General features: G+C 44.4%; 1 protein-coding gene across 1 annotated transcript; it reads left to right on the plus strand.

The window, feature by feature from the left end:
• The first annotated feature begins 22452 nt into the window (after positions 1–22452).
• Positions 22453–35478, plus strand: LOC126088224 (probable cytochrome P450 6a14). Its single transcript, XM_049906351.1, has 7 exons — positions 22453–22672; positions 24634–24872; positions 26758–27020; positions 28642–28811; positions 30690–30908; positions 32987–33256; positions 35306–35478. Exons 1-7 carry the CDS (start codon positions 22453–22455, stop codon positions 35476–35478), a joined length of 1554 nt encoding a protein of 517 aa, XP_049762308.1.
• The last annotated feature ends 36611 nt before the right edge of the window (positions 35479–72089 follow it).

Genomic DNA, 72089 nt, shown 5'->3' on the forward strand with positions numbered 1-72089 from the left:
CAGTTTGTCACTAAATGGATCTCCTCTTCTAACTTATTCAAACTTAAGGACGCAGGAAAGTATTTGGGACAGAGCATGCGGTCCGCAGCTCGTGGTCGTGCGGTAGCGTTCTCGCTTCACACGCCCGGGTTCTGGGTTCGATTCCCGGCGGGATCAGGGATTTCCTCTGCCTCGTGATGACTGGGTGTTGTGTGATGTCCTTAGGTTAGTTAGGTTTAAGTAGTTCTAGGTTCTAGGGGACTGATGACCATAGATGTTAAGTCCCATAGTGCGCAGAGCCACTTTTTGAACAGAGCACGCGGGAGATGCACATGTGCAGACGTGTGAGAGCAACCGACTGATGCATCGAAGTAACTATTGCTAGCGTCTTCACTGACAGGCAGTTCTCTTATTCGTTAACAAGGATCTATTTGCATCAGTCTTATAAATATTTTCCAGGCCAGTTTCATTTTGCCCAGCGTGTATATAGTTAACATTCTGAAACCACAACAATAACGTAAGAAGATGCTGGGTTATCTGAACCCATAACAGTAATGTAAGAAAATGTTGGATTCTCTGAACCAAAACCAGTAATGCAAGGAGGTGTTGGATGCTCTGAAGCCATAGAAGTAAGGTAAGAGGATGTTAAGGGCTCCGAACCTATAACAGTAACGTAAGAAGATGTAGGGGGCTCTGAACACGTAACAGTAAAGTAAGAAGGTGTTGGACATTCTAAACCCGTAAGACTAAAGTAACAGGGCCTTGGATGCTCTGAACCTGCAACAATAACGTAAGCATATGTTGCATACTTTAAGTCTGTTTTCATGTGTTTTATACCATTATCCACTTTAGAATGAGCGATGAGAAACAGGGAAGGCGACATTTAAAGCATCTTTTGAAATAATGCTGTTCCTGAGTCGTACCTACTACGCAAATAAGAACAAGTTCCACGCTGGATCCCATTAAATTTCTACTAAGTTAGGACTCCCGAACAGAGGAGCGAGTTTTCATCAAGCACTTAGCTTTTGGATACCAAAGAGAAAATTGAAACTTTCTGGCAGATTGAAACTGTGTGCCGGACCGAGACTCGAACTCGGGACCTCTGCCTTTCGCGGGCACCAGAGGTTCCGAGTTCACGTCTCGGTCCGGAACACAGTTTTAATCTGCCAGAAAGTTTCATATCAGCACACACTCCGCTGTAGAGTGAAAATCTCATTCTAAAGAGAAATTTGCTTAGTTTTGTAAAAATGCTTCTCTCCTTGCTGCTAAAATTGTAGTAATTTTAACAAATCATGATGGCAGCTACATCGTTCCTTGGGAACGTACCATCGGCAGTCGTGAGTCTTTAATCAAACCGCGGGTAACTGAGTTTTACTTTGATCATAAACAATAATTGACCTCGTCCGGCAGGCGGATATGATATCACGAACTTATCACCAGTCGTCAGAACTCCAAATCTGACTAACTTTATGCACCGGAAACTTTTTGATATCTTTTACTTTGAAATCCCACTCTACTCTCCACGTTATCTGTATTGTATTCTGTCCCGTCCTGTTCGACGATCTCAACTAGTTTATCGAGCTGTTTGCATGGGCGATAACTCATAAAGAAGGATGTGCGCAAGCAAAATGTCGCCCACAGGCAGTTTCCTTTTTTCGATAGGAGCAGTAGATCGCTTCGGAGTTAGCCTTGTTATGATGCAATAATTTTATGATCTTGCATTTTTAACAGAATTATTTTTCCATTGATAGTTATTAAGTAATTTATTAATTTTTATTTACACGTCAAGCACCGTAAGACCAAATTGAGGAGCAAATCTCCAAGGTCATGGAACGTGTCAGTACATGAAATTAAAACATAAAAGTAAAAACACGTAAAAATAAATGTTTATGAACCCGAAAAAAGTCAGTCCATAAGTTTAAGCAAACGCAGTCAACAATACAACAAGAATCAGCTTAATTTTTCAAGGAACTCCTCCACAGAATAGAAGGAGTCACCCACGACGAAACTAAACAGTTTCGATTTGAAAGCGCGTGGATTACTGCTAAGATTTTTGAATTCGTGTGGTAGCTTATTGAAAATGGATGCAGCAGTATCTTCACACCTTTCTGCACAAGAATTACGGAAGTCCGATCCAAATGCAGGTTTGATTTCTGCCGAGTATTAACTGAGCGATAGCTGCTTATTCTTGGGAATAAGCTAATATTGTTTACAGTAAGGAAGATGTACAGGATGGTACATTGATCGTTGCCCGGGCCAAATATCTCACGAAATAAGCGTCAAACGAAAAAAACTGCAAAGAAAGAAATTTGTCTAGCTTGAAGGGGGAAACCAGATGGCGCTATGGTTGGCCCGCTAGTTGGCGCTGCCATAGGTCAAACGGGTATCAACCGCATTTTTTAAAATAGGAACCCCCATTAGTTATAATATATTCGTGTAGTATGTAAAGAAATATGAATGTTTTAGTTGGATCACTTTTTTCGCTTTGTGATAGACTGCGCTGTAATAGTCACAAACAGTTTTGGTAAAGGTAGGTTTTTAAAATTAAAATATTGAACGTAGGTACATTTGAACATTTCATTTCAGTTGTTCCAATGTGATACATGTACCTTTGTGAACTTATCGTTTCTGAGAACGCATGCTGTTACAGCGTGATTACCTGTAAATACCACATTAATGCAATAAATGCTCAAAATGATGTCCGTCAACGTCAATGCATTTGGCAATACGTGTAACGACATTCCTCTCAACAGCGAGTAGTTCGCCTTCCCTAATGTTCGCACATGCATTGACAATGCGCTGACGCTTGTTGCCAGGCGTTGTCGGTGGATCACGATAGCAAATATCCTTCAAGTTTCCCCACAGAAAGAAATCCAGGGACGTCAGATCTGGTGAGCGTGCTTCGACGACCAATCCATCTGTCATGCAATATGCTATTCAGTACCGCTTCAACCGCACGCGAGCTATGTGCCGGACATCCATCATGTTGGAAGCACATCGCCATTGTGTCATGCAGTGAAACCTCTTGCAGTAACATCGGTAGAACATTACGTAGGAAATCAGCATACATTGCACCATTTAGATTTCCATCGATAAAATGGGGGCCAATTATCCTTCCTCCCATAATGCCGCACCACACATTAACCCGCCAAGGTCGCTGATGTTCCACTTGTCGCAGCCATCGTGGATTTTCTGTTGCCCAATAGTGCATATAATGCCGGTTTACGTTACTGCTGTTGGTGAATGACGCTTCGTCACTAAATGGAACGCGTGCAAAAAATCTGTCATCGTCCCGTAATTTCTCTTGTGCCCAGCGGCAGAACCGTACACGACGTTCAAAGTCGTCGCCAACGAAGCAAATACCGTCCGCACTGGCGGAATGTTACGTGATACCACGTACTTACTCGTTTGTGACTATTACAGCGCCATCTGTCACAAAGCGAAAAAAGTGGTCCAACAAAAATATTTATATTTCTTTACGTACTACACGAATATGTAATAAAAATGGGGGTTCCTATTTTAAAAAACGCTGTTGATATCCGTTTGACCTATGGTAGAGTAATCTAGCGGGCCAACCATAGCGAGCGCCATATGGTTTCCCCCTTCAAGCTAGACGAGTTTCGTTCTTTGTAGTTTTTTCGTTCGATGCTTATTTCGTGAGATATTTGGCCCGGTCACTATCAATGGACCATCCTGTATATTGTGAGGCCAGCGTCAAAATACCCAGACTCGTGAACAGGGGTCGACAAGAGGTTTTTCGAACTTACATCACTTATTGCCCCAACCGCCCGTTTCTGAACCAAAAATATCATTTTAGAATGGGAAGAGTACCCCAAAATATAATACCATACGACATAAGCGAATGAAAATAAGGAAAGAAGACTAATTTTCCTGTCGAACGATCACTCACCTCAGATACCGTTCGAATAGTAATAAATTACTGGTTAGGAGCATTGATAAAGATTTGTGCGAAACTGATTTACGGCCGCAAACTAAAAACAATACGGAATAATTAGAAGGAAGAGAGATGAGGCTTTAATGTTGTTCCGAAGTCTAGTTCAAACGCAGAATACTCAGATTACTTGAAGCCTACTGTACGAAGACCTTTTGCCTGCATCGGTGCGTCCCATCTTCTTTTATTGAAATGCGTTTTAGGGATGGAATGGTAAACCTTATATTGACTGGGGACTGCTGGAAAAATAGAGAGAACAATCTCAACGGCAGAATTTCAAATGGGAACATGGGGAAAAAGTAATTCCTTGAAAAGAGCTTTCAAAACCGATCTTTCTTTGTCTAAAAAGTTCTTTGCTGTTTTGCTCCATTTCGGTAATACCAAGAGAAATCTCATATTTGCAAAGCGCTACGCCACGCCAAGGTATACCACTCAACTGAAGCTAATGGGGAGTGTCAGTCTACCCTAGACAGCGTTATTAGCATTTCACCGCTGGTACTGCTAGTACTCGCGACTAAGTGGGACGTTTTGCTGGCCGCCTTCAGTTAGTTTTTGTTACTCTTTCAGTAACGTCATATTCTAACGAATAAATGCTTATTGTGATGGGAAAATGTCGCCAGAGTTACTCACAAGCAGAGCGGATTTGTATAGAGATATGCAGATCAACCACACAGGTCGGAACGCGGTATCAGCGGTTGAAGACTCACAAGGGAATGGTCAGACTTGTCATGCCGAAACATGTATTGATTTTTTTAGCACTGTTATTTAACTGTGCAAAAGGTCCGTTTGCAAAATTGTAGCTGCTGACATGAACTGGAAGCCCTAAAAAAAAAATCACGAACATGGCTGTTTTTCCTGCTTGGCGAATGCAGTGACGGCTGGCCACCCCTGGAAATGGCGAGTCGCGAGCGTTGTGCGCATGGTCGGGAAGAGCGGCCGTCTTACCGCGGCGTTCACTAAAGAGGAATATCGCTGCAAGGTTTTGATGGAAAGGGGGAACGAATATTCGTTTCTGAGGCATGCACGTCCTTTTAATTTCTGGTACGTATTTCGAAACATACCGTCCTGAAACTGGTTAGAGATATGAAAGATGTTCTGTACATGTTCATCTATACTACGCAAGCCACTTTACGGTGAACATTCAATCTCCCGTCACAGGTGATGGCGAACCCTGTAAATGTTTTGCTGCTTGCCATAGAGATATACCACAGACGCCAAAAGAAGCAATCGACAGAAAACACGCGTGAAGACTACGTGTTGTGCGACATGGTTGTTAAACTTCTAGACGAGCATGTAAATGGCGCAGACATGTGGCTAGAAACAACTGGAACACTCGATATTGCAGACTGTGACTCTACAGATGGCGAAGACACCGACGAAAGTTGCACTCGTGAAGACTCTTCGAGTGATAGTGCCGCGTACCATCATCAATTATCTCCGAAAGTAACACCAGCAACTACAATTACCTTATCAGACAAAGAAAAAGCGGTGACGTATTGGTTGAACGAAAGTGGTAAGAAACGCCTACGTGTCAGTACTGTTCAAAATAAGTATCGCTTTGTCCGTTCTGAACGTGAATTGTATAGATGGAAAAAGCAAGTCGCTCGACGACGTAATAGTCGACTGGAAATTGCGAAGGAGATAAATGCGCGACTTTTTGAGTTATTTACCGATGCCAGACAACAGTCATTTGGTGTGAGCAATACAACTTTGAGTGACTGTGCGTTAGAGATTGCCAAAGCGATAGGCGCTAAAGAATTTACAGCTTCTCAAAGTTGGATTAGTCGCTTCAAAAGGTCACATAAAATTGTGGCAAGAAAAATAACAAAATTTGTATCGAGAAGCAGGTCGGAAAATGAAGTGACACAAATCGAAATGATAGAAGCTTCTCTTACGAATGCAAAAAATAAGATCGCTAGTTTTAGCGAATCATACGTGTACAATGCAGATCAGTCAGGTTTTCAAAAAGAAATGCGTGCGAAAAGAACACTGTCATTCAAAGGGGAAAAACATATTGAGGCGATTGCGCAGTCCACGACTGAACTCACCCATTCATACACTATAATGCCCATAATTAGTCTGGGTGGTTCATTGCTGCCTAAAATTTATGTGTGTCTTCAAGAACCAACTGGACGTTTTGGACCACGTGTCAAAAGAACAATGTTCTACGCAAAAAGTCTTGTAGTAGACGCATCGAAATCTGGAAAAAAGGCAAACGAAAATGTTACACTTTTCATACGTCTCTTCTCCTTCTAGATTCGTGGTCAGGTCATAAAGGGTCTGATTCATTAAAAGCTGTATTTCGAGCCCACCCTGACAAAGAAGTAGAGATGCTTCCGATTCCACCCGACACGACCAACGTAATTCAACCTGTAGACAGAGAATTTTTCCGCCAGTGGAAGGCATTTTACAGAAAACTAACAGAGAAAATTATTGTGTGCTGATCACTGCAATTTCCTGTCTATCACCGTGACAATATTCTCAAGCTGCAATCAGTAGTACATTATCAATTTTCCTCCCCACGATTTCAGAATTTGATTAAATATGCGTGGCACTTCTCGAAATATATCTGATTCGTTCCTAACACCAGCCCAGTTTTGTCTACGGACATCTAACAACGTCTGTGATTCGCAGGGCTGTCATATGTCGTCTTTACTTGTATGTTCTTGGTGCACAAAAAACCTATGTTTTGAACAATGTATCAATGTTTCGCATTTTTGCGGTAATTACAAGAAATAAAATTTGGACGTGTTCTAAACCGTATATTTATTTGTGTCTATTTCATAGCTATTTGGAAAGAATGTCGTAGATAACATATCAGCCATATTTGTCAACGAATGTTTAATTATCATACGATCGCTTTCACTGGGGGAATCAGCTCTCTCACCGCTGTGCCAAGAGAGCGGCGCGTAGCTAACGCCACCTTGTCCCTAGATGGCGTTGGTATAACGTAGCGAGAGAGGTCAGGGTTGTACAAGGGGCAGTTATAAGCGTGGAAACCATGCGACAATAATGTCTTACTTCATTAAATTGTTTACAGACTTCCAGGTCATGTCAGCAGCTAAAATTCTGCATACAGACTTCTTGCAATGTTAACTCACAGTGGTAAAAAAAGCAACACAGGTTTCGACATGACAAGTCTGACCATTCCCTTGTCAGATTCACAATGGTGGCAGGCGAAACCAACCAGCTTGTAGTATGTCAGAAGACACGTTACGAAACGACAAAAGTGCAATAAATCACGACCATTATTTCTCGCATAAAGAATAGCACGATATCCTACGACAGAATTCTGTATAACAGTTCTCTACATTCGCATCGCATCCATGTTCAACAGACTGTCAAGAAAGTAATTTCTATAAGTGAATTAGCTTCTGTACCTCGGTTTCTACGTCAAAATTTAAACCGCACGGAAGCCAAACTGTAGCTGTTGAAGCTAAATTCAAATCTAACGGCGAGGAACATATTCACAATGTTCGTTATTGGTCGGAAGAAAACCCTCTCTGGTTATGCCAGCAAAATACTAGCACGTCTGCTGTTAATTATCTCATCAAAAATATAAATTTATGTAATTAATTTTTTGTTTGTTTGCAGTCCTGGCGCAGCCCACACCACAATATCATAGCACGGCGCTAGAAAAGAAAAGACAAAATGTCGTAGCCCACATATAAAGTGGTCTATTGTGGGCAAACTGATGAAGCAGTTAATGTTGCCAAACAAGTCTGTATGACCAGGAAAGAACCAGAAATCGGATGAGAAGTTGAGCCCATGGTGCTCGAAGAGCGATGTATCACAGTTGAGAGACTAGTGGAAAACTTGACAATAAGTCGTGGATCAGTAGATTATATCTTGCACAACGTTTTGATCATGAAATGGTCGCCACCAGCTGTATTTCGCGACAGCCCACACCATTACCAAAAGCACGATGAACCGAGACAGCAACGGAAACGTTGCAGCTGTGACAGACCAATCAAGAGGACTCCTCTAGCCCCCAAATCACCATGGACGAGTGCTGGGTGTACCACTATGACCCACAGACAAAGATCTAGATTCACCTTCGCTGAGAAAGGCGAAGATTCAACCATAATTGAGCAATTTTTAACAAAGAAAAATCACCAAACAGGCGTACTTTTTCGGAAGTTGTTATTTAATTTAGACGACCAGTTTCAGCATTTCATTAAGGCCATTTTCAGGCCCTTGCATATTAAAAACAAGTAGCATGTAGTGTATGTCAAGGTATGCCTCAGTTGACATTACAGAAAATGAAGTTAATAATAAAAGTCCTTAGAACTTGCAAACTCATAGTTATGTCTCCTTGAGATTTAGAACAGTGAGGTTTTTGCTGTTACCCTGTGGTGTGACTTGCTGTAATCAATTCGTTTGCATAGTTTTTTTAGACTGTTGCATTTTTTACCCAAACTGACATATTCCCCGGATCAAATGTTGGGTAATTCTGTGTATTGTGAGGTTCCGCTTGATATGTCAGGAGTCCACTGCACACAGGAAGCGGCTACACGAGTAGCAGTGGCTGTGTGGAAGGGACTGGGTGGTTTTTTAGGTTAGAGGGTCTCAGAAACCACAGAAAGGGCTTCCGTCTAAAAGAGGGCAGGTAAAACACAGTAAGGCAGTTGTAGAAACGATCTGTATTGTAGTTGTAAATTGTCATAGCTGTGTTGGGAAAGAACCAGAGCTCCAAGCCATAATAGAAATCAATGAAACTCAAATAGTTGTAGGTACAGAAAGCTGGCTAAAGCCGGAAATAAGTTCAGCCGAAATTTTTTCAAACGATCTAACAGCGTTCAGAAAGGATAGATTAAATACAGTAGGTGGTGGAGTATTTATTGTTGTCAGAAGTAGTTTGCCTTGTAGTGAAATTGAAGTAGATAGTTTCTGCGAAATAGTATGAGTAGAGGTTATACTTGACAATCGGACTAAACTATTAATTGGATCGTTTTACCGACCCCCCGCTTAAAGAAGATATAGTTGCTGAACATTTCAAAGAAAACTTGAGTCTCATTTCAAACAGGTACCCCACTCATACAATTATAGTCGGTGGCGACTACAGTCTAACCTCGATATGCTGAAAAATTATTCATTTAAAGCCGGCGGCAGGCATAAACGTCATCCGAAATGGTACCGAATGCTTTCTCAAAAAATTATTTTGAAGAATTAGTTCATGAGCCTACTCGAAGCGTAAATAGTTGCGAAAGCATACCTGACCTCTTAGCAACAAATAATCCTGGACAAATAGGGAGTATCATGACGAATACAGGGATTAGCGAGCATAAGGCAGTTGCTGCTAGGCTGAATACCGTAACACCCACAACCATCAAAAAGAAACGCAAAGTACACCTATTTAAAAAAGTTGATAAAAATGCTCTTAACGTCTTTTAAGAGACAGTCTCCATTCCTTCCGATCTGAAAAATGTTTCAAATGGCTCTGAGCACTATCGGACTTAACATCTGAGGTCATCAGTCCCTTAGAACGTAAAACTATTTAAACCTAACTAACCAAAAGACATCACACACATCCATGCCCGAGGCAGGATTCGAACCTGCGACCGTAGCAGTCGTGCGGTTCCGGACTGAAGCGCCTAGAACCGCTCGGTCACCGCGGCCGGCTCCTTCCGATCTGATCACGTAAGCGTAGAAAAGGTGTGGAATGATTTGAAAGAGATAAAGAGATAGTATCGACGGCAATTGAGAGATATATGCCACATAAATTAATAAATGATGGTACTGATTCCCCATGGTACACAAAAGCGTCAGATCGCTTTTGCAGAAGCAGCGTTAAAAGCGTGCTACATGTAAAACAACGCAAAATCCCGAAGGTTGACAAAATTTTGCAGGAGTTCGAAATATAGCGCGTGCTTCAATGCGAAATGCTTTTAATAATTTCCACAACAAAACTCTGTCTCTGAATCTGGTAGAAAACCCAAAGAGATTCTGGTAATATACAAAGCACACCTGTGGCAAGACGAAATCAATACCTTCACTGCGCGATAACAACGGCGAGGTCACTGATAATAGTGCCACCAAAGTAGAGATATTAAACACGGTTTTCCGAAAATCCTTCACCAAAGAAGACAAAGTAAATATTCCCGAATTCCAATCAAGAACATCTGCGAACATGAGAAACATAGAAGGTGTAGCAAAGCAGCTTAAATCACTAAATAAAGGCAAAGGCTTCCGGTCCAGATGGTATACCAGCCTGGTTCCTTTCAGAGTACGCAGATGTAATAGCTCCATATTTAGCAATTATATACAACCGCTCGCTCACAGAAAGTTCCGTACCTAAAGACTGGAAAGTTTCTGAAGTCGCACCAATACCCAAAAAAGGAAATAGGAGTAATCCGCTGAATTACAGGCCCATATCACTAATGTCGATTTGCAGTAGGGTTTTGGAACATATACTGTATTCGAACATTATGAAGTACCTCGATGAAAACGGTTTATTGACACATAGTCAGCACAGATTCAGAAAATATCGTTCATGCGGAACACACCTAGCTTTTTATACTCATGAAGTAATGAGAGGTATCGACAGGGGACGTGAAATTGACTCCACATTTTTAGATTTTCAAAGGGCTTTCTACACCGTTCCTCACAAGTGTTTTCTATCTAAACTGCGTGCCTATGGAATATCGCCTCAGTTGTGTGACTGGATGCGTGATTTCCTGTCAGAAAGGTCACAGTTCGTAGTAATAGACGGAAAGTCATCGAGTAAAGCAGAAGTAATATCCGGCGTTCCCCAAGTAAGTGTTATAAGCCCTCTATTGTTCCTGGTCTGTATTAACGACATAGGAGACAATCTGAGTAGCCCTCTTAGATTATTTGCAGATGATGCTGTCATTTACCGTCTTGTAAAGTCATCAGATGACCAAAACGACTTGTAAAATGATTTAGATAAGATATCTGTGTGGTGCGAACAGTGGCAATTGACCCCGAATAAAGAAAAGTGTGAAGTTATTCACAGGAGTACTAAAAGAAATTCACTAAATTTCAATTAGGCGTTAACGCACACAAATCTGATGGCTGTAAATTCAACTAAATACTCAGGGATTACAATTACAAATAATCTAAATTGGATCTACTAAAGATCTACTAAAGAGACTGCTTACACTACACTTGTCCACCCTATTCTGGAGTATTGCTATGCGGTGTAGGATCCGCATCAGGTGGGACTGACGGATGATATTGGAAAAGTTCAATGAAGGACGGCTCGTTTTGTATTATCGCGTTGCGACGGCATCTTCTCATGAAATTTATATTACCAGTTTTCTCCTCCGATTGCGAAAACATTCTGTTGCCATCCACCTACATAAGGAGAAAAGGTCATCACGATAAAATAAGAGAAATTAGGGCTCGCACAGAAAAATTTAAGTGCTCGTTTTTCCCACTCACCGTTCGAGAGTGGAACGGTAGAGAGACAGCTTGAGGGTGGTTCATTGAACCCTCTGCCAGGCACTTAATTGTGAATAGCAGAGTCATCACGTAGATATAAATGTAGATATAGATGTAGACGTTTAGATGGGTTTCGTCATTCCATAAACGACACGATAGTGTGACATCTTATATTCCCAAGGGAACAGTAATTACATAGTCAGCTCAGATTTTCGGTAGACTCCCCTTGATTAATATGGCACTTGGGGTCCTTATTTGTTCCTTCGTAGTATCTGATCATCAAGTAATTGATATGTAAGGATCACCAAGTCACATCTTTTTGTTTTTATTTTTTTTTGTTTGATATATAATATTATGCCTTCCAGGTATTTTATAGGTACTCCTCGCAAGTTCTTTGCTTGTCGTTATTCACTAAGTAATTTGTCGGGCGATGGGTTCTACCTGTGGTTGCGTTTCTGGTAATGTGACAGATAATTTTGATATATCACTAGTATGGATAATACTGTCATTAGATAAGCACACTATTTTAAACTCCATAGGTTATATCGCGAAGTTTTTGTTTGAATGACGATAGGTTTACGAAATTAACAATATCAGGCCCAGTTAGTTCAACTAGTCATCTTATCCACACCATTTATACAGGGTACGTCAAAAAAATGTATACACACTTTGAAGCGTCATAGAAAATTTTTTTCCTGTTCTACAATGTTAAATTTCTGGAAATGGAAAGCTTTAAGTCCAATTGCAAAAATAAATATACTTTGCAAATGTGATTAATGTTCAAACTGGTGGCCTTCAGCATCAATACATTTCTGAGTACGAGTCACCACTGATTCCGTATATTGTACCAAAGTGTCCAATGAAATTTCTGCACACACCACCTGAACCTCATTCCAAAGTGTGTCCAGGTTATGTGGTTTACATTTGTACACCTCATCTTTTACTGTGCCCCATAAGAAGAAACCCAGCGGCGTGAGGTCTGGAGAGCGTGCAGGAAACTCGATTGGTCCCCTGCGTCCTATCCACTGGCCTGGCACATTGTGATCCAAGTATGCTCGTACGTCCCTATGATAGTGCGGCGGGGGGCCATCTTGTTGGAAATAAAACTCATAATTACCGTATAATGCACGAATGGCGGGGAATATGGAGTCAGCAAGCATTGTTAGGTAGGTTTCTCCAGTAACAGTACATTAAAAGTGGAAAGGCCCAATGAGTCCCCTTGCAGACAAACCACACCACACATTTACACCAGGCAAATTCACAGCCTTTTCAACTGTAATGTGAGGATTATCTTCAGCCCAGTAACACAATTGTGCCTATTGACAGTTCCATTGAGTTTGAATTGGGCTTCATCCGACCAAATTATGCTACCCATAAATCCCAGTTTACGTCTCACCATCTCCTGAATCCATTCACAAAATTCTAACCTTCGATCTGGATCGTCGTCACTTAGCTGTTGCACTAGCCTTGGAATGTACACACAAAACTTGCCTTTCTTCAGAATGCGTAGCCCACTACTAGCACTTACATTACTCTCACGTGCCGCTTGCCTTGAAGATTTTTGAGGCGAACGCTGAAACAGTTCCATGACCGCAGTTGTGGAATCATCACTTGTCGCTGTACGAGGTCGCCCTGATCGACCTTTATGCACATCACACACTGTCCCATGAACTTCGAATTTGTCTCGTAGAAGTGTAATTGTTAACCTTGAAGGTGGTTCCGTACCATACTCACTTCTCCACTGTCTTCGAACCGCATCTACATTCTCAAACTTCCAGTAGCACTTAATTATCTGCTTCCGCGCTTCAAAGCTCAAACGCACGTCCGCCATGTTGCAGTTACTTCTTTGCCACTGCTGCCACCTGGTTAGTGGTGTTTAACGTCCCGTCGACAACGAGGTCATGAGAGACGGAGCGCAAGCTCGGGTTAGGGAAGGATGGGGAAGGAAATCGGCCGTGCCCTTTGAAAAGAACCATCCCGGCATTTGCCTGAAACGATTTAGGGAAATCACGGAAAACCTAAATCAGGATGGCCGGAGACGGGATTGACCCACTGCTGCCACCTGTTGAAGAAACATAACATTTCTTTCTCACAGATATTTAACCTTGTAGAACGGGAAATAAATTATCTATGACAGTTCAAAGTGTGTATACATTTTTTTGACGCACCCTGTATTTTGAACTACAAGACCTTCACAGCCAGTGATACACCATCGTCTTTATAGAAACAGGAAATCACGTAAGAAGTGGAGGTGGTGCCCGAATACCGGAGTAACACAATCGAAGGAATAGTGGAAAACGTGAAAATCAGTCATGAATCAGTTTTCGACATCTTCCTCGTACATAAACATCATAGACTGGCGTAGACGACGCCATATTTGAAGGCAACTGAAAACTTTGCCGCCATGTTTTGCAATGTCAGGTTGGGAACTAGTCGTCTGCTGGCACGGGATCGTATTTCGTTTGTTTCTAGTATACAACAGCATTTGCTGCTACCAGTCGCAGAAACGACCCGTTTCGGGAAATGATCCCGAAAATGAAGTGCGTTTGTCGTGTACTGCGTCATCAAGTGCGAGATATTTGCGATGTTCGAGCTCCTACATTATTTTATTGACATTGCTGTAAAGTCAACAAGCGTATTTTTGTAATTGCAGATGCATCTTTCCGTATAGACAGAAGCGAATTCATTTATAACCTTTAGATTCGTTTATTCTATTTCTGACTCAAATGACATTTCATCCTTTGAGGTACTGTCTTGCATATTCATCAGAGGTATCTTCAACAGGTCGTTGGTATTTATAATAAAAGCAAATGTTGAGTAAATAAAGATTTAAAAACGTGCCTCGAATTCCTAACTATAGTTTTTGTTGAAGAGGAAACGCTCTTCGTATTCCTAATTATTGTTGTCGTTGAGGAGAACTGCATATATGTAGGCAGGGTTTTAATTCTTATAGCGTTATGTCATTTTTGTGTGGCTTTGAGCAGTTGTAATGGAAGCTAGGACAGTCGTGTATTACACCATATTGCGTTAGGATATTTGTTTCTAGGAAAAGAGCAAACACGAGATCCCCTACGATCATTTTATTTACGATGAATATTAATACACTCCTGGAAATTGAAATAAGAACACAGTGAATTCATTGTCCCAGGAAGGGGAAACTTTATTGACACATTCCTGGGGTCAGATACATCACATGATCACACTGACAGAACCACAGGCACATAGACACAGGCAACAGAGCATGCACAATGTCGGCACTAGTACAGTGTATATCCACCTTTCGCAGCAATGCAGGCTGCTATTCTCCCATGGAGACGATCGTAGAGATGCTGGATGTAGTCCTGTGGAACGGCTTGCCATGCCATTTCCACCTGGCGCCTCAGTTGGACCAGCGTTCGTGCTGGACGTGCAGACCGCGTGAGACGACGCTTCATCCAGTCCCAAACATGCTCAATGGGGGACAGATCCGGAGATCTTGCTGGCCAGGGTAGAGCACGTTGGGTGGCACGGGATACATGCGGACGTGCATTGTCCTGTTGGAACAGCAAGTTCCTTTGCCGGTCTAGGAATGGTAGAACGATGGGTTCGATGACGGTTTGGATGTACCGTGCACTATTCAGTGTCCCCTCGACGATCACCAGTGGTGTACGGCCAGTGTAGGAGTTCGCTCCCCACACCATGATGCCGGGTGTTGGCCCTGTGTGCCTCGGTCGTATGCAGTCCTGATTGTGGCGCTCACCTGCACGGCGCCAAACACGCATACGACCATCATTGGCACCAAGGCAGAAGCGACTCTCATCGCTGAAGACGACACGTCTCCATTCGTCCCTCCATTCACGCCTATCGCGACACCACTGGAGACGGGCTGCACGATGTTGGGGCGTGAGCGGAAGACGGCCTAACGGTGTGCGGGACCGTAGCCCAGCTTCATGGAGACGGTTGCGAATGGTCCTCGCCGATACCCCAGGAGCAACAGTGTCCCTAATTTGCTGGGAAGTGGCGGTGCGGTCCCCTACGGCACTGCGTAGGATCCTACGGTCTTGGCGTGCATCCGTGCGTCGCTGCGGTCCGGTCCCAGGTCGACGGGCACGTGCACCTTCCGCCGACCACTGGCGACAACATCGATGTACTGTGGAGACCTCACGCCCCACGTGTTGAGCAATTCGGCGGTACGTCCACCCGGCCTCCCGCATGCCCACTATACGCCCTCGCTCAAAGTCCGTCAACTGCACATACGGTTCACGTCCACGCTGTCGCGGCATGCTACCAGTGTTAAAGACTGCGATGGAGCTCCGTATGCCACGGCAAACTGGCTGACACTGACGGCGGCGGTGCACAAATGCTGCGCAGCTAGCGCCATTCGACGGCCAACACCGCGGTTCCTGGTGTGTCCGCTGTGCCGTGCGTGTGATCATTGCTTGTACAGCCCTCTCGCAGTGTCCGGAGCAAGTATGGTGGGTCTGACACACCGGTGTCAATGTGTTCTTTTTTCCATTTCCAGGAGTGTATAATTGCGTAACCTCCTCTATGATTCAGCATCCTACAGGACACCGTAAATCTCATATCAGCCAAATACTGTCATTGCATAAAAAATCTTACTGTTTAGCAAGCAAAATCATTGTTTTTAGCGAAGAAGGCTTTTAAGCACCATTTGATAGTGGATAAAGTGAAACTGTAACGTATTGTTGTGTGTCGTGCACTGAGTTAAAAAACAAATATCTACTGGCCATCTAATATTGCTCTTATAAGGCTTATACGAATAAAAAGAAATGAAACAAAAAACGTTTATGATGTACAGTAACTGACAAGTTCAATAATAATAAACATTGCCGGTTACCTAGGCCTACAGTTGTTCCACAGTAAAATGTATCTAAGACTATATTTCTACATTAAGTAGGACAATTTACACGAAAGGGCCGTAATTGCCTTTTAAACAGAATTAAATTTATGTACATTTGTCTTACCTGTTTTCCTCTGCCCTTCATTGTTTTAGTTTTGCACAAATGATGTAACCCACAAGTGAAGTGCCAGTAACCTTAGAACAACAGCTTTATTAGAATTGACTAATAACACTCCTCTCCAAATTCAGAGGAAACTATTAGGTGACCAAAACCAGTAAACAAACTCTGTCTATAGACATGAAGGAATTAAAGACACTAGCTGCCTGTGGGCATTCATTTGTAACAATGGTTCAAGTTGAAAATATATACCGGACCAGGATTCAAACCCGAATTTTGAACTTGCCCCATTGATATAAATCAAAGGCTACAGGCCGCTAATGTCTTTAATTTCTTTGTGTCTTGAATGATACAGGCTGCAGGATCAAAATGGCGTCTGCTTTTTAGGACATATCGAAAAGAAGACACCACATATATAAACTAGGTCTATGTCCCAACATTCTCAATACATCTCACCTATTGACGTTTGACGACTTTTTAATATCCTTTCTGCCACTTTGAACAATAACTAGGCATGATTCATAATTTAGACTAAAATAATTCCACGTTAGATTTCGATCACAAAAGAAAGATAATGTTGCACCAGTATGTTTATTGAGGTCGTTGTGTTATACCCACCTTGTTAACAAGTTGAGTGTGTTGACGTTACAAAATTATATACCTCTTTGCGCTAAACCCAACCACCATCGGGGAAAGGTGGTGCTGAGTGGTTTTTTTTGGGATGCCATGATAAGTGCTAACATACTATGCTCGTAAGGGAAACCGTCACAGGAGCATTCTAACGAAATCTACTGTGAAGTTTGCGTGAGGGTGTCAAGTTGAAGTGGTGCTCGAGGCTGTCCAAGGGAGTGTTTATAATAAATGACAGCGCCCCAACTATTTTTCACCGGCAACAGTCATTCATGCTGCTGCTTTTGACTACTAAATTTTCCCTCCCGCCCCCCTTATCCTAGTGACACGACATGCAGCGATTTCCTCCTGTTTCCTTGCATAAAAAAGAAATAGAGAACTTCCGGTGTGAACGTACAGTTCTACAAAAAAAAGTCTCCGACAAGTCATGCACAGCAGGGAACAATGAGCTACAGTCCAGGGTGAATGTGTATGAAAGGACCAAATTTAAAGGTCACAGCTTGATGTTTGGAGGTGATAATGTTTTATGACTACCCTCGTAGAATGATCGACTGATGTGCTAGTCCGACAATGTATTTCAGTTGGACACCAAATCATCACAAGTTCACGGATTCCTGTCGATTAATCTTGGAATACAGATAGTTTAGTGCGAACGAACTTTACCTAGAAATATAGCTCAACGTACATCTTGCAATCTTTACAGACATGGAGGTGAAACAGACTAAGGTACAATCCACGTGGTGGATTAACGGTCGTTAGTCTGGTAAGCCAGCCAGCCTAGAGTAATTTTTCGGCTGTTTTCCATGATCATTTAGGCAAAGGGCGGGCTGTCGCCGTCACAGAAAATACGATACATCAACTTTTAAAATACGAATACGCACAGAACAAAGTTCAAACGATTCACTAGTAGATGACGTACACGATTTCCCTCCGTTAGGTTATCTGAAGTAGTGTGGCGACAGGATGGCCATCCGGCCTTAAAGTTCAGTACAATGGAATTGCCGAGTAACGTAACACAGCTTATTCCATACATGGTGATAAACGCGAGAGAGGTGAGAGAGTGTGAACGTAATTAACAGCAGTCTTCCTGTCGGTTTGAATCGTCTCTCTGTCGCTTATCTCGTTATCTGATCACACATACCTCATATAAACACAGATGCCCCGCCATAACGCCAGTCAGAGCACAAGGTACATCACTGCAAACTGCCTAAATCAGCCACGTGAAGATATCTTGGGACTGCACCTGGTAAGCATCTGACAAATACATGTTCTCAGCAAACGCTGTTTTAGGTGTTGTACACTAGTTGCGTATGGTGGAAAGGATCCGAATATGCAGACGGATCTGAAGGTGTAGCCTCCGTATGTCTTCCTGATACAGTAAAGGAGCTTGGGAGCTTAGAGATCACTTCATGGCTAGTTAACAACTCGTGTACAGTTCCTTCTAAAGCCCAGTATGTCTGTGTTTGACTGCCTGTATAATAAAACATTTGCATCTGCTTGGACATTCTAAACAAAACGATTCTCGTTTCTTCTTAATTTCTTTCTTTATTTTCGATCTCGTTATCATCTGCGCTGCAGCACGTTTTTGGTCACTGATACCAGATCTTTGTTTAATTGATAAGCCCTTTTGATTCTGAACCCACTATCGCATGGTATTGCCATGTGGCAACAAACCGTAATTTTACGTATAATGTTATGGAAACCACTCGTATAAGTATGATGCTGCCGCCTGGAAACACACACAGTCGGGCTGCACCGAGCTAGACTGTGTTTACCGTCATTATGTCGGCAGAAACAGTTGAAAATCTCTGCTGAAGATCGAGTGTACGTAAACACACGCGAAAGCAGTTGAAACAGTGATTTATATCTGCCACTTAGATCATATCTATTTCGATTCTGAGGCATCGTCGCCCAACACCGAAGGTAGAGTGCTGGGAAGGTTAAAAGTCGGTCGTAGAGCGACTAAAATTGGGCAGTCCACCAAAATGTGGACGACAGTCAGAAGGGGCCACAGCGACACTGTGGTGGGTCATCACGACAGTGAAGGTAACCATGTGTTAGCTACGTATGGCCAATGCGGAGCCGGCAAAGGACAACTCATTCCCTGCGAGAAGCCACACACTCATCGTCTCCTTAATAGCACGAAGTTTATTTGGTGTGCTCAGGGTGCGCCATTCAGTGTCCCCAATGGCGAAAGCTTTGCGGTGGAAGACTGCTCGCAAATCGGTCTCCGGGAGGCCAATGTCCAGAGATGGTTTACTGGTGGCCTGTTTGGCCAGGCGGTCAACATGTTCACTGCCCGGTATCCCGACATGGCCTGGAGTGCAAATAAAGATCACTGATCGGCCACTAGTGCAGAGGGCATAAAGAGACTCATGGATTAACAGTACCAAAGGTTGCCTGGGGAAGCACTGGTCGAGAGCTTGTAGGCTGCTTAAGGAGTCACTACAAATGACGATGGACTCACCAGAGCAGGAGCGGATATGTTCAAGAGCGCGGTAGATTGCAACCAGCTCTGCAGTGAATACATTGCAGCCATCCAGCAAGGAGCGTTGTTCCGTATGGCCAACGTGAGCGTAAGCGAAGCCAACAAGACCGTCGACCCGTGATCCATCTGTGCAGATTATTTCTGAGCCCCCAAACTCGCCAAGAACAGAGAGAAAATTCCGGCCGAGGACCTAAGATGGGACTGAGCCTCTGGGGCCAAGCGATAGGCCGAGCCGAAGACGTTTTATCCTCCATCTGACATTTTTCCATTGGCGAGTATATCGTGAATCATCTTACAGCAAAGCATCCAGGCCGGAGTAGAGAGCGTTATGATGTGGAGAACGTTTTCGCGGCCTTTCCTAGGTAATCTAGTCATTCTGGAAGCCACAGTGGATCAACACAAGTGTGCTCTCCTCCTTGAGGATCATATCCACCTCTACATGCAGTTTTGTTTTTCTCGGCACTATTGCATCTACCAACAGGACAACGCAACTCGTCACATAGTTCGCGGTGTACGTCTATGGTCCGTAGAGTACCAACCGAGGGTCTATGGGACCACTGTTCGCGCCATAGATCCTCAACCGAGAAATCTGGGACTGGTGGCCACAGCACTTGTGTCAGCATGGTTCCATATATCTTCCAGAATCTCACTCTTCCCACACGTCTACACTGCAAAAGCTGCATATTCAGGCATCTGAATAGGTGCTCACATTAACGTGTCTAGACCGTGTGTTTCATACATCATTTATTGCCAACAAACACGCAATATAACATTGCATTCTTACTCTGTGTTTCTTTTTTCAGTTCAGCTCCCCATGTGGTAACTATTGAAAGGATACTCGTTGTAAACCTACATCAGCAGTCCCATACCACACCCTTGTGGCACACCTGATGTACCTTACACGTTTGACGATTGCTCCCCGTTAAGAGAGACGCGCTGAGCTCCATTTGCCAGGCAGTCCTTTGTCCAACCACGAAGGTGTAGTAGAATATACAAAACAAGATCGCTGACTGTGGTGGGGTTGGCGCTCGTGCTTCGTGCTTCTACGTCAACCAAGTACTTAATGCGCTTTTGCATACGTCTCTACGGCAATGGTGATATCACAGCTCAGCAGACGACTGCAGCTGTCGAAGCTTCGCAGGTGGAAGTCCGCATCAGCGCTGCTAGCTGTTAGGCGTCTTCTTTTTACCGACTCTTCCACAGCCTGCTGTTCCCAAGCTTGTATTCGCGTTTGTAATAAAACGTCCACAACAAGCAGCATATGACAGCGCTGTATTCGAGCCTATCTATTCCAACAAAATGCAGCTCAAAGGCAATGTGGACTTTCAGAACACAACTGTTTTGCAGATCAGGATGACACCTGACTTACATTTTTCTAAATAACATAGCATAAATTATATGTTATTTTTTGATATAAACACTAAATCAGTGAATCAGTCATTGGAAATAAATACACTATTGGCCATTAAAATTGCTACACCACGAAGATTACGTGCTATAGACGCGAATTTTAACCGAAAGGAAGAAGATGCTATGATATGCAAATGATTAGCTTTTCAGAGCTTTCACACAAGGTTGGCACCGGTGGCGACACCTACAACGTGCTGACATGAGGAAAGTTACCAACCGATTTCTCATACACAAACAACAGTTGACCGGCGTTGCCTGGTGAAACGTTGTTGTGATGCCTCGTGTAAGGAGGAGAAATGCGTACCATCACGTTTTCGACCGTCGGATTGTAGCCTATCGCGATTGCGGTTTATCGTATCGCTACATTGCTGCTCGCGTTGGTCGAGATCCAATGACTGTTAGCAGAATATGGAATCGGTGGGTTCAGGTGGGTAATACGGAACGCCGTGCTGGATCCCAACGGCCTCGTATCAGTAGCAGTCGAGATGACAGGCATCTTTTCCGCATGGCTGTAACGGATCGTGCAGCCACGTCTCGATCCCTGAGTCAACTGATGGGGACGTTTGCAGGACAACAACCATCTGTACGAACAGTTCGACGACGTTTGCAGCAGTATAGACTATCAGCTCGGAGATCATGGCTGCGGTTACCCTTGACGCTGCACCACAGACAGGAGCGCCTCTGATGGTGTACTCAATGACGAACCTGGGTGCACGAATGGCAAAAGATCATTTTTTTGGACGAATCCAGGTTCTGTTTACAGCGCCATGATGGTCGCATCCGTGTTTGGCGACATCGCGGTGAACGCACATTGGAAGCGTGTATTCGTCATCGCCATACTGGCGTATCACCCGGTGTGATGGTATAGGGTACTGTTGGTTACACGTCTCGGTCACCTCTTGTTCGCACTGACGGCACTTGAACAGTGGACGTTACATTTCAGATGTGTTACGACCTGTGGCTCTACCCTTCATTCGATCCCTGCGAAACCCTACATTTCAGAAGGATAATGCACGACCACATGTTGCAGATCCTGTACGGGTCTTTCTGGATACAGAAAACGTTCGAGTGCTGCCCTGGTCAGCACATTCTCCAGATCGCTCACCAATTGAAAACGTCTGGTAAATGGTGGCCGAGCAACTGGCTCGTCACAATACGCCAGTCACTAGTCTTAATGAAGTGTGGTATCGTGTTGAAGCTGCATGGGCAGCTGTACCTGTACACGCCATCCAAGCTTTGTTTGACTCAATGCCTAGGCGTATCAAGGCCGTTATTACGACCAGAGATGGTTGTTATGGGTACAGATTTATCAGGATCTATGCACCCAAATTGCTTGAAAATGTAATCACATGTCAGTTATAGTATACTATATTTGTCCAATGAATACCCGTTTATCATCTGTATTTCTTCTTGGTGTAGCAATTTTAATGGCCAGTCGTGTATTTCACCACACCCATTTTGAGTGTCCTCCATTGTCAACATACAACCAGTCAGTCATGAGTAAAGGAATTTTACTTCATCAGACCCACCATCAGTTGAGCTGCTCTACTCCGATTTTACGGTAGTATCTGTATGCTGTTCGCAGAGTTCAGGATCGTCTTGATAAGCGCAGCCTACACCAGACCCTCACAATGGTGGTGCAGCTGGACTCGTGGATGGACGAACTGGCCCTCGTGGTGATCGCCGCCGCGCTGGTGCTGTGGGTGTGCTACTTCCGGCACTTCAGCTACTGGACAGAGAAGGGCGCCCCACAGTCGCGTCCCTGGACGCCGTTTGGAAACTGTTACAAGTCCATCGTGCAGAAACAAATGCTGTCAGAGGACCTCGACGATCTCTACCGACAGTTCAGAGGTATGTACACTGCAGAGAAGAAATCATCAATTTGCAAAATGCTATGGAATGCAACATCACATTTAGATCAGATACTTTTCGGCAGTTCAACTGTCTAGACACAGGAATCAGTAAGCTTCTTTCAAGCCTGGCACGATTTACACATCTGTGATAGGCAATAAAACCTCGTCACTCCAACTGTCTGTGAAAACCTCGTAATTCCAGTACATCTACATCTACATACATACTACGCAATCCACCATACGATGCGTGGCGGAGGGGACCTTGTACCACAACTAGCATCTTCTCTCCCCGTTCCACTCCCAAACAGAACGAGGGAAAAATGACTGCCTATATGCCTCTGTACGGGCCCTAATCTCTCTTATCTTATCTGTGTGCTCTTCCCGCGAAATATAAGTTGGCAGCAGTAAAATTGTACTGCAGTCAGCCTCAAATGCTGGTTCTCTAAATTTCCTCAGTAGCGATTCTCCTCTAGAGACTCCCACCCGAGTTCCTGAAGCATTTCCGTAACACTCGCGTAATGATCAAACCTACCAGTAACAAATCTAGCAGCCTGACTCTGAATTGCTTCTATGTCCTCCCTCAATCCGACCTGATAGGGATCACAAACGCTTGAGCAGAACTAAAGAATAGGTCGTATTAGTGTTTTATAAGCGGTCTCCTTTAAAGATGAACCACATCTTCCCAAAATTCTACCAATGAACCGAAGACGACTATCTGCCTTCCCCACAACTGCCATTACATGCTTGTTCCACTTCATATCGCTCTGTAATGTTAAGCCCAAATATTTAATCGACGTGACTGTGTCAAGCGCTACACTACTACATCTACATCTAATGGAGTATTCAAACATTACAGGATTCTTTTCCCTATTCATATGCATTAATTTACATTTATCTATATTTAGAGTTAGCTGCCATTCTTTACACCAATCACAAATCCTGTCCAAGTCATCTTGTATCCTCCTACAGTCACTCAGCGACGACACCTTCCCGTACTCCACAGCATCGTCAGCAAGCAGCCGCACATTGCTGTCCACCCTATCCAAAAGATCATTTATGTAGATAGAAAACAACAGCGGACCTACCACACTTCCCTGGGGCACTCCAGATGATACCCTCACCTGCGGTGAACACTCACCATCGAGGACAACGTAAATCCATTATCAAAGACAAATTTGAAAGTGCATGGGTTTCTCTAATGTGTCAGTAAATCGGCTTTTACTACGTAGTTTCACATGTAGGAAATTTATCTCTATCACTTTTTTGCTCCTCCTGCAAAATTTATCAAAATGAAGTTACAATGTTTTCATCGCCTACCATCGATATGTAAAAAATATTAAATTTCAATGGTATTTGCGATCGGCATAAAACTGTTAAGTTCCCCTACAATTGGCCTAGCAAGTAAGTTGTAAGGCCGTACCACCTCCAGTAGGACCTTACGTAGTGAAGGACAGTGGTATTCATTCTTCATCACACAAAAAGATCTAATGAGAGTAATGTGGTATTATTGACATGACCTGCAGGCGAACAGAAGCGCCAATCTGTGATGGAAACTACATTCTATTTTACTCCACTGAACCGTAATGATAACAGGCTTTCAGTGCCACCTGAAAGCGTACAAGCGGCAATTTGAGTCATACGACACTTCGTAATTTTGACGTAAGCCTTGGTTCACGCCATAAGCGTTACGGGTAACCATCCTCAAGTTTCTCCAATTGTTCTCGTTAAGGCCAGTGCTGACTGCTCTAGTTACCAGTATAAAACTTTTATGCGACTGTGTAAATATTAAGTGTAAAATGACTGTACTTTCATTTCATTTAACGAACCGTGACAACCATTTCGTCCTTGAGGCAATTGGTCGGTTCATTTTAAAAGACACATATCATATAGCAGGTGCAGTGCTCAGAATAAGTTCTTACCAAGACTTTTAACAGTCACTAATTGGATTTTTTTTTTCAGATAAGCGCTACGTGGGCTACTACCGTGGACTTGAACCCCGCCTGCTGGTCATCGACCCAGATCTCATTCGTCAAATACTGGTCAAGGACTTTGACTTCTTCACCGACCGAGAACCTGTCCCTGTAGATGACCCAATACTGGAGGGTCAGCTGTTCTTTATGAAGGGCGATCGATGGCGCCGTCTGCGCAACAAACTGAGCCCACTGTTTACCAGTGGCAAGCTGAAGAACATGTTCCAGGTGAGCAAATGTTCCAACGAACACAGAAAATTTTAACGAGCCCAGTCACGCATTTTGAGCAGCGAGGTGTTTCTTCTACCTGGGATGATAGTAAGATTATTAGGCATTTGTCACATTCTGAACAGCAACTTTTATTTGCTGTGAGAGGCCTTGAATACTGGTGAAAATGATACGCATCAAACTGCCACCTTTAGAAATAAGATATAATGCTTTGTGTTTTATTAGTTGGTATCTATAGACACCCTGTCACTTTGGTGAGCGTGAACGCGCAATTTTTTAAATGGCTACAGCAATGGTTTTAGGTACTTAATAAAACAATAATGAAGTGCGTGAGGGTCCTATTTTCAGACTTTCGCATCCCAGAAGGATAAGGGAAACAAACATAAGACTTATAATTCGGTAAAATCCGACGCATACTAGTGTATCGTAGAAGACCGATGATCAAGTTTTTATTGTTTTTACTCTTATGTTCAACACTTTCCTTTGGTGTTATTTTACTCTCTCGTCCCTCACGCTTAAGGGTGGCTGGCAACAAGCTACTATTAACCTCTTCAGCCGAGAAACTTTTGAAATACGAAGTCTGATATAATTATCAAAAATAGGATGGAATATTTCTATTTTTTATGATTTTGAAACTAGTTTTTATAGTGACCTTATTAAAACTACAAATAGTCACTGTAGACTTCAAAAGCTGTGTTTGTAAGATGCTGAACTTATCGAAGGAAGTACTGCACTTTGCTGACTGGAAAGTAATTGCAATTGGAAAGAATAAATTAGGTGAGTTTAATAGGTGAGACGTAAGAAGTTAGGTACCGCGGGGTCATGGTCAATGGAATCTTGATTTACAAGAAGTGAGACAGAAGTTGGGGTGGGACAGAGGAGTTTGAGTATGGGTAAGAAGAAAGGAAGTCAGGATATATATCGGATACGTGCAATGTGTCGATACAGTAGTGCAAAAGTTTTTCAGTATTGGAAATTCGGGTTTTAGCGTTAGGGTAATAAGATTACTGGGGTCTGTTTTCTGGGAAGCTCAAAATGTAAACACAGGCGTTCAATGTAGATGAGGTTGAAGGGTAATTTTATGAGTTGATAAACGATTATTAAAGAGGTGGGTAAGCGTGAGCGGAAAGCAAGCTAGAGTGCACATGGCTTTGGGAGGGAGGTAGCTTGGTGGAGCGGAAACCTAGGTAACTCTATAGAGAAGAATATGTCATATGAAGGCTTTGCGTGTATGGAGGATGCAATTTCCATGTACGGATGATTAGTAGTTCTATTGGTTCTAGTTTACTGTGGGATTAATATTTGTTGGACAGTAGGGGAAGGATGTCAACTATTAATTTAAGGAGGAAAGTTTGCCGAGGTATTTTATTGAGCTGGATATGTTGGTCGTAAATGTAGAGGCAGACATCTTCTGATGTCTCTACTGTAGGTCCGTAGAGTTTATCATAAGGGCCAATGTGTTTGACGAAGATGCAGCCTTCTTCATCCAGTTTTGGGTGGGATTTTTATGATGTTCAGAGGGTCAGGAAAGTGGTGTCATTGGCATACAGCTATGGTGATTTAACCATTTAAGTATTGCCAAGGGTATATAAAAATGTAGGTTATACTGATCCTTGGGCACAGATGTAATTCGTTGGGGGTTGTTAATGGTTACATGTGATGGATTATTGTGCGTGGCAGGTGCAACAAGTTGACGTAGTTAAATGTAACTGTTTGGGTTAAGAGTCTGAGAATGAGATTGGAATGCCATACACAGTCAAGGGGTTTTAGAAGTCAAGGGACAAATGGATAGCTGGTTTGTGGTTATTAACCTGACGAAGTAGGGACTGTGTGACGAGTCGAGTTTGACCTGGAGGACTCAGCTGAAGGTGCGTTCCCTTCGCAGACGCTGAACGAGTGCGGCAGCGAGATGGTGGAGGTGCTGGCGGACGCCGCGCGGGAGGGCAAGGTGCTGCAGTTCCGAGAGGTGTTCGCCCTCTACACCACGGAGGTGATCGCCACGCTCGCCTTCGGCGTCAAGCTCAACTGCCAGAGAAACCCGGACTGCGACTTCAGGATGTGGGGCCGCATCCTCTTCCAGCCACGGGCCAGGCCCTTCAAGGAGATCGCCACCGAAATCTTTACGCCTCCGCTCAAGCGGTACTACGAGTGAGTAACTCATCTTTTTACTGTGGAAACTGTACCAAAATTTAAAATGGCATCTGGACTTCAAAGCACTATGAAAGTGTTCAGATTTTCTTATATATTCCTTTACTGTTGACTAACAGCATATCAGCATTTACTTTCTAGTGCCTTCAAATGAAACTGTTCTTTGCTCAGTACCTTTTGAACGTTGTTTTGTTCATCCTGTACATTATTTAAGTCATCAGTTTGGAACAGTCAGGTGTAGACGTGATAGTGAACTTATCTAACACCTAGGCAATAATTACAGGACGAACCAAGTTACTCTTCTGCCTCCATGGTCTGTACATGACAGCTAAAAGCTGTCCTGTAACTTAATGACATTGAAACTGTGTGCCTGACTGAAAACTCCTGCTCCTGCTCTGCCAGACGCTATTCTTACTGCGTTATGGATTCAGGCACGACTGACGATCCCTCCACAGCTTCAGTTCGGGCAATGTCTCTTGCCTGCGTTCCTGCACCCCTTACTGGACTAACCACCCCAGAAGAAATCACATCACTGAGTAATGACTTTCTCACAACGTAGCGATTGTTTCCATAAACCTGCTTTCACTCTATTGTGGAGTGAGTGCTGTTTTCAAAACGTTCTCCCACTAACCTCAGAGCGCAAAACAGCACATATCTCTTACCTCCTAACATAGAACGCAGTACTCACAATAGTCTAAAAGTCCCCAAAATTATTGTAGGTCGAATACGGGGACTGCATTATCCCAAAATCGTCCACATTTTTAAAGCGTTGAAGTAGCACATCTTCCTCGATGTAAACCTCACCACGATTATCTCTGCCCCACTATTATCATTTTAAAATTCTATTACGCCTTGTTCTGCTTCTCAGAATTCTCATTTGTTTGCCCTTTCCATCACAAGACCTATACCATACCTTTATATCTCCCTCGCCCTCTATTGTACTCATATGTACGATACATACCCTGCACATTCTCCAAATATTCTCACAGTGTAAATATAGCAGACATCCACTCTGGTCCGAAAAATTAATAATAGTCTTATCCATCCGTGTACAGTATTGGACAACGTGAGTTTTAAGTGCAATAAATTTTAATGTTGTTTTCACGAAGACTATATATTGAGTAATGCCCATGTCCAACGTCCACGATACATGTGCATACGGGGGCGGGGAGTAATTCAATGTACTACTGTTGGGTTGCCAAGTGCCAGGAAACACTTTACGATTAACTGCATATTCTTATTAGCTTAGAAGTTCCATAACGTCAGATAATTTCTGCAGAATTATTGTATGTACGTTGATATCCGCATTACTTTATCTGGTCGCTGTTGCACACATGTGCTCTGCTCCACTGTTGTAGTTTTTAATTTAATACTCATGAAGGCCACTAGCACGGTTGTATTGCAAATTATTACTCACACACAACCGCAAAAAATTAACAAACTATAAAAAATAAAACTGCGGTAAATATCTCACCTAAATAACTAAATGACATACATTACTGTAGCCAATTACAGGTCGTTTCCTAAATTTATCGATTCAAATTTTGTAATAAATGTAGTTCTTGGTAAGCTATACAAAAATCCTTCTGACATATTTCACAATTTTCCTTTTACACCTCAGTTCCAGAGCTCCCAGGAACTATGCTCTTCAGTTTTTCGATAACATGGTGAAGGAGACAGTCCACGATCGCTTAGAAAATTCCATCAGAAGGAACGATTTTATGGACCTGTTTATCCAGCTGCACACGAAGGGTTTCGTCGAAGGCGAGAAGCAAGGAGGCACTGACTGGAGTAAGTACCGAATTGTTCAGTTATTATTTTACGAGTAAATGTATCTATTGATACTTTAATACTACAGAAAAGCCATATGCGCGTATAGCACGTAGCACCCCGTTTTGCCCTGATGACGGATCCAACGCATCGTCCTATGGATCAACGAGAGGAGAATTTGTTGGAGAACTTTCGTAGTCCATAACCGCCCACCCCTGCCACTCAAGCAGACTGCTTGGATCATCAGAAATCAGGTCATGTCACCAGGGGACTAACCTTCATGTACATGGTGTGGCCCACAAATCATCCTCTCGAAAGTCGGGAGCGATGGGCTGAAGCACTGTCTTTCTAAATGTTCAGGTCGACTGGAGTTTGCTGTAGGCATTCAGATAGTTTCATGTGAGGAGCAGGAGGAGATTTGTGTTGAACGTCCCGTCGACAACGAGGTCATTAGAGACGGAACACAAGCTCGTATTAGGGAAGGATGTGGAGGGAAATCTGCCGTGCCCTTTGAAAGGAACCATCCCGGCATTTGCCTGAAACGATTTAGGGAAATGACGGAAAATCTAAATCAGGATGACCTAAGACGGGTTTGAACCGTGGTCCTCCCGAATGCAAGTCCAATGTGCTAGCCACTGCGCCACCTCGCTCAGTGTTTCATGTGATAATAGGGAATTGTTCACCACTGCGAACGGCAGACGTGTCATGGGATCTAGCTGACATCTTGTAAACATCCCCCACGGAAGGATATCTCCAATTACTGCCAAAACAATGCCCTGTTGGACAATGGGTTGCATCGCCTCATATTGGTTCAAATGGCTCTGAGCACTATGGGACTTAACTGCTGAGGTCATCAGTCCCCTAGAACTTCGAACTACTTGAACCTAACTAACCTAAGGACATCACACACATACATGCCCGATGCAGGATTCGAACCTGCGACCGTAGCGGTCGCGCGGTTCCAGACTGAAGCGCCTAGAACCGCTCAGCCACACCGACCGGCGCCTCATATTTTCGACGAGATCGTACCGTGCCATCAGCGCATAACAGCGCACCTGAAAATGTTCGACGAACGAAACCGGTCACAGCACGATATATCTGTAATACAAGAGTTGGTTGTTTTCATTGATCATTGACTTAAATTTAGGAGTACGCACGTTAAATAAAAGTCTATCTAAGTCTTCTTGAAGCCATTTTCTTCAGGAAAATCACTATTTTCATTTATGTTGGCTTCAACAACAAATACATCTACCGAGCGAGGTGTCGCAGTGGTTACCACACTGGATTCTCATTTGGGAGGACAAATGTTCAAACCCACGTTCGTGATTTCCCTAAATCGTTTCTGACAAATGCAAGGATGTTTCCTTTGAAAGGGCATGGCCGATTTCCTTCTCCATCCTTCGGTAATCCGATGGGACTGATGACCTCGCTGTTTGGGCCCCTCACCTTGTACAAGGCGAAATCCTCATAAGACATTTTGTGCGGTGTCTTGTCAGCAGAAGAACAGGGAAAACGGTCAACAGACAAAGAATTTCATGTAGACAGTTGAGGAAATTGGATTACTTCTTTTATTCTTAGTTATTTATTTGTTAATTTTTTTGGCTGGATAAAATTCATGGATGAAGCAGATGTAAAAAAAGGATTGGGTGATTCTTCGATAAATCTGAACTTTTATGTGATCGACGCTAACTACATCCTCCAGATAGGACAAGCGTAAGACACTGAGGGCATATGTTCCAATAATAGTTCACCTTGACCTGGCAAATGTCCAAAGTTTCGCGCCGAACTCTACATTCCACACATACTCACTCAGAACTATACTATAAAGATACTGTCCCGTGCAGTGAGGGGAGAATCTGAACTGTCCGTGTTAAAAAAGCCACTCTCTTTGCTTCGCAGAACTGTCGGAGAACGAAGTGTCGGCGCAGGCCTTCCTGTTCTACATCGCCGGCTTCGAGACGTCGTCGACCACGATGAGCTTCGCTGCCTACGAGCTGGCAGTCAACCCGGACATCCAGCAGCGGGTGCTGAAGGAAATCGACTCCGTGCTGGCAGAGAGCGGCGAGATCTCGTACGACTCTCTCGCCAAGATGAAGTACCTCGACAGAGTGCTGTCAGGTAACACGCCCACTGTTATCGTAAGACTGCATTCGAGCTTTCTCCAGATTCATAGCAAAGTGTGTGCGTTCATCAAATGTTAGTCATTTGGTGTTCCATGAACGATAAATGCGATCTTCAGTAAGTTGTTGAACGTGTCATTTTGTGTAAACTTTTTCAGTGAAGAAGTTGGTAGCATACTTAAAACTTAAGTGACTTCATTTCACGTGAATTCTACGCTAGATTTAATTTTTTTCACATAGTTTTTTATTCGTAACTCTATAATGCTACAGATTTAAAAATTCTTCTGCGAATTGGAATGACTTGTCAAACCACTACGACCTAGATAAACCTTCGTTTTCAGAGCAGTTCAACAGTGTGGTGTGTCTTTAATCATGATCGGGATAAGCGGTGTGCATACAGTGCTGAATCTGTCAACATGCCTTGAATGATCGTTTAAAACAGAGTCAGTGTTAACAGCGTATCTTCACAGCAGTAAGGTTTGTCAGCTGGCAAAGTGCCCCAGTAGCTGGCAAACCACACAGCGACGTCATTCGAATATTCATCCACTATTAGGGAACGGAAAATTTTGAAGATTTGTGTCATACTGATCGCCCGTGGTGAACTATATGTCTCGTTTGTCCCCCGAGCAAAATGCAACAGAGTTGCACGTTGAATTTTGGTGGAAACTGGAACAGCTTTGTCGACGTTTGCAAAGTTGAAAAATGTCTCCACACGATTAATTTAGCCTGTAGGTGTCCATTGCGAGAATAATAGCTTCAAGCACCGTGATGGTCTAATTAGGTGAGCAACGAAATGCATGGAATGAGACTTGCATCAATGTTGCTATGTTTTACTGGTCGACGAGTGCAGTATTCTTACATGTATTAAGGACAACACTGTCACCTTGGTATACTGGTTTTATTTGGTGCTCCAGTGCACAGAAACGAATAAAATCAGTAAACACAGCTGACGTTGTTGTCTTTACTACATGCAAGATCCGAATACATACCACAAGATGGATATACTGAAAGCGTAGGATTTTTCTGACACTTGATGATTCCTGTAAAAGAATGAGAGGCGGCCAGCTACCAATGTACGTCTTAGGTATGCAAGCTTACGAGTTCATCAATGCTGGGTCAGCCGCATTTTGGGACGTTACTATGTAGATATGTCGGGCGATTCTCGTGGTCTGGAAGGGTAGCATGAATGCTATTCAGTGTTGGGACAGGATTCTCCAACATCTTATCCAGTTGTACAGTCACATTTCTCGTAGCTCCCTCTTTCAAGAAGATAATGTATAAACACACCTCACTCATCTCGGGAACACCTTCTACCAGAGCGCAAGATACAATTGAATGGAATACCACGAAACTGATTGAGCGTGCTTGGCAACAGTTGAAAACTGCTGTGCGTAGTCGCTGGAATGCTACTAAAACATTAGATGACAGCAGTACCACTCTCCAAGAGCTGCAGACAGCGTGAAAATGGGTAGGGTGGAAGAACATGGTATTGAATATTACTCAAGAGCAGCTTTATGTTTCACAGATGTACAAATATGTACAGTTCCAAACAGGCTATTTTTAATTTTATTTTTTTGTTTTTACTTTCATAACACCTACTTTTCATCCCCTGTACACATTGCATCTCAACCCACTTATATTTGTTGATATGCAGGATGTGCAAAACATATTTGAGCACTGTATTTCAGCATACCCAGTAAATATATTCCAGGTGAAGTAAAAGTCGTTGATACGGCTCATATTTTTGCGACATGTAGATATCTTCTGGTTAATATGTTGTTTTCGACTACTCCATACCCACTCTCCATTCATCACTTTCAACTTGTCAGCTTTCTTAGGTACCCCACACATAAGTGCAGCCTAAGCGCAGTCGTTGCTGAAGTGTAGCTATATATTGCATTATGCTGGTTAGTAGTTGCTGCATCTCTCTAAGACAGTTGTCAGTCCCACTGATTTGTAATAACTCTGAATCCAGTTACCTATCCTTGGTTCCCCACTTGTGTCGTTTCCTCTGAGCTTCCCTACACCTGGCGGCCCACACTGCGTGTGGTGACGGGACGTTCGGCGCCGTTGCAGAGACGCTGCGCAAGTACCCGCCGGTGCCGACGCTGACGCGGCAGGTGCAGCGGCCGTACCGCCTGCCCGGCGCCAACGGCGAGGCCGAGAGGGGCGCGCTGCTCGAGCCGGGCGTCGTGGTGATGGTGCCCGCCTTCAGCCTGCACTACGACCCCACCTACTTCCCGGAGCCCCACCGCTTCGACCCGGACCGCTGGACCGACGAGGCCAAGGCGTCGCTACACCCCTTCGTCTACATGCCGTTCGGCGAGGGTCCGCGCTTCTGCATAGGTCAGTTATGCAACTTCCGTGATTTCACTATCTTTTTTTGTCAAGGAAACGAGGTAATGTGTGTGTTTGGTGCCAACTGCTTTACCGCAGTGGTAGCTTTGGTTTCTGTCAGATCACCGAAGTTATGCACTGTCGGGTTTAGCTACCACTCTGATGGGTGACTGTCTACGTCAGCCGAGCGCTGTTGGGAAGTAGGGTGCACTCAGCTCTTATGAGACCTACTGAGGAGTCACATGATTGAGGAGTAGCGGCTCCGGTCACGAAAACTGACAAGGGCCGGCACAGTGGTGTGCTGACCACATACCCCTCCATATCCGCATCCAGGGACGCCTATCGGCTCAGGATGACACGGTGATCGGTCGGTACCGTTGGGCCTTCTGAGGCCTTTTCAGACGGAATTTAGTTTACTTTTTATGTTGATTTTGTGCGCTCACAATTCCTGTTGATACCAACATGTTTAATTGATATTGATCAGCTAAGTCTTAAATGCAATTTCGACATGGAACTTTCACTTTTACTGCCGAATGTCATTCCTGTTGAAAATTTTCGTTTAATCAATGTGGTTCAAATCGAACTATCCATTGCTACTCTCTATCCAGGCAAGACGACGTGCTAGATAGGTAATCACACTACTGGTCAACATAATTATTCCATGATTTGCCGATAGAACCTCTTATTCGTGTACTCACATATAATTCTGCCAGTGCTACGTTCATAAAAATGTTTTAATAAGAGTTGTCTAAGTGATCCCTGTTAAGTACTGAAGCAGTGAAGTACTTCAGACACTGGATATATATGTAGAAAGGCGACAGTTCAAAACTCCAGCTCTCTGTCTAGCCAACCTGAGTTTGGTATCCATTAATTCATTAAAGTGGATAACAGGATGGTTTATCTCACAGATATCCTGATGTGACGATGAACGATTATAATCGCCATGGAGTTGGCGGTGCTAGGCTGGAGGTGATCTGCCTAGCGCTTGAGGGCGAGTTCTGGGTAACCAGTTGTAAGGAATGAGGCGGTATACAGGATGGTCCATTGATCATGACCGGGCCAAATATCTCACGAAATAAGCATCAAACGAAAAAACTACAACAAACCAAACCTGTCTACCTTCAAGGGCGAAACCAGATGGCGCTATGTGTGGCCCGCTAGATGGCGCTGCCATAGGTCAAACCGTACCCCCAACGAGTGCCTGTCTCACCTAGATGTATCAAAATATTCATGAGTCCTGACCATAGGTCAAACCGTACCCCCAACGAGTGTCTGTCTCACCTAGATGTATCAAAATATTCATGAGTCCTGACCATAGGTCAAACTGTACCCTCAACGAGTGTCTGTCTCACCTAGATGTATCAAAATATTCATGAGTCCTGACCATAGGTCAAACCGTATCCCCAACGAGTGCCTGTCTCACCTAGATGTATCAAAATTTTCATGAGTCCTGACTACCACAGGTCATACCAACCCATTTCCCTGTGACCTATGAAGTGAATGAGAAAATATTAGGCCCTCATATGGGTGGGCTAAACTAAAACTAAACTCTGTCCGAACAGGCCTCGAAAGACCCTAACGGCAGTGACCAACCGCTGTGTCATCCTCAGACTTTAGGCATCCCTGGATGCGGATATGGAGGGGTGCGTGGTCAGCACACTGCTCCCCTGGCTGGTGTCAATTTTCGTCATCGGAGCCGCTGCTTCTCAAACAAGTAGTTCCTCAATTTGCCTCACAAGGGCTGGGTGCACCCTGCTTGCTAAAAGCGCTCGGCAGACCGAACGGTCACCCATCCAAGCGCTAGCCAAGCCAGACAGCGTTTAACTTCGGTGTTGTGATGGAAACCAGTGTTACCACTGCGACGAGGCCTTTGGCCATATGAGTCGACAGATAGTGAAAATTCTTCTAGTGAAAAACCCTAAGCTTATTCGTATTATGCAATCTCTTAATTTGCCAAAATGATAATGACAGTAACTTTTTGACTGCCACTTTTAATGTTGGCATTGTAATTAGTGTAGCGCTATGTACACAGTTGAGAACATGTTGGTGTTGTCGCAGGCATGCGCCTGGGGCTGCTGCAGTCGAAGCTGGGCCTGGTGCACCTGTTGTCCCACTACAAGGTGGACGTCTGCAGTGAGACGGATATCCCTCTTCCGCTGGACCCCATGGCTGCCATCCTCGCCACCAAAAACGGCGTACACCTGAAAATCACCAGTCGGAAGGCTGCCTAGAGTGCTCAGTGCGAGAACAAAGCTGTTTCTACTTCTGCGTGTCTCTATTACTTCTGAGAGTGATATTATTTATGCGGACATTTTCCCGACAAGATCTGTATAAATATCTATATATTTGTATATATAATTCGTTTCTATGTAGCTGATCGTCTACTGTCTTTCAATTTTTTGACATCGTTTCGACTATGTACATAATATAAGATTAAATAAATATTATTAACACAAGGCATATCGTCCAAGTTTTCTGCTTCCATCCACTGCACTTCGTTTAGAGAGCAAGCTTACACCACAGACGGATCCATAAGTCACTGGAGAATTCATCACGGTTAAGTTACAGCCAATGTGACATGCAGAACCCGCCAGGGTAGCCGAGCGCGCTAACACGCTGCTTCCTGGACTCGGTTTGGCGCGCCGGCCCCAGATGGAATCCGCCCAGCGGATTTACGACGATGGTCGGTGTGCCGGCCAGCCTGGATGTGGTTTTTAGGCGGTTTTCCACATCCCACAAGGTGAATACCAGGCTGGTCCTCACGTTCCGCCTCAGTTACACTACTCGCAGACATCTGAACACGTTCGCACTATTCCATGGCGTACACTAGTCGCAGACAGCAGGGGGTACACTAATTCCATCCCAGGGGGTGGCAGGAAGGGCATCCGGCCACCCCTTTCCACTAACCTTGTCAAATCCGTTCATAACAATGCCGACCCTGTGTCAGCGCGGGACATGGCACCACTGAAAGAAAGAAAGAAATATGACTTCCAGTATTTCACGCATTTAGTTAACAATTTCAGACTTTTATATCTCTACAAATTTTATTAACTCTTGAGAAAAACTCACGAGTGGAAATCTTTCGGGTCAGCAAATATGGGGTGGCCAAGCTAAAAGAGGTCCCGTGTTATACTGAGCGTGATATTTGAAGCGATCTGAGTGTTGTTATTTCTTAGCGCTAGAGCGGCACTCGAGTGGCGTCACGTGATGTCACGTGACGTCGAGTGGTGATTTAGTGATCAGTGCTACGTCGTGATTAATCAGTTTGAAGCTCGTTGTGAATACAGTTCTGCAGAATGCCTTTTTCAATCGAACAAAGAGTGTTTTACTGTTCAAACTTACGATGTAAACCGTTTAAAACGTTAAATGAAAGGTTTACGATAAAATATCCAGAGATAGCTGCTCTTGCAAAAAGTGTTGTGCAGAAACTGGTCACTAAATTTAGAGCAACAGATTCAGTCCCTAGTTTGTTCTCCGGAAAATATTGAACGTGTTCACGAGACTATGGCAAGACATCCACGGGAATCAACTAGACGTCCATCCCCGCGACAAAATATCAAACTAACGTCATGCCAGAACATTATGAAATTGTAACACGTGTGATCAAACAAACTTAGTGTGATGCACGCATTAAAGCCTACGGATTACGCATAATGACAATACTATTGCAGATGGTTATCCACACATGTCGCTGATGGTTATCTGGATCCAAGTCTTTAGTTCAGCCCAGACGAAGCAGGGTTTCACCTTAGTGGATACGTGAACTATCAAAACACACGCTGCTGGTCAACAGACAATACCAGGGAACGCTTTGCGATACCTCTGCATGGTATGAAACCAGGCGTTTGGTGTGTCAGTGGATTGCAGCCCCCATTTTCTTTTACACCATGAACTCTCAAGTATTTGTAACTGAGCTGTTGCAATCATAGGAAGAACGGTAATATGCGCTTTTCCAGCAAGATGGCGCTTCGACACCATACTCCCATGAATATTTCTGAGTAGAACATACACTTTCCGCAGGTTTATGGCCTCCCAGATAGGCCGATCTGTCTACCTTTCATTTTTTATTTGTGGGGTAATTTAAAGGCTAAAGTCTACAGTCATAATCTGCATACAATTGAAGATTTGGAAACAAACACTCGCAATGAGATTGCGGATGTCACACCACATGAATTGGCGAAAGTTTCCTGCAACACCCCCCTCTGACATAAACACTCCCATCACAGCACAAGACATTAAACTTATCCTCTGGTCCAAACGCAACATGGCCCCTGGTCACGACTGTCACCTACCGCCACATCGAGAAAGCCCCTATTCCTTCCTGACTGTCCTCGCCCATCTCTATAATGTCATCTTCTCTACTGGCTTCTACCCTGACCTGTGGAAGACCTCCCGCGTCCTCTTATTCCTCAAACCCAACAAACCCCCTTCTGCCACCTCTTCCTATTGTCCCATCTGCCTCACCTCCGTCTTCAGTAAGGTCTTTGAATCCATCCTCTCCCACCGTATCCACCAGCACCTTACTCATCACCACCTCCTCCCCCTTACCCAGTGTGGCTTCCGACCCTCCTTCTCTGCTGAAGACTAACTCCTAAACCTCGTTCCCCTTCTGTCCCTCCAGCTCAACTCCCATCACTCCACCATTTTTGTTTCCCTTGACCTCCAAAATGCCTATGACCGTGTATGGCATCCCGGTCTCCTCTTTAAACTCCAAACCTACGCCCTGCCTATCAGTTTTGTCCGTCTGGTCGCTTCCTTCCTCTCGCACCGTCCTTCCTATGTCACCCTCCACAACACCAACTCCAGTATCTTTTATCCCACAGCTGGCGTCCCCCAGGGTTCTGTCCTCTCCCCTCTCGTTTATCTCTTGTATATGGCTGATATGCCCAAGCCACCCCCACCAGTCCACCTTCTCCAGTATGCTGATGACACCGCTTTCCTGGCTCTCTATCCTACCCTTCAATGGTCCCAACGTACCCTCCAAAACCACCTTAACCAGTTCACCACTTGGTGTAACCAGTGGTTCATCTGTCTCAACCCCACCAAAACCCAGGCAATCATCATAGGCCGCACCACTCGCTCCTTTCATCTCCATGATTTCTACCTCACCCTTTATGGTCATCCCATCCAGCTCCCCCCCACCCTGAGATATCTTGGCCTCACCCTCGACCGACACCTCACCTGGATCCCTCATCTCCAGACCATCCAGCAGAAAGCCCATTCCCGCCTCCGCCTTCTGAAACTCCTGTCTGGCCAGACATGGGGATTGCTTCCTTCTACCATCCTCCACATCTACAAATCCCTCATCCATCCTATCCTCTGTTATGCCAGTGTTGCCTGGATCTCCACCCCCACCCGCTTTTACAAGGCCCTCCAAATCCTTGAACGCCATGCGCTCTGCCTTGCCTTCCATATCCACCTTCCTTCCCTCACACGGCTCCTGTATGAACTGATCCCCTTCCCCCACCTCCTCCTGTTCCTCCATCTCCGCATCCTTTACATTGTCCGCAGGCTTGATCCCCCCCACCCTCTGGTTTCGTCCTTCCTCCCCACCCCCCGCCCGTTGCCGCGCCTCTATCGCTGTATCCCTCCCTCTCTCCACCTCCACACCCTCCATCTCCTTCATCAGGGCAATTTCCAGCGCCTCCCCCTCCCAGATGACGAATTTCGCCGTGACATCTACCCTTCCTTCCAACTATAACCTGGCCTTGTCCCCCCCCATCCCCAGGGCCCCCTTTTTCCTCTCCCCTCCTTCTCCCAGAGCGGATTTTCCTCCTTCCCCCCCCCCCTGAGACCCTGCACCCCATACTTGCCTCTTTCCTTTCGACATTCCTCCCTACCTAGCCCTCTTCAGCGCGCCCCCCCCGCTCATCTCCCTCATCTCTTCCCCTCCCTCCCTTCTCCCTCATCTCCTTGCGCCTGGCAGATCCTCAGGTTTGATCATCGTCAGTGTGCCACGTCATTGTTGTGTTTAGTGCTGTTTCTCCTGTGCGTCGTGTGATTTTAATTGTGTACTGCCTTGAGGTTCGCTGTCAGTGTTTGTTATGTGCTACGCCATCCGTCGATACTTTTTATGCTCCAGTCATACTGTGCCTTGTGTTCTTTTAATTGTCGCAGTGTGTGGCTTTTTGTGTGTGCTACTTTTAAACAGTTTTTTATCTCCATTTTACAGTCGCCCCTTTTTTTGTCTATTGCCTTCCATGATGTTCCCCCTTTTTTATATCTATGTTCACCATATTCTCTCCTTTGTATATTTTTCACTGTCTTCTATTGTTTGTTCTATGTCTTTCGGCTGAAGAGCAGCGCATATGGAGTAGGAGGAGGAGGTTATTAGTGTTTAACGTCCCGTCGACAACGAGGTCATTAGAGACGGAGCGCAAGCTCAGGTGAGGGAAGGATGGGGAAGGAAATCGGCCGTGCCCTTTCAAAGGAACCATCCCGGCATTTGCCTGAAGCGATTTAGGGAAATCACGGAAAACCTAAATCAGGATGGCCGGAGACGGGATTGAACCGTCGTCCTCCCGAATGCGAGTCCAGTGTGCTAACCACTGCGCCACCTCGCTCGGTGGCAGCGTATATGCTGCTGCCAGCCCGCCCCGATGGGGAATTGAAATACAATAAAGAAAAAAAAAATCCTGCAACACGCTGAGACGTGCTGAGTTGCGTATCGAAGTTTACGGTGAACATTTTCAGTACCTCATGTTAACTACTGACCTCCTGAAGGTTCAGTACGTTGTTTTTCGTTACAATAACTGTTTACTACTCTGTATTCTGTATTTTCAATTAACGAGTGTATGTTGTTCATAAGACATGGAGCCTCTTTTATTTAGACCACCCTACATTGAAAGATGTTGTCAAATGAAGTAAACATAAACCTCTTCAGTCACATAATACGAGGGTGAGTCAAATGAAAACCTTAAATTTGTAATAACAAATCGAAATTTCGCGCCATTATCCTGTAAGTTGGTAAGCGTGCTACAAACAGCGTGCGGAATGGCCTGTAGGTGGCAGCATAGTGCAGATGCACACATACCGTCGCACTATCAGTATAAAGATAGCCGCCCCACGCGCGACTCGCACCAGGGCAGAACAGCGCTCTGTTATTCGGTTTTTGCGTAGTGAAGGTGTGAAACCTATTGAAATTGATCGACGAATGAAGGTTCATAGCGGTGATGCATGTGTGTCATAGCAGCAAGTCTACGAATGGAGTAGGAAGTTCGCAAATGGTGTGACTTCAGCGGAAGATGCTCCTCGTCCGGGTCAGGCACAGCGAGTTGTGACTCCACAGAACATTGCAGCAGTTGAAGTCACAGTGAAGGAAAACCGCCGAGTGACGCTGAATGACACTGCAGCAAGTTTACAGATTAGTCATGGGTCAACACACCACATTGTGCATGATGTGCTCCAGTTTCACAAAGTATCTGCAAGGTGGGTGCCACGGCAGCTGACTCCTGAAATGAGAGAACGACTTGTTGATGCTTGTGAAGAACTTCTTCGGCGCTTTGAATGAGAAGGTGATGGCTTCCTTGCAATAATCGTTATGGGGACGAAACCTGGGTTCACTTCCACCAACCGGAAACAAAGAGAGCGAGCAAGGAATGGCGCCATTCCTCATCACCAAAACCAAAGAAGTTTCGAACAGAGCCATCGGAAGGGAAGGTTATGCTGACTCTCTTTTAGGACGAAAAAGGCGTCATTTTGGAGCATTACATGCCTAGAGGGACCACTGTCACCAGTGCATCATACACAGATCTCCTAAAAAATCATCTGCGGCCTGCAATCAAATCAAGGCGACGTGGATAGCCCCACACTGCCCATACAATAGTTGCAACAATCACAGACATACATTCTGAGTGTCTTCCTCATCCACCATACTCACCAGACCTTGCCCCAAGTGATTTCCACACGTTTGGACCACTAAATATTTCATGAATCCATACATGGAACTACAAATGTGCAATTTCCTGCACTGCTACAGAGCATGCATTGCAAGGTATTCACACAGTCTATCGCATAGACTTACCATAAGGAGTGAAACAAAAACTGTAATACACTTTACACCACAGACGCTCACTCTGCCTTGACGAAAACATCCGAATATTGGCCAAAAGTTGCACAAATAAATGACTTTAAAAGAAAAAGAAACGAGGTATGAAACATGTATAAATTAATCGAAAGAAGTGAGGTGGTTTAATTTCGTCCCAGTCTATAAAATTAATTTCGGGCCATACTCAGCTCTTGCCGATTAATGTAATTGCTTTCTAGCGTGAATGGAAATCGTAGAAATTTTCTGTGGAGCAACATTTAATAATAATAAACCGTTTTAAAGTATGAAAAGCGATGAGCGGTAGCAGGCGCTTTCGATTAAGAACGGGGAAGTGCAGCGCAGCCTCTGTCGCCACGGCCGCTGCCGGTAGCCAGCAAGTGGATCCCGGAGCTTTGCCGGATACGGAGTCCCGAGGACGACAGTCTGCGAGAAATCTGCCGCAAAATGGTTACTGGATAAAATTTAGTTATCGGTGTGTCAGAAAGTGAAATAGATTGAATCTGCGCTACCAGTAATTTCACGTCTTCAGCATTCCAACAGAAGAGGCTATAAAATTCTTCTGCGCCAGCTAGTCTCGATCCACAGACACTGTAGATAGGAACAACGCATGCTACCGCTAGGGCACGGGCATAAACAGTATACGTTTTCTCTAACATGGGACAAGCCTTCCTCCAGGAAGTGCCGCAGTCTACAGTGTTGCCAGATTGTGCAGATAGCTGGACTTAGAGAATTAGCGAGCTGGTCAGTTTATTTGTCCCATCTCGCGATCGGCGCGGACTTAGCCTCTGCAGCGGCCGGCCGCCGGTCGAGTTTTATGTCAAAGAGTGTACGTCAATTCAAATAAGGTCGCCGCACTACTGTCTGCAGGATGTCCACTCTTTGATTGTGGTTCCATACGTCACACACAGTGGCAAGTACAGTGAGAGTGACTTGTGATGTTCTTCTGCATCTTTAATTTTTCTTTTTTGTCTATATTAAAGACGCCGATATGAAAAATCAGCACTGGAAGCAGGTATACGTTGTTGAACAGGTAAGAAGTAACTATTCATGACAATTGATATGTTGCAGCACAGCAACAAAATCGTGTTCAGCAGTATGCAAAAAATACGAAGGACGCCAAAAACTGCAACGTGTCACCAGTACGCAGAGAAGGCGGTTTATTACTGAGCCAACGGGCTCTTCCAGTTCAAAAAGTAGAAATGGATTTTTTGTGACACAGCGGAGGCATTTAAAAATCAGCACCCATTATCAAATTGTATCTGGAGATGTATATCGAGAAGTCTGTTTCCAATGAGAGCACCTTAACAAAGTTGTATCTGTAATATCAGTACGATAAAGAGCCACCGATCAGACAATTATTACCGAATGATCCAGTGTGTTTCAATCTGGATGAAATCACTGAGGCAGAACAGATATGTCTTGAATATTTTAGTAAGTCCCCTGAAAGGAGAACAAGTGACACTCATGCACTTATTAAGTGTTTGAGACAACAGGGATAAGAAGTTTCACAATGCTTGGTTTGTGTAATGACCTAATTGGGTAAAATATGATAGAGGGTTGCTAGCGCTTACAGTTTAAGCTTCTCACACGTTACTTTCATTTCCCATTCTAAAGTCTATGTTCTGTATTTCGAAACACGTAATCTGCCCTGTGGAAGTTACGAAGGGCCCTCATTGGGCGAAACATATGGAAATCGGAAGGTGAGAGATCCGGGTTGTAGGAAACAGAGTCCAATGAAGTTCTGGTGGCCTTCTCTCGGATGCGGAGACGTGTGTGAGACTTTGTGTGATCAGGAAAAGGAGAAGCTCGTTTGCATTTTTGTGGTGACGAACAAGCTGATGTCGTTTCTTCAGTTTCCTCAGGGTAGCACAGTAGACTTCAGAGTTCATCGTTGCACCATGTGGGAGGACAGCAAACAGGATGACGCCTTCAGAGTCCCAGAAGACCGTCGCCACGACTTTACCAGCTGATGGTGCAGCTTTGAACTTTTTCTTCAGAGTAAATTGAAGGAGGACAAATTAATATCTCACCTGTTTTTCATAAAGATTTTGTTACAACGTTACGCGACTTATGCGAGACTCCAGAAAGTTAACGACCTGAGAAGGAGCCTATTAGAGAGCTAAAAGTATGAGGTATTTTTATGGGCCGGCATGAGTGGCCGAGCGGTTCTAGGCGCTACAGTCTGGAGCCGCACGACCGCTGCGATCGCAGGTTCGAATCCTGCCTCGGGTGTGGATGCGTGTGATGTCCTTTGTTTAGTTAGGTTTAAGTAGTTCTAAGTTCTAGGGGACTGTGTAAGTAGGCTGTTTATGTTTTCTTTATGTAAGTTTGCTGTTTATGTTTTTTATTGGCAACGTTACATAGCACTCTATACGAAAATCACTGGCTGTGCTGTGTGCAGTATGTGGCTAGTTTGCATTGTTGCCTGCCATTGTTGTCATGAACTGCTATAGCTGGATGTGAACAGCAGATAGCGTTGGGCAGTTGGAGGTGAGCCGCCAGCAGTGGTGGACGTGGGGAGAGAGATGGCGGAGTTTTGATAATCTGTAAGACTGAATGTCAATTATGAATATTAAGGTAAATACATTGTTTGTTCTCTATTAATATCTTTCATTTGCTAACTATCCCTATCAGTAGTTAGTACCTTCAGTAGTTTGAATCTTTTATTTAGCTGGCAGTAGTGGCACTCGCTGTATTGCAGTAGTTCGAGCAGCGAAGATTTTTGTGAGGTAAGTGATTTGTGAAAGGTATAGTTTAATGTTTGTCAGGGCCATTCTTTTGCAGGGATTTTTGATAGTCAGATTGCGTCGCGCTAAAATTATTGTGTGCCAGGTTAAGCACAGTCATGTACAATGGTTCTAAGTGGACGTTTCACATGTAAAATTGTTCTAAGGGGACGTTTCATATGGCGACCCTGCCAGGATTCTTGAATGTTTTGAATTTACGTGTAGTAATGAACAGCTTATAGTCAAAATCATCGTGTCGGCGAGTAGCATGTCGGTCATTGTCACGTCGTTTCGGCGGTTCCATCTCAAAATTCGGTGTACCTTGCCAATTTCTTTCATAATTACCGAAATGCCCTGTGCTATTATTTTGTGGCTTTTCCGTATTTATAAGTTCCTCTTCCCATGTTGGAGCGCGAGTATCCTCTGAAATATGTAATTCTTGTATTACCTGTGTCAACTGATCTTGTACTTCCCGGATTTCTCTTTTGTACTGTGTATTGATTTGATTTTGATTTTGTTTGAATTTTCTAATTTGTTCATACTCTTCTGTGTCAGTGAAGGCTATGGGTCTTGTGTCATTCAGATCATCATCTACCTTTGTAGATAAGTTAGTGACCTGATCCGAAAGTTCGGCTACTTTCTCTGATAATGAACTAATTTCCCCCATGTGTCTTTCTACTGTGTCCTTTAAGTTTTCCTGAGTTTTTGCAAGTTGCGTAACCGAATCGGTAGATGCAACTGAGTCCATTTTAGCTTGCAAGGTCTCATGATTTTCATGAACAATAGTTTGCAGCTCTTTTATGGCTGCTTCGTGATTCTGTAATGCGTTTTCATGCCGCGAAAAAATAGGCTGAAAATGCTCACAAATTTGTGTTTTTACGTCATTACAGACCTTTTGACATTTCGATTCAATGTTATGTAACTCAGTAGTTAAATCTTCACGTGTTTGTTCAAGTGTGGTGTCTAACTTCCGAAGATTTTGTTCCATTGTGTCTAACTTTTGAAGCTTTTGCTGTGTTTGTCTCTGATTTTGTTCCATTGTGTCTAACTTTAGAAGATTCTGTTCCATTGTGTCTAACTTTTGAAGATTTTGTCCCATTTGCCTCTGATTTTGTTCCATTTGTTGCATTAATTGCAATAATAATGTATTAGTGTCTGGAATCTGTTTCTCTATGCTTTTTGGCAGTGCGTTTTCACCGGGAGCATTCACATTTTGACAAGCAGAAAATGTGTCTTGACTCATTTGAGAAAACGGTGAGGACGCAAAACCTGAATCTACAGTATTTGCAAAATTGTGTCCTATCATTTCGGATTCCTGAGGTGAGCTGTTGCCGACCGATCGAGCGATAATGCTTCCCTGTTCACTACCTGTTTGACTGTCTACGCCATTGTTTGACGCCCGCTCCATTTCCCTATGCACAGTTTCCAAATTACTACTTTGAACATTAGTTAACTCATTACATGGTGGGGCCAACACACTGCTTTCGTCTTCACTGTCATTTCTTAGTTTACTTTGGAGCCGAGTATTACGTTTTTCACACGCCATTATTGTCACAATATTTCACACGATAACACAGAAAAGCACAATTTGAATAGCAAAAATAAGAGAACACATTAACATAGCACTGAAAATAATATCTAGTTAATTGCAGCTGCGAAATACTTGGTGCAAATCTACATGCATACCACAACTGTTTTACAGTACAACAATGAAAGACTGCAACTACAAAGGAGATTCTCTCTACAATTACGCGCTAGCTATAAACAAAAGCTACACTAAATACACAAACTACAAGAAAAAATCAGAAGATTCCAGTGAGGTATCCTAGGCTAAGGGTCGACATATGAAACGTCCCCTTAGAACAATTTTACATGTGAAACGTCCACTTAGAACCATTGTACATGACTGTGCTTAACCTGGCACACAATAATTTTAGCGCGACGCAATCTGACTATCAAAAATCCCTGCAAAAGAATGGCCCTGACAAACATTAAACTATACCTTTCACAAATCACTTACCTCACAAAAATCTTCGCTGCTCGAACTACTGCAATACAGCGAGTGCCACTACTGCCAGCTAAATAAAAGATTCAAACTACTGAAGGTACTAACTACTGATAGGGATAGTTAGCAAATGAAAGATATTAATAGAGAACAAACAATGTATTTACCTTAATATTCATAATTGACATTCAGTCTTACAGATTATCAAAACTCCGCCATCTCTCTCCCCACGTCCACCACTGCTGGCGGCTCACCTCCAACTGCCCAACGCTATCTGCTGTTCACATCCAGCTATAGCAGTTCATGACAACAATGGCAGGCAACAATGCAAACTAGCCACATACTGCACACAGCACAGCCAGTGATTTTCGTATAGAGTGCTATGTAACGTTGCCAATAAAAAACATAAACAGCAAACTTACATAAAGAAAACATAAACAGCCTACTTACAACTGATGATCTCAGAAGTTATGTCCCATAGTGCTCATAGCCATTTGAACCATTTTTTTTTATTTTTATGGTTCTTAGTTGGTAGAAACGGCATGTTTGGAAGTTGAAAGCAAGTGGCGGCGAGCCCATCCCTCAGTAAATCTTGCCGGAGAGGCCCACGGCCGTATAGGGCAGATAGGGGAGCCCTTCGTCGAGATAGGTCTCCAGCGGGATAATGTCTGCTATACCAGCACAGGCGCCAGCCGAAAGCTGGGCTGGGGGCAATGGACTGAAGGGACACGTCTACTCAGTGGAGTTGTGAACCGGACATTGTGGGCTACGTCACGTCTAATAAAAAATTTACTAGTTTTCGTATTCGCCGAAACTGCAAATAGGCCTGTGACCTATTTCCACCGACCGCCTTGGTCGTAAAAGAAATGCTGGCATCTGGGAAACGTTTAGAGATAGAATCTTAATTACATCTCATACCTAGCACTAAGTTGCTCCAAGGTACAGCAATTTAGATAAATATCTGTAACATCGTATCTGTTCGCTTGCTGCGTGGGAAGCGACGCAACTTCAGAGAAAAACATCTTCTTCTACTGCAAAAACTTAAAAAAGTCAGTAATTGGAGGTTTCTTTTTTTTCAGAGACGCAGGTCTCTTAACTATTACGCTGGCTTTTTGTGAGCTTGTGCTGTCATGAGATTTAGCGCCTCTAAAGCTCTGTGGTTGGCTCAAGACGGAATGAAAGCGGTGTCGTTCGTGCACTATGCGGGAAAACGAAATTTTTGTTTGATCTGGAGAGATTAGAGGCACTCGGGTTATGGACTTCTGACTGGAAGCAACTTCTGGTCGAAGCTCTGGCATGTGTGGTTGGTGCTTGGAACCTGTCGTAAGACCGACTTCATTTGCGAGTAGTTACATTGGGGAGCCTGTGGTGAAGTTCTTACTGTACCTCCAGTGTGACTTCAAACGTCTCGGACTACTCGTTTGCTGTGAGCACACTTATTCGTTTTTGGTTTACCGGTCTTGACGTTTGGTTGGCATCCTTGTGCACTCTGTCGTATAAGTGAGCCAGATTGGTCCTTGGTACGACCAGCAAACGGATGTGCCATACACTGAAATCTACCGTGATTTCAGAGCTCTGGTAGAGAGTAAATTGCGATCCGTCTGCCTAATCGCTAGACCGTGAGATTTTTGGATTTCTTTTGTGGCCGCGATACATTCACAGGTGTCGCCTTAAGTCTCGTCTCTGCCACACACGTCCCGCCAGCTGCAAGTTACATCGCTACCCGAAGCAAACAGGGTAACGTACCGCTGCTCTGGCCTTGTCTGGGCGTACCAATCCCAATCACCACTTGCTCTCTGCTGCACCCATATAGACTTCTGTAGATCATCAGTCGAAGTCTGCTCAGCGTCAGAACATCAGATCGCGTCATACACATTTCTAGGGCCAAAGTAGGCCTACTTGACTCACTTTTGCCACCCAGGATTCTTGTCCATTATAGTCTTAAACCGCCTGTTAGTTGTTTAGGGTATTCTAGCATAACTTATTTAACTTTAATTATGTCTGCCTTTGTTTTTTTTTTGCGAAAAATAAATGTCGCAATAAACTAAATTTTGCTTACCTTCGCAATGAAATCATCGCTTTTATACAGTCACCCCAAGCGCCATCTTTCATTGTGTACGCCCCTGCCAGGTTCTCAATCAGTCATTTTTTTATACAGCCTCCAAACGGGTTCCTTACTTTTTTTCCGTCCCCTGCCAAGATCACTTTCACTTTCGCGGCCCTCTCTTTCAAGGTGTAGTGTGGTGCCACTCCCTGGATTGCCGTTTTGCTTCCAGTTGGGAGTGATGAACTCATGTTTTATCGCCTGTGGCATTGTTAGACGAAAATTGTCACTATCAGCCTGGTGAAGTGCAAGTAATTCCTCACAGATGGTCCTTCGTTGCTCTTTATGGTCTCCAGTTCGGCGGCGAGGAACCCAGTGGATGCACACCTTTGAGAACAGCGACTGCTCGACGAGTGTGTAAGCGCTACCAACAGAGACGCCCAGTCGCACAGCGAGGTGTTTGTGAATGAGAGTGTCCGCACGTTCGGACGCTGCAGGCGTGCCGGCCAGCACGCGGGTTATCGGACAAGTTTGTGCTACCTTGTTGCGATGAGTACAGACGCCTCGCCCAATGACTCACAATGCCTTTGTTCACTGCCCGGTCTACGTAGACACTCTGCAAGTGCCTATGAATATCTGCGATGCTCTGGTTTTCCGAAAAAAAAAAGAAAATCAATGACACCTCTCTGTTTGGAACGCACCTCCTTCACAGACGCCATTTTGATGGCTAAGCATAACGCCGCCACCTGTCGGAACTTCATGAAACCTTTTCAATCGAAATTGGCCGAGAGAAAGAATGGGTTGCATTAATTGTTGAACGGCCTTCGTATTCATCGAGTCCGCATTAATTAAAAGACGAGTTCTCCCAAGTGAATGAATTGTATTTGTTATTAGGAAAATCTTGATAAATCTCCTGACAGAATACAAAAGCGCATACAAATGAACAAAAGATAGGGCTTCCTTTACCATCTCGCCCCATCGTAACTACATGGGATTATTGGAGGATACGGTGTTTAACTGCAATAATTTTCGAGCTATACACAGATAATTACATGCTCTGCTGCGCGACGTTTTTCAGCTATAAGGAAAGCTAAAGAACTATCAGGTAAAACGGGACTGTAAGATGAAATTTCCGTCGTGTACGGACATTCGCCCCTGACAACAGTCATGAGGAAACTGGAAAAGGGGCGATTTAGGAGCGAAACACAGTGGAACATGTTGATATATGTGAAAGACTGTGAAAGATTAGCTCGAAGAAAGCTGAGCCAAATTCGCTGACGCGGAGGACGTGAACACAAGCAAGAGCACTGATCAGTATTTAAAAATAAAATGTGTCTCTTGATGCAGAACATTGCTATTCCGTTTACAAATGGTGCTGTGATCGCAGATGGAGTGTCACTAAAAATGTTTAATTATTTCAATGATTTTCTGAATTAGTGTCAAGTAGCTAGTGTTTGAGTGATATGTACGAGGGCAGTTCAATAAGTAACGCAACACATTTTTTTCTGAAACATGGGTTGTTTTATTCAGTATTGAAATACACCAGGTTATTCCCCAATCTTTTAGCTACACAACACTATTTTTCAACGTAATCTCCATTCAATGCTACGGCCTTACGCCACCTTGAAATGAGGGCCCATATGCCTGCACGGTACCATTCCACTGGTCGATGTCGGAGCCAACGTCGTACTGCATCAATAACTTCTTCATCATCCGCGTAGTGCCTCCCACGGATTGCGTCCTTCATTGGGCCAAACATATGGAAATCCGACGGTGCGAGATCGGGGCTGTAGGGTGCATGAGGAAGAACAGTCCACTGAAGTTTTGTGAGCTCCTCTCGGGTGCGAAGACTTGTGTGAGGTCTTGCGTTGTCATGAAGAAGGAGAAGATCGTTCAGATTTTTGTGCCTACGAACACGCTGAAGTCGTTTCTTCAATTTCTGAAGAGTACCACAATACACTTCAGAGTTGATCGTTTGACCATGGGGAAGGACATCGAACAGAATAACCCCTTCAGCGTCTCAGAAGACTGTAACCATGACTTTACCGGCTGAGGGTATGGCTTTAAACTTTTTCTTGGTAGGGGAGTGGGTGTGGCGTCACTCCATTGATTGCCGTTTTGTTTCAGGTTCGAAGTGATGAACCCATGTTTCATCGCCTGTAACAATCTTTGACAAGAAATTGTCACCCTCAGCCACATGGCGAGCAAGCAATTCCGCACAGATGGTTCTCCTTTGCTCTTTATGGTGTTCGGTTAGACAACGAGGGACCCAGCGGGAACAAACCTTTGAATATCCCAACTAGTGAACAATTGTGACAGCACTACCAACAGAGATGTCAAGTTGAGCACTGAGTTGTTTGATGGTGATCCGTCGATCATCTCGAACGAGTGTGTTCGCACGCTCCGCCATTGCAGGAGTCACAGCTGTGCACGGCCGGCCCGCACGCGGGAGATCAGACAGTCTTGCATGACCTTGCGGCGATGATGACACACGCTTTGCCCAATGACTCACCGTGCTTTAGTCCACTGCCAGATCACCGTAGACATTCTGCAAGCGCCTATGAATATCTGAGATGCCCTGGTTTTGCGCCAAAAGAAACTCGATCACTGCCCGTTGTTTGCAACGCACATCCGTTACAGACGCCATTTTAACAGCTCCGTACAGCGCTGCCACCTGTCGGAAGTCAATGAAACTATACGAGACGAAGCAGGAATGTTTGAAAATATTGCACAAGAAATTTCCGGTTTTTTCAACCAAAATTGGCCGAGAAAAAAAATGTGTTGCATTACTTATTGAACTGCCCTCGTATAACTAAATTTTGAATGCTTAAGTTGACTCCATAACAAATTTTCGCATTTGGAATTGGACCCTTTTAGAGTCTTTTCCGCATAAAACATTGCACCGTTTCGTACCTTATTCGCCACATTTTTAAACCCAAAAATCCTATATTGTCAATGAGCGCCAGACATCACCGTACATGGCTGGCGCTTGTGAAGGGTTGCAAGACTAGTACGTTTATATCACAGTAGGCAGAAGGCAGAGTCGACAATAACTAAAACTAATAGAAGACCACATTTAGTGAATTTTTCTAGATTTCCGTTTCAAAATTAAGTATCTTCTAAATTTCGGCGCCATGATCGTCTGCTTATTGGCATGTAAGGCTGAGCCGGCTCTGGCCTCTGCCCACAAAAGCAGTGGTCGTCAGTATTCTCTCACTGTAATGCATGGCCGCTTTATGAACTGTTTTGCAACTTGCCCGTGAAACATTACGATACGATAAATAAAATACGGGATCCTCAGATCATAATGTGGAAACGTGGAGTGGCCTTAACCGGTGAGATAAGATATGCGTCCTTGCGGAGTCGTACTGGGGGCTGACAGAGTGCGGGTGTTGATAATAATCTTACAGTGATAACGATTTCCTGTAGACGGTGACATCAGTATGATTAAGAGTTTGTCGTTCAATGTCATCCTGTAATACAACCAACGCACTAGGTGCTGTTCGAGAGTCCGTAGGCAGTAGATTTGTAATGCTTTTTTTGTGAGGAGTAGAGGCCAAATGCTAAGTGGAACGACTGCCTCAGTGACTGACAGGTCAGTGCGTCTGACCGCTTCGCTCCGGCCGGTGTGGGCGAGTGGTTCTAGGCACTTCAGTCTGGAACCGCGCGACAGCAACGGTCGCAGGTTCGAATTGCTTTCTGCCACCAAAGCAAGGACGAAGACTCTAATGATACGAGTCCTGCAAGACAGGGATAATGGTAGAAATAAAAATCTCAGCTCAGTTGCAGTTGCGAGGAAAGGAAGGAAGATAGGGTTTAACGTCTCATCGACGTCGAGGTTATTAGAGGCGAGTCACATGACAGAATTGCGACAGTATAGGTAAGGAAATTGGTTATGCCTTTTCAAAGAACAATCCCAGCAATCGCCTTAAGCGATTTTGGGAAACCAAGAAAAACCAGGATGGCAGAAGGCGGGTTTGAACTGTCGTCTTCCTAACTATAGCCGGTCATCGAGCCCTTCTCGTCAGGAATGTGAGGTGATTTGTGGACAGGTGAATGAAGACCGTTACCGTTCGGCGAGAAACATTTAAAAATTTTGTATGATTTCGACACTGCTGTACAATAAACATTTTTAAATGATTCTTCCGTTGCTTCTTGGTAGAATGTCTTCATAATCAGAAATGAAAAACACAGTCCTATTCAAAATGCATTGTAACGATATTTTACCAGATGTTCTACAGTATTAACTCATTTTGTTAACTGGTTTTCGGCTTACGAGGCCTTTATCAACATTAACTGTCTATCGTTGTCAAATACGTATATATCTACATCTACTCTACAAACCAACGTAAATTGCTTCGCAGAGGATGCGTCCCGTTGCACCAGTTGCTAGGGTTTCTTCCCGCCCCATTGACGTATGGAGCGCGGTAGGTACGGTTGTTTGAATCCCTCTGGCCGTGCTGTGATTGTTGTACGCTTCTTCTGACGGTCCGAACTTGAGCGATACGAAGGGGGTTGTGGTATTTTCCTAGAGTCATCATTTGAAGCCGGTTCTTGAAACTTTTTTAGTAGACTTTCCCGGGATAGTTTACGTTTATCTTCAAGAGTGTGTCAGTTCAGTTTTCTCAGCATCTCTGTGACACTCTCCCATGAGTGAAACAATACTGCTATCATTCGTGCTGCCGTGCTCTGTATACGTTCAATATCCCCTGTTAGTCCTATTTGGTACGGGTCCCACACACTTGAGCCATATTCTAGAACAGGTCACACGAGTGATTTGTAAGCAATCTCCTTTGCAGACTGATTGCACTTCCCCAGTTTTCTATCAATAAACCGAAATCTACCACCTGCTTTACCCATGTCTGAGCCTACGTGATCACTCCATTTCATATCTCTACAAAGTGTTACACCCAGGTATCTGTATGATTTGGCCGAATCCAACACTGACTCATTGATATTGCTTTCACACGATACTACTTTTTTTCGCTTTGTGAAATGCACAGTTTTACATTTCTGAACATTTAAAGCGAGTTGCCAGTATATGCACCACTTTGAAATTTATCAAGAACTCACTGAATATTTATGCAGCTTCTTTCAGACAATATTTCATTACAGAGAAGAGCATCATCTACAAAAAGTCTGAGGTTACTGTTAATATTCTCCACAAGGTCATTAATATATCATGAACAGCAAGGGTGCCAACAAACGTCCCCGGGGCACACCCGAAGCTACTCCTGCATTTGACCATGACTCTCCATCCAAGGTAACACGCTGCGTCCTCCCTACCAAAACGTCCTCAATCCAGTTACAAGTTTCGCTTGATAACCCAAAAGATCGTACTTTTGACAGTAAGCCTAGATGTAGTACTGAGTCAAATGCTTCTTGAAAATCAAGAAATACTGCATCTACCTGACTGCCTTGATCCATAGCTTTCAGTGCGTCATGTGAGGAAAGTATGAGTTGGGTTTCACATGATCGATATTTTCGGAATCCGTGCTAGATAGGACGTTCGAGATACCTCATTATGTTTGAACTCAGGATATGTTCCAAGGTTCAACAACAAATCTATGTCAAGAATACTGGACGGTAGTTTTGGGATCACTTCTACTACTCATCTTGTGGATGGGTGTGACCTACGCTTTCTTCCAACTACTGGGCACGGTTTTTTATTCGAGGGATCTACGATAGAGAATAGTTCGAAGAGGGGATAACACAATCGCAAATTCAGTACAGAATTCTGATAGCGATTCCATCGTGCCCTGAAGCTTCGTTCAATTTTAACGATTTCATCTGTTTGTCAACACGATCCGTACTAATATTTCTCCCATTTTTTCAGTGGTACGAGGATTATATTGTGGCATTTTCCTTTTTGGTGGAACATTTGAAAACAGAGTCAAACATTTCACTTTTGCTTTGTCAACCTAAATTTCATGTCCTGTCTCACTCGCTAGGCATTGAAGTTCAATTTTGGTGCCACCAACAACCTTTACATATGACCAGAATTTCTTTAGGTTTTGTGGAAGATCATTTGACAATATTCTGCTATGACAGTTCAGATGGTTCAAATGGCTCTATGGGACTGAACTTCTGAGGTCATCAGTCCCCTAGAACTTAGAACTACTTTAACCTATCTATCCTAAGGACATCACACACATCCATGCCCGAGGCAGGATTTGAACCTGAGACCGTAAGCGGTCGCGCGGTTCCAGACTGTAGCGCCTAGAACCGCTCGACCACCCAAGCCGGCCGCTATGACAGTCATTGAAGGCTTCACGCAATGCTCTCTGACTGACAAACGCATATCATTCAGCATCTATCTATAGTCCCATGCTTTGTTTTCACCTATTATACAGTAGTTTCTGTTTCTGTTTCTTTAGAAGCTTGTTTAAAGTGACTGTATACCAAGCGGGATCACTCCCATATGACTGCTCTACTGGGCACATATATGTCTAGTGCATAGTTAACTATTCTTTTAAACTTGACCGATAATTCCTCTACGTGCTTCTTGCCTGTGCTGAAAGTTTCAAGTAGCTCATTGAGATATGACACTATTGATTGTTATGTAGTTTACTGAATATATATATATATATATATATATATATATATATATATATATATATATCTTTCTGCTGGTTTTAATCGTCTTTTGTACTTCAGTTATCGTTGTTGCCACAATGGAGTCATGCTCACTGTTACCAGTTTCCATGAGGGCAACCTCAAAGAGGTTATGTCTATTTGTTGCCTTTAGGTCCAATATACTTGCATCGTGAGTGGGGTTCAGAACTATCTGTTCTAGATAGTGTTTAGAGAAGGCATTTAGTAATGTTTAACACGATATCTTTTCACGCCTACCAGTAATAAAACTGTAATTTTCTCAATTAATTGTTGGATGACTAAAAGTTCCGGCTGATGATTGCGCAATATTCGAGAAAAATACTGAAACTGATGTTACACATCAAGAGTGAGGAACGAACACAAAGTAAATGTCATCTTTGACAGTGCGGTAGTAATACAACTAAAAATTTTAACCAGGAAATAAATAGAAAGCAAGGGCGACTAGGAATTCGTCATGCGACCATTTCTCTGGCTCGCATGTCATACCACTCGTGCCTGGCTGCATACTTCCTCTACCACACATCGCACTGAGTGGTGAGGAAAGAGGGGGGAACCGTGAAAGTGCCATGTATTGATGGCAATGCAGTCGCACTGCGTACGACTTGGTTTCGTATTTCTCACCAACAAAGGTCACAACAAAACAAATTTTCAATATTATTTAACTACTTTGATACGAAAGACATAATTTTATCTGGTAGAAACTGTTGCATATAGACAGGGCAGACAATTTTACAAATTTTCGTACTCAGGTTGTCACGTAATTGTGATAATCGAAAACAGTACGTTGGTCGAAATATTTTATCACGTTTGCAGCCTCATTATAGAAATTTGGTATCTCTTCCTGAGGAAAACAATGCAGACCTCCTGGACAGTGTTAACATAAAAGAATTTTTCTTTTAAATGGGAATTACACTGTAGATCAGTCAGTTCCGTCTGCACATGCACAGGGGTAGTTTCAAATGAAAAGGCAAATGGTCTCAGAAACAAGCTCCAAGACACACATAAGACTGACGATTTCCTCAAAACGTTTAGAAAACATCCTTGTAATTCTTTCAAGGCCACAATGAATTCCTCAAATTTACCGATATCTTTAACGCCATGAGCTTACGGCAATGGACTGTGTTTTTTGTCATAGTTCCGTTCCACAATGTGATTTTCATTTTAAATGCATCCCCATCAAATCTGAAAAAAGTTGGTTTTCGCCTTGCAGTGTCTTACTGTGGACAGTGTGCAGCCAAGTCCACTTAAAATGCGAGGTCTCTAATCCGTTGCCGATGTCCTAATTTTCGTTCCTGCACCACTTTTTCTTCCTCAAATTCAACAATGGAGGGTTTTAAACCGCAAAAACGGTCCAAGCACGACCCATGACTTAACTAACGTCCTTTGCAGTAATATATAAAGTCTGTACACTCTTCGCTCAGTTCCATCGACAATTGTTGAAACTAACAGTGGGATAACGCGCGCGACTTCAAACAAAAGTACCGTCAGTTTCATTACGTGCCCCATGCCTGTAAATTTAACACTAAGTGCTTCTTAATGTACAGAACAATGAATTCCTTCTGTCAATCGTTGTGATTATTTTTTTATCTTTTGTCGTCAACTCAATCTTTCAATCTTTATTACAATGAAATGAACGCCCTTAGCTGCTTACAGGCGTTGACATACGTCAACGGGGACAGATGAAAATGTGTGCCCCGACTGGGACTCGAGCCCGTGATCTCCTGCTTACATGGCAGACGCTCTATCCATCTGAGCCACCGAGGACACAGAGGATAGTGCGACTGCAGAGATTTATCTCTGGCACGCCTCCCGCGAAACCCACATTCTCAACGTATTGTCCCACACTACATTCGTAGTGCCCCCGCCCATTATACTCATTACTCGCGGCGCGTTGCCGATTCCCGCAAGAGTTCGGGCACTGTTTGTGCATTCGCACAGAAGATGGTCAAGCGGCCGGTGAGCCTTAACTATATATATACTAAGATGGTACCTGTTCTTTCGGACATGTCCGAAAGAACAGATAAAATCGGTGACCATGCAGCTCGTTAGAACGCACAAACAGTGCCCGAACTCTTACGGGAATCGGCAACGCGCCGCGAGTAATGAGTATAATGGGCGGGGGCACTACGAATGTAGTGCGGGACAATACGTTGAGAATGTGGGTTTCGCGGGAGGCGTGCCAGAGATAAATCCCTGCAGTCGCACTATCCTCTGTGTCCTCTGTGGTTCAGATGGAAAAGCCTGCTTTCCGCAGCGCTGCGGCGAGGACGTCTTGTTTGCGTCCCGTCCGCGCGGTCGCGAGTGTCCGTAATTGTTTACTACTGCGTTGTCGCTAGTTTAGAGTCCATCACTACCGACGCACCATGGCACATTCATACAGGGCTATTACAAATGATTGAAGCGATTTCATAAATTCACTGTAGCTCCATTCATTGACATATGGTCACGACACACTACAGATACGTAGAAAAACTCATAAAGTTCTGTTCGGCTGAAGCCGCACTTCAGTTTTCTGCCGCCAGAGTGCTCGAGAGCGCAGTGAGACAAAATGGCGACAGGAGCCGAGAAAGCGTATGTCGTGCTTGAAATGCACTCACATCAGTCAGTCATAACAGTACAACGACACTTCAGGACGAAGTTCAACAAAGATCCACCAACTGCTAACTCCATTCGGTGATTGTATGCGCAGTTTAAAGCTTCTGGATGCCTCTGTAAGGGGAAATCAACGGGTTGGCCTGCAGTGAGCGAAGAAACGGTTGAACACGTGTATCTGGACATGCTGGAAAATTGGCTCATGCCACAACTGGAGACCGACAGCGCCGACTTCATCTTTCAACAGGATGGTGCTCCACCACACTTCCATCATGATGTTCCGCATTTCTTAAACAGGAGATTGGAAAACCGATGGATTGGTCGTGGTGGAGATCATGATCAGCAATTCATGTCATGGCCTCCACGCTCTCCCGACTTAACCCCATGCGATTTCTTTCTGTGGGGTTATGTGAAAGATTCAGTGTTTAAACCTCCTCTACCAAGAAACGTGCCAGAACTGCGAGCTCGCATCAACGATGCTTTCGAACTCATTGATGGGGCCATGCTGCGCCGAGTGTGGGAGGAACTTAATTATCGGCTTGATGTCTGCCGAATCACTAAAGGGGCACATATCAAACATTTGTGAATGCCTAAAAAAACTTTTTGAGTTTTTGTATGTGTGGGCAAAGCATTGTGAAAATATCTCAAATAATAAAGTTATTGTAGAGCTGTGAAATCGCTTCAATCATTTGTAATAACCCTGTACAGACAAACCACCATCAAGATCAGTTTTCAACCCGATCATGCACGACCGCGAGCTTTTGAAGTGGAACGTTTTCTACGTGACGACGTTAAAATTGAACCGCGAGACATAATTGGTATCCATCTCTCTATCACGAGCAGTGTTGTCTACGTCAAGTTAGTAAGTAACGAGGTGTGCAACAGAATCGTGCGCGCACATGCGAACGATCTTAAATTCAAACATTCTGATGGCCATATTGGGGCGGTCTCTATCGATCACGCGGGGCTTGGCCTTCATACGATACGCGTCTTCGAACTCCCTTTCGCAGTTCCACCGGACGTAGTCACCGCGGCTTTCCAGCCCTACGGCAGAGTGATCAGCCATATGGCCGAAAAATGGGCCACCTTTACAACGTACCCCGTTCTTAATGGGGTACGACAGATCAAAATTTAACTGACCAAACATGTACCGCCATATCTTGTCATCGGCGGATGTAGGGCGATCATTATGTATGACGGTCAGCCACGCACTTGCTCTGGATGTGGCCAAGAAGGGCACGTCCGGTCGGATTGTCTCCGACGACGACTTACTCAAATCCCGACAGGTGAATCTATGGCTCCTTCTACAGTGACGACCCTTCCTCTCAATTACGCCGAAGTTGCACGAGCAGCAACCCTTTCCGATGCTGACCACACTAGTCCGATAGCCGGCCCCGATAGCGAGACCATGATGGATTCTGCAGTACGGGATCCGGCGTCTACAACAGCGCCCCCACCTGAAGATACCGACCGACCTTGCAAGAAGGCGTGGATGCCAGGATGGACATTGACCCACAGGTTGTGCCGACAGCGGCTTTTCTACCAGACACCGGAGCAGCTGAAGAAATCCACCCACATTCAGATACTGAAACACACGTCCGTAAACAGCGTTCCCCGCGAAAACACAAGAGACGGCGGCGTGCTCCATCGGACGAGTGTTTGCAGCGATCGTCTGACATGGACTGTGGACACTCCGACGACGGTACCGGATGTACAGAGGCCGCTGTACCATCAAACTCAACAGATCGCCGTGGTGACGGCTTCAGCCCCTCCGACCCCGCAGAACAGCAGGATCACAAGCAGACAGCCGCTGCCGATTCCCAGCCAGTAGAGCCGATGGAGTCAGCGCCGAGTGCCGCAGCAGCCACTAACAGCCACTAGCAGCCGACGGTATTTCATGGCGACTGGGCGGACGACAGTGAGGAGAATTCCTTATCCATCGTGTCGGACGACACGCGGGGAAATTTACCCCACCAGTGTTGATCCTTTTCCGCCAACAGGTACAGTGACGAGACAGCGTTACAAGGGTATTGATGGCCAACACAGGTGCTATGGATAGACCTCAAACTTATCACGTTGCAACTATAAACATCAACACTATACGGACGCGCGCTAAGTTATCCTTGCTTCAGGATATGTTGAACTCTGCTTCCATCGATATAGCCCTTCTCCAGGATGTGTATGTCGCCGACTTCCCAGGCTTGCGTCTCTCCAGCTTCCCCTACAGGCAGCGGTGTCGCTGTACTTCTTCGGGAAGGGATAGTGGCGGACGATATCCTGTTTCTGCCTGGGGCAAGAGGAATGGCACTCACAGTATTGGGTGTCCGCCTTATCAACATCTACGCACCTTCCGGGACGGACAAACGTCGCGAATGTTCACGATTCTTTGCGGAAGACGTAGCCCCGCTCTTCCAAGGCCGCCACGACCATCTGGTGTTTGGAGGGGACTACAATTGCGTACTGGCGCCCAGAGACCAACTCCCACGACATAATCCGTGCCCGGAACTCGAGACGCTAATTCGAGACCTGCAGATGGTGGACACTTGGGAACATCTTCACGGCCACCGACCGGGATTCACGCACTTTACAAGTCACTCTTCCAGTCGTATCGACCAGATTTATGTCTCACGCTCTCTCGCCGCTGGAACACAGGATGCGGAACTGTGGCCTGCAGCCTTCTCGGACCACTCAGCTTACATTTGTGCCGTCACCTTGCAGCGGCAACAAGTTTGGAGAAGCCACAGACCGTGGAAATTAAACATCGTTCACCTGTCGTACCCGGATTGCCGCCAAGCCGTTGAGGATACGTGGCATTCGTGTGAAAATCGCCTCCGTGCATATCCCACAACGATCCGCTGGTGGTTGGATTGCGCCAAACCGGCACTGAGGCGAACGTTGATAACCTACGGTCGCGACCACGCCACTTGGCGTAGACATACACTCGACTTTTACTTCAGGGTACTGCGCGACTGTGATGCTATGGCGCCGTTTCCGGAACGGCAAACGGCAGTCCACCGTGCTAAGGCTCAGATCATCGCTCATATGCGACGCCACCTAGAGGGGGTAGTCATCCGCTCGAGGACGCAGGATCGGATACCGATCGGACGCCCGTCAATGTTCCACGTCCTTCGTGAACGTAAACGACGCCAACGAGCGCTGATACGCTTCATCGACACGGAGGACGGTCGTCGCCTCACCACGCAACAAGACATAAACACAGCGTTCTACAATCATTATTCCCAGCTCTATTCCGCTCAGACCCCTGATCCGACAGCACTGGAGGACGTCTCTTAGACGATTTACGGCACCGTCACTCCGGCAATGGAAGCGGCCTTGATGGAAGCAATTACAGAAGAAGAAGTGATCGACGCCATTCGAAACGGAGCTGTCAACAAGTCTCCGGGTCCTGATGGCCTGCCCTTGGAATTTTACCGGAATTTTCAATATTTATTAGCCTCCCGATGGACGGACATCTGTCGCGAACTACTATCCCCGGAAGTGCCGCTCCCTGCGGCCCTTGTGAAAAGGATGATTATTCCTATTCACAAACCGTCCGGTGGCTCACGACTGCAGGACTACCGCCCGTTGACGCTATTGAACTGCGACTTTAAGATCTTTTCTCAACTGTTGGCGGCGCGGATACGCCAGACCTTACAAAAAGTTATCTCACCCGATCAAACGTCATTAGGAGGCGACAATAATATTCAAACAGCACTCAGTGACTTGATCTCACTGGCGAGGGCATGTCGTCTGAAGGGTGCACTGGCGGCAATCGATTTTAGTCAAGCTTTCGACCGAGTGGACCACGACTATTTGGAAGCGGTCCTCCAACATATGCGGTACCCACAGCCATTCGTCACTATCGTCATGCGACTATTCCGTGGCGCGACGTCCAAGGTGGTCGTCAACGGCCGACCTTCGCAGCCCCTCACCATTTCTCGTCGATACGCCAAGGCTGCCCTCTGTCCGCTTTACTTTACGCTGTGGCCATGGAACCTCTCCTCTGCGGCCTGCGCCAACGACTAACGGGTATGACGTTACGAGGTCACGCTTTCCGATGTAAAGCGTACGCTGACGACCTGGTGATTGTCATCCGCAACGGTGACGACACCGCTAGCGCACTGAATTGGATAGCGAAATATAGCATGGCCACTGGTAGTCGTATCAACGTCGCAAAATCAGTGTCGATGAACATCGGGGTCGGATTGTCTGAGAACAGTGTCACCCCCTTACAGCTCAGAGATAGTTTGAAATGTCTCGGCATTGATTTCACAGACGATATACGACGGACCGCTGCTCACAACTTTCGACGGCTTTTACGAAATGTTCGGACTGGAATTGCCAACAACCGCCTACGAGCCCTGGATATCGTCCAAAGGACCCAGTATGTTAACACACATTTAGCGTCACGCATTCCGCACATCGCCCAAATATTACCTATACCTGTGATGTTAGCTCGCCGTATACTTGCGGCTTTTGGGTCCTTCGTGACTTCAGGAATGCTTTTCAGGATCAAATATGAGACTCTCACCCTTCCCCCGGTTCGGGGAGGGCTTGGCCTTTATCACGTTCATGACAGGGCGGTTGCCCTATTTGTGAGCACATTAGTCAAACTATGGCACCGCCGTCCAGACAGTCGGACGAGTTTGTTGATAGAAGAACTAGCACCGCCCTCCCTGTTGCCACCTGTGTCGATACACCACGTCCCCTCCTCGCTCTTCTACATCGGTGTCTTTTACCTCGAACTCAGTTACGTTCGACTTGCCTTACCAGCGACTCAACTGGCGACGGCAAAGACGATTTATCGGGTCCTGCAATGTGGACGACCCAATAACGTCGTGGAGAGGAAGCACCCGACCGTCAACTGGCGAGTAGTGTGGAGGACAATTCACGACGTAACACTGGACACTGACGTCACGGCGATGTGGTATATCACTGTCAACGGTAAGCAGGTGACCAGATCAAGGCTATATGCGATCCACATGGTAGACTCACCCACGTGCACGAGCTGTGGCGTTCAAGACAACGATGATTAGATTAGATTAGATTAGATTAATACTAGTACCATGGATCATGAATACGATATTTCGTAATGGTGTGGAACGAGTCAAATTTTCCAATACATGACATAATGAAGTTAATTTAACAACATACTTAAGTTAATACAACATCTTTTTCATTTTTTGTGTTTTTTTATTTTTTATTTTTTAAATATTTGTTTTTTTTATTTATATCTAAAAATTCCTCTATGGAGTAGAAGGAGTTGTCATTCAGAAATTCTTTTAATTTCTTCTTAAATACTTGTTGGTTATCTGTCAGACTTTTGATACTATTTGATAAGTGACCAAATACTTTAGTGCCAGTATAATTCACCCCTTTCTGTGCCAAAGTTAGATTTAATCTTGAATAGTGAAGATCATCCTGTGGAACCCCATTCTTGATAGTTCCCCAGTTTGAGGAATGTGCTGATCTTTGCATATTATGAGAACTACTTATTTCAACTTTCTGCACTCTTCCAGTTAGGTACGAATTAAACCATTTGTGCACTGTCCCACTCATGCCACAATACTTGAGCTTGTCTAGCAGAATTTCATGATTTACACAATCAAAAGCCTTTGAGAGATCACAAAAAATCCCAATGGGTGGTGTTCGGTTATTCAGATCATTCAAAATTTGATTGGTGAAAGCATATATGGCATTTTCTGTTGAAAAACCTTTCTGGAAACCAAACTGACATTTTGTTAGTACTTCATTGTTACAGATATGTGAAGCTACTCTTGAATACATTATTTTCTCAAAAATTTTAGATAATCTCAAAAATTTTGGATAACACCGTCTTCGCTGTGGCGAGTCTGCGGCAGTGTGGCACTTAGTGAGGCAAATGTCAGCATACTTCCTTCGAGTAACGCCGACTCATATCGACCCCAAGACTATCTTATTCCCGGATGAGACGTATTACCCACGCACTAAAACTAATGCAATGACGTGGCTTCGTGGACATGCAGTGTATTATTTGTTTCAAGACGGCACTAAGGACACTTTAGACTTTTGGAACTATTTGCAGGAACGACATTGCAAGATCCTCCGTAACCCAAAGTATCGACAATATTTTTCCAATTATTTGTGGAGTGCGTTCCACGACTCTCCACGTAGCTGGAACATCACGGGTAAGAGAAGCTGAAAATTACAAGACGATGATAGAACACTACACGGTACAACGTGGGATCTACCTTGGTCATTACGAGAAGTCATACCTGGATGATACAGCAGACGGAGAGTTTCGTCGTGAACCCTCACACTCTGTAGCAGTATTTCCCCCATTTCTTCTTTTTGTCCCCGGTGCGAAAAAGTCTTCGCAGTTTTTGTTTCCCATGCGGTGCAAGATGTAGCACTGGTTAATGGTGGTATGGATTCCACCCTTCAGTTTTGTTTCACGCAACGAGTGCACTTACTACTTTTCAGTTCCTTACTGTAAAAAAAAAATAAAAATAAAATAAAAATAAATTTTTAAAAAATCTAACAAAATTTAAAAATAAATGAATAAATGAAATAAAAAAATTCACAATAATACACCAACTGCATGCTTTGTACCACATCCCCAGGATGGGAGGGAGAAGACATCGTGGCCAGGCCTCGAATTGCAACCCCTGCCCACCTTGCCTCCGCCACCCCACTACCTGATCCCTTCTCTTTTACACAAAAAAAGCGGTCTAAGGCGGAAAAAAAAGATAGAGCGTCTGCCATGTAAGCAGGAGATCACGGGTTCGAGTCGCGGTCAGGGCACACATTTTCATCTGTCCCCGCTGACGTATGTCAATGCCTGTAAGCAGCTAAGGGTGTTCATTTGTAATTTCATTCCAACGAGCTGCATGGTCACCGATCGGACATGTCCGGAAGAACAGGTACCATCTTAGTATATATTTCAATCTTTAAATTCTTTCTATATTGTACTGTAATGTTGTTGCGTAGCAAATCTGAGGTACCAGTCGATTATGAGACTGTATGCAATATTGAGAATTCTTATACTTCTGTCATTTCCATTCATTTTCAAAGACTACTGACGATAGATCGCTAGGCTGCCTCTTTTTTGCAAACAGCCAATGGACCCGTGAACTTCCTTTATGCCACGAACAAATAGCGATGGATAATCAGCGCTGACACTACGATTCTGTCGAACGGAAACAAGTTGTGCCGCTCGAAGAGTGCCCCACCGGAATACTAAATGAAACGTCGCACAGTTCCAAGTACTTCCGAGAAGCACCGAGCCTGGGTCCTCTAAATGGCCAGCTCCTTCGTTTAACTAACATTCAGATACTGAAATTCATAAAGTTCTCAAAAATTTTCTGGCACTACAATCTGACGTACGAGTGTTTGATTGCATTTGATGGGAAACCGCATTGTAGATTGACTTTAAAATGACTGTTACGTAAACTTCTCCAGGAAATATAAATACACGTCCTTATTTTGTCGTTGATTCGATGGCTCAGCTCGTCGTCCAGTAATCTGCCAGCAGAAGAATCATAAGAGGTTCAGGTCTGACGACTTTGCGTGAAGACACTTAGTTGTCAAGAAAAGTTTGGAAATTTGTGGTGAGGACTATGGGACCAAACTGCTGTGGCCATCGGTCCCTAGGCTTACGCACTAATTAATCTAACTTAAACTAACTTACCCTAAGGACAACATCCATGCCCGAAGAAGGACTCGAACCTTCGAACCTCAGACAGGCGGGGGGAGGGGGGGGGGGGGGGGGAGCCGCGCGAACCGCGACAAGGTGCGCTAGGCAGCACGGATCAACCCCGCGCGGCAGTTGTCAAGAAAGAAACTGTCGTAGTAACTCTGTTACAACAGTCTGAATGAAATCGGTTAGCTTTGGAAATGAACTCTGGCTTTCAGCTTGAAATATTTGTATTATTTCTCAAAATTGTAGATTTTCAGAAATTAACATTTTGATTTCAAACGTATTGAATAGAATTCAGCTCACAAAACAATAGTCACACTTCATCTTACAAAGAGGCAAATCGCTGTCATGTCTCACCACATCTCCTCTCTTCAGGACACACTAAAGACTCCGCAAACTCATAAAAATACACAGTAAAAAAAGATGCCACGACTCAATGGTGCAATGAGTCAAAGATGAATATTTACGGAAGCTGACTTTCACATTTATCGAAAAATTAATATTCAAGACATAAACAAGTTTCACAGTAACAATCCAATCAATCAATTTCGCGTATAATAGTGTAACGTAGTTTTGGTATCTAAATGACGTTAAATGCTCTAATGATTGCCAGTTACTAACGATAGAAGGAGATCTTATTCCAAGTAGCACGAAAATGAAAGAAATGTATTTTCAAAATATAACGGATAGGATATAATATGATAAGCGGAATTTCAAATAATATTCGCCAAATGTCATAATGATTCTAAAAACACCCATAACAAAAATGAACCTTGCAATTAGAAAGAAACATCGTCAGAATATGAATGGTATCGAACGGTTCATTTGACACAGATGTACAGGAATCTGCTACTGAATGGGCATGCATCACAGAAGTACAGGTTTCTTTCAGGCACAAGCGACCCACACTTTGTGTTCGCATGCAGTTTAGTACGCTGTGACCTAGCCTGATATAAGGGGAACAGACCAGATAAACGTTAAAAGTCCGCAGCTCGTGGTCGTGCGGTAGCGTTCTCGCTTCCCGCGCCCGGGTTCCCGGGTTCGATTCCCGGCGGGGTCAGGGATTTTCTCTGCCTCGTGATGACTGGGGCATGCCTCCGGAAGCTAGAGACACGTGGTACAAAGTCGTACACAACAAGATACCCACGAACGAGCGGCTAGCGCGCATCGGCATGCGCGAGTCGCCGCACTGCGAAGCGTGCAACGAGATCGACACCGTGGAACACCGCTTCACATGTCCGACAAGTCAGGTGATATGGGAGACATGCAGGAAAATTGTGGCACTCATGAACAGGGCAGACCACCGAACTCTAGAAGCCACAGCCCTCATGATCCCGGCTGCAAAATGTTTCCCAAGACCCAAACGCGTCGCGACCATGTGGACGTTCGCGATGACAGCGCACGCCATAATCGCAAAAAAAAAAAAAAAAAAACGGACGGAGTGCAGTTCCTCACCGATCTCTGGGAGGAACACAAGCGAGCCAAGCGGAAAAACAACTACAGGCAGACGTTCCAGAACTACCTACAGATAGCGCTGGACGCCGCCTTCAAGGACGCCCTCCGTCCCCACACGCCGCGACCGCCTCCGACGTCTCCGCCGCCGCCGCCGCCGGCGCTGCCTCCGCAGCTGCCGCCGCCGCCGCCACCGCCGCCGCCACACCACGCCCCCCCCCCCCCCTAGTCCTCCACGCCTCCGTCGTCGCCGATGCAGACCCTCCAACACCCCCAAAGTGTTGTGTGTTAAAAGTGAGTGCGATGTAAAATTTGTGCAGTGCAATCACAGTGTCCGCAACGGAAAAAAAAGTGTAAATATTATTAGATGAGTGCTACGGCTACACATATAGCGCATACCCAGGTAGCGTCATAAAAATGTGCGAAACATCACTCGCTACGCCGAAGATGACTATGTGAGCAGACTAACAAAAGAAACAACTCTCTGCAATTTCTATCTAATCATGTTAAGCTTATGTAGAATATATTTGTCCACTTATAGAGTTTTTCTTTAATTATGTCTCAAATGTGTTCCATATCGCCCTCTCACTCTAATTCTCTCTCTCTCTCTCTCTCTCTCTCTCTCTCTCTCTCTCTCTCTGTCTCTCTGTCTCTCTCTCTATCCCGCTCTCGCTCTCTTCCTCTCAACCACCATCTCGTGGACACCTTCGCTATATAAATATATAATATTCATTCATACATATTTGTCATTGTCCTTTGCCTCCTAGATGTAAGCCTTAGCCAGTAAGACAACTCTAATAATAGTTACATGCCACATAATGGCACCAGACCAACAACTCTACCTAAAGTCTAGAACTTAGAAGTGTTTGAATCAAACCCATAAAATTAACAAAAATGCAAAATAAACAGGAAAAAATGAAATATTTTTGCTCCACTGACTTACAAATCAGTGCAACAGTGTAAATCAACCTGCAAATGCACAAAATATAACGAAACAGACAATTGCAACAAAGTTACATATCAGAAAAGAAAAGAAAAAGACTCGATAACTAACAGAAATAGAAATTGAAAATACCTTGGAATCTCATGACTGTATTTGTTATTTTGTAAATAAAAGTTTATTACGTTTAAAAAAAAAAGGTGTTGTGTGATGTCGTTAGGTTAGTTAGGTTTAAGTAGTTCTAAGTTCTAGGGGACTGATGACCATAGATGTTAAGTCCCATAGTGCTCAGAGCCATTTTTTGAAACTTTAAAGCTCGAAAATACAGTGCCTATATAAGAATTTAAACTAAATTAACAATCATAACAAAATAAAATTAATACAAGAGTAGGCCTATTGGAGAATAGGTTAAAAGGTTTTGCAGGTGTAATGTGTTAACAGAAACAAAGTGAGAAACGTTGCTCTGTCTTAGAATCTTGGAACACGTTTAACGCTCGTGTATTATGACAATTCTAGAGGCCGAAAATCTCATCTGTAGAGATCAACATGGGTTACGGAAACAGCGATCGCGTCACTCCCAGCTCTCTGTGTTCGACCACGAGATTCAGCGGGCCGCTGTGGCCGACGCCTGTGACCGAGCGGTTCTAGGCGCTTCAGTCCGGGACCACGCGGCTGCTACGGTCGCAGGTTCGAATCCTGCCTCGGGCATGGATGTGTGTGTTATGTCCTTGGGTTAGTTAACTTTACGTAGTTCTAACGCTAGGGGACTGATGACCTCAGATGTTAAGTCCCATAGTGCTCAGAGCCATGAGATTCAGAAGGTAGTGGGTACAGGCGTCCAGGTAGACACCATGTTCCTTGACTTCCGGAAGCCATTCGATACAGTTTCACACTTCCATCTAATGCACAAAATACGAGCCTACGGAATATTAGACTAAAGCTGTGATTGGACTGAAAAGTTTCTAGCAAACAGAACACAGCATGTCATTCTGAACAGAGATTTAAATGCAACCTCAGGCGTACGCCAAGAGAGTGGTATAGGAGCAGGCGTGCTGAAAAGTAATACCTTCGAATTTCTTATGTGAAAACTCTTAAAACTTATTGAATAGAACAAACGTTATCAACAGTCTACATCTTTATTCATCACGTCTACATAACTTCTGCCGCTGGAGGGCTCAGAATTGTGGCCTGTAACATGGTGATGTGTAACAAAACGATGTCGTTGTGTGAGAAATAGCATGTTAGAATCGAGTTTCGAATTCGAATAGTTCATCTACACATGGAGTATCCTGTCCTTCTGCTTGACAATACCAGACCACACACGAGAGCTGCGACGTATGCCGAAATCCTACACCATGGGTTCACTGTCTTTGATCATCTTCCGTACAGTCCCGATTCGGCCCGTTCCGATTTTCATCTGTTTCCAAAACTGAAAGAACACTTTCAAGGATTTCACTATGATAGTGATAAAGCGTTGCTGGCAGAGGTTAGGTTGTGGCTCCGTTAACATAGTAAGCTGGTAGCCGTCGAGAAATGTGTTCGTCGCTACGGTGATTATGTTGAGAAATAAATATGTAAGCATGAACAAAAGATGTAGTATGTTAACAACGTTCGTTTTATTTAGGACACTTCAATAGTTTTCAGATAAAAATTCGAAGGCATTAGTTTCCAGCAAGCTCTCGTACATAAGTGACCTAGTAGACACTCGAAGCTCCATGAGGCTTTTCGCGGATAATGCTATTATATAGAGAGAAGTCGCAACGCTGGAAAATTGTAGCGAAATGCAGGAAGACCTGCAGCAGATCGACGCTTTATGCAGGGAGTGGCAGTTGGTCCTCAACCGAAAGAAATGCAGCGTATTGCGAATACATAGAAAGACCAATTGTTGGCCGCGAGGAGCGGCCGTGCTGTTAGAGGTGCCATGTTACAAATCGCGCGCCTCCAGTCCTCCCTCGGGCATGGATGTATGTTGTCCTAAGCGTAAGTTACTTTAAGTTAGTTTAAGTAGTGTGTAAGTCTAGGGACCGATGACCTCAGCAGTTTGGTCCCTCAGCAATTCACACACATTTGAACACACACACCAATTATCGTGTAAATACGCTGTTACAGAGCAATTTCTGGATGCAATAGCTTTCTTAAAATGTTAAGGAGTATGTATACGGTGCAATCTAAAGTGGAACAACTACATAAAACTAATTGCAGATAAGGAAGATGAGAGACTGAGATTCATTGGGAGAGTCCTCAGAAAATACAGTCTAGCAACAAATGAGGTAGCTTACAAATTCCTGATTAGACCAATAGTTAAATATCGCTCTTCAGTTTGGGATCCGTACCAGATAGGTTTGATAGAGGAAATAGAGAAGATCCATAGAAGATCAGTGCGTTTCGTTACAGGTTCATTCAGCAAGCACGAAAGCGTCACGGAGATGCTCAGCCAATTCCAGTGGCAGAAGCTGCGAGAGATGCGTCCTTCATCAGGGTATGGTTTACTGTTAAAGCTCTGAGAGCGTACGTTGTTAAAAGAGTCAACGAATATATTGCTTCCTACTACATATATCTCGCGAGAAGAACCTGAAGACATTGGCGACTGGAATAAGAAAAAGGTGAAGTGATAGTGACACACAAAATACTCTCCGCGGAGTATGGATTTAGATGCAGATGTAAAGACAGAATTGACAGTTGTAAAATGGAATAAATAAGATAAATTTATATACCTGCTGGATGAAGAATTTCTCATACTGTAGGGCAGTTATACATATTATAAAACAACAGAATATGTGGAGCACCTAGACAAACACAATAAAATAAATAAATACAGGAAGACTGGAGGAACGACTTGGACAGATAGTGTGAGAAGCACTGAAAAACTGTTAGGATTAAGTGAAGAGCCGGCCGCGGTGGTCTAGCGGTTCTAGGCGCTCAGTCCGGAACCGGGCGACCGCTACGGTCGCAGGTTCGAATCCTGCCGTGGGCATGGATGTGTGTGATGTCCTTAGGTTAGCTAGGTTTAAGTAGTTCTACGTTCTAGGGGACTGATGACAAAAGATGTTAAGTCCCATAGTGCTCAGAGCCATTTGAACCATTAAGTGAAGAGTGAAAGCATTGAGTTGTGTTTGGTGATTTAATAATAAGTGAGAACAGGTTCAAATGGTTCTAAGCACTATGGGACTTAACATGTGAGATCATCAGTCCCCGAGACTTAGAACTACTTAAACCTGACTAACCTAAAGACGTCACACACAGACATGCCCGAGGCAGGATTCGAACCTGCGACAGTAGCAGCAGCGCGGCTCCGGACTGAAGCGCCTATAACCGCTCGGCCACTAAGTCAGGGCTGTGGCGAGATGATTTTTGATTTCCTGGGCTTTCGATATATTAAGCAGCCTTCACTCTCGATATGTAACATGTTATTGCCGGCCGGAGTGGCCGTGCGGTTCTAGGCGCTATAGTCTGGAGCCGAGGGACTGCTACGGCCGCAGGTTCGAATCGTGCCTCGGGCATGAATGTGTGTGATGTCCTTAGGTTAGTTAGGTTTAATTCAGGGCTTAACAACTGGCCGGTTTTGAGCGCGAGTACTCGCGTCTGCTCAGGCACGTGCTCGCGAGCAGGTGCAAGGTCGCGGAGTAGGGAGGGAGGGGAAATGCGCGCGCACGTATGAATAGGACCGCAGCGTGCCTATTGAATTCGCGCCGACTGTGTAACGTTAAAAGTACTACGATCAGCTCTAACTGTCACTTCGCTGGTTAAGAATCGTGTCAAGTCGCCGTTGTGTAACCCCAACCATGCTTTCGCAGTTCAACCCCGATTGGGAGGAATTGTATCTGTTTACAGAAAAAGATGGTGTTGCAAAATGTTTAGTATGTCACAAAACGCTGAATTCTTTTAGGAAATTTAATTTGCAGCGACATTATATGTCGTACCACGCGAAAGACTACGGAAGTGGAAAATGTGATGGACCAGATCGTGCACAGGAAGTTATGAAACTTAAAAGGAAGCTATCCGAAGAAGATCTGGATGACGAAGAAAAATCAACTGAGGCAGCTCTCAGAGTGAGCTACAAAACTGCTTTGTTTTTAGCAAAATCCCTGTGCCCCTTCACTGATGGCGATTTAATAAAAGATGTTTGGTAGTTGCAGCGGAACATTTGTGTCCATCTCAAGTTGAACAGTTTCGGATTGTGCCATTATCTGACATGACCATTATGCGTCGCATACAGGACATGGCAGACGACGTCCAGAGCCAGCTTGCAAATATCTATAAAGATTTTATGGCGTATTCTCTAGCTCTGGACGAAAGTGTTGATATCACTGGAACAGCGTAGCTTTCCATATTTATTAGAGGTGTTAATAGAGATCTTCAGGTGAGGAAGGAGCTCCTCGATGTAGTAGCCATGAAGAACACTACAACCGGAGGTGACATTTTAAGTAGTGTTGAAGAAAGTGTTGAAAATATAGGATTGTCGTGGAATTCTTTAGTTTCAGTGTCTACAGACGGTGCACCAGCGATGACAGGGAAAAAATTAGGTTTCGTTGCGCTGTTGAAGGAGAAAATGCAAAAACTGACCGTGCCGAATGAAATAAGGGGCGTTCACTGTGTGATCCACCAGGAAAACTTATGTGCAAAGAGTGTCACTCTAAAAAATGTGATGAGTGTTGTTGTTCGTACAACCAATTATATAAGGAAGCATGGGCTACAACACAGACAATTTAAAGCTTTCTTGAGGATGTAGGAAGCCAGTGTGGT

The sequence above is a fragment of the Schistocerca cancellata genome, chromosome 6 (assembly GCF_023864275.1).
Source record: "Schistocerca cancellata isolate TAMUIC-IGC-003103 chromosome 6, iqSchCanc2.1, whole genome shotgun sequence".
NCBI lineage: Eukaryota > Metazoa > Arthropoda > Insecta > Orthoptera > Acrididae > Schistocerca > Schistocerca cancellata.

Bases quoted from the DNA above. Each gene is read 5' to 3' on its own strand.
- LOC126088224 (XM_049906351.1), top strand. From the start codon at position 22,453: ATGGTGGTGCAGCTGGACTCGTGGATGGACGAACTGGCCCTCGTGGTG. The intron at 28,812-30,689 runs GTAAGTACCGAA...TTTGCTTCGCAG, and splicing joins GCAAGGAGGCACTGACTGGA to AACTGTCGGAGAACGAAGTG. The intron at 33,257-35,305 runs GTCAGTTATGCA...GTGTTGTCGCAG, and splicing joins GGGTCCGCGCTTCTGCATAG to GCATGCGCCTGGGGCTGCTG.